This window comes from Agelaius tricolor, unplaced genomic scaffold, assembly GCF_023055355.1.
Source record: "Agelaius tricolor isolate 1412-34295 unplaced genomic scaffold, bAgeTri1.0.p SCAF_2, whole genome shotgun sequence".
NCBI lineage: Eukaryota > Metazoa > Chordata > Aves > Passeriformes > Icteridae > Agelaius > Agelaius tricolor.
The window spans coordinates 64,388,633-64,460,721 of record NW_027269262.1 but is presented as its reverse complement, the minus strand read 5'-3'; the positions used below and the strand labels follow the sequence as shown (position 1 = coordinate 64,460,721).

Below are 72,089 nucleotides of genomic sequence, written 5' to 3'. Positions count from 1 at the left end.
TAATATTTTCTTGCTTTGATAAAGACATACCTCTCTGTGATTTATATATATTTTTTCCTCAACCTGTACAGCATTCACTCAAGCTGAACTTATATATACATGTAGTTTCTTTATAATCTGAAGGAAATGGCACACTCCATGCTGAACAATCATCATCATCATCATCATCATCAAAAAAAAAAACCAAGAAAAAAGTTTAACACCTCATGACAAGTGTTTTATGGGCTCAAAAAGAGGGTGAACAAATTTGCAGAGGAAAATACCTGGCCAAATAGATGGCCAACACCTGGGAAATTATATTGAGAAGTATATACAGGTGCCTTGCTCTTTTGTTCCTCCTGAAGCACCCATGCTGGCTGTTTACAGAGAGGCAGTAATGAAGTAGATCTGTCTCTCTGTTCTTTATGTTCTGCGTGGTATGCAATAAAGTTTTTAGATACCTAAGATTTAGGAGAAAAAAAAAATAGAAAAAGTAATTGTCTCATAAAAATATAATGTAATGCTAATTTCTGAAAAGCACTCCAGGAATTGTACAACAAGGCAATGAGCCATATGGCACTCACTGTTTGAGATCAAAACCCACTCCCTGAAATGCTAAAAGCTAATCATGTAGATTATTTGCTGTTGGCTCTTGATGGTGATTTGGCATTTGACCAATGAGTAATTCACAGATCAGGAGGGAGGTTTGCTTCCTGATTAAATGGATAGCAAACATTTTAAACAGATGCTCAACATGAATGCAAACCAATAATAATGTACTTCCACTGTGAACCTTTGAAATTTATGGATAATTTCACAGATACTGCATAGCAGCCAAAATGCTTGCTGGCAATAACTGATTAGATAACATAGATAAAGAGAAACAGCCATTCTAGTGTAAGGGTAAAGATATATCCCTTTCATTGTCAGGCTCCTCATTAGGGCCTTCCCTCTCTGGAGTAGCCTGATAATGTGTAGCAAAACCCATGGGTATGAATTTAGCACCTGAGCTACTTTCACTATTTTCCCTGAGAAAAGACACTAGTTTTCCAACATTTCCAGCTTGTCCTCCACAGACCACCATGGATTATCTGCAAGCATTCTTAAAGAAATCATGCCTGAATGGAGATAGTTAATATATCTCTTACAGCAACAGCATTTTAGGGCTTGTCTTGCCTTGGGCAAGATTGTCCCTGAGATTTTGGTGGGGCTCATGAGCTTGTAGCAGAGAATTCAAACTGCATAATCTATTAATTCTTTCCTTGTTTTTTGTTTGTTTGTTTGTTTGTTTTTCCATATTAAATCTCAGAATTTTTCACATAATTGATATTTTTTCTCCTACATGATCAGACCTGACTACATAATTTCTAAAATTCATTAAGACCTTACAAAGCAAAAATGGAAATTATGCAGATTATATGATTTACTATGAGCATTGTTACAGAAACTAAGATATATGGGTAATTTGGCAATTCAGTGATATGTTAATGTTGGAAAAAAAATTCAGGGTTAGTGATAGTGGAAGGGACAATTTCAAGTAATCAGAGCTGCTGATTACAGCCACTTAAATATAACGTCCTAAAAAAAATTCCAAAACTAATAATAGGAAAGGATTTTTATATGAAAGAATAAGCTCTGAAAACATAACCACTTACAGTAATCAATATTTTAGAAGGAGATTGCCTAAATGCGTATAAATTATTTCACAACAAAAGGGCATAGGAACATCTATTCTTTTTTAATTGTTGCATTTAAATATAAGGAGAAGAATGTGTCTACAGGCATAGTTTGACATCACATGTAGGAAAGGAAAAGTGTCAGTTAAAGAATATTCAAGTAAAGGTAATATCGCTTCCTTCTAGCAGAGTCAAATTAATTCACAAGGTGTTCTAAATCTAAAACATTGTCTGAATCAGACATGAAAAGAAATTTGGAAGATACTGGACTCCTAATTATTCTATGATTTAAAAAAAAAAATGGGACACATCTCAAGAAAAAATAAAGATTGAACTGAATAAATAAAAAAACAAGATAAATAGATAGCAATATAGTCATTACACAGACACCAAGGAGAAAAATTCAAATTTAAAAAGGTATGTTGTGATGAAGTTTTAATGAATTCAACCAAGAAAATTCAGAAACTATTCCAAACAATTTATTGGAAAACAAAAGGAATGACAGTTGTATGGGCAAGCACATGATATGACAATAGCATGAGCCAGTGTGCCCTTGTGGCCAAAAAGGCCAATGATGTCCTGGGCTGCATTAGGAGAAGTGTTGCCAGCAGGTGGAGGAAGGTGATCCTGCTCCTCTTGGTGCAGCCACAGCTGGAGTGATGGGTCCAGTTCTGGGTCCCTGATACAAGAGAAACACAGACATCCTGCAGAGAATCCAGTGAAAAGTCATTAAGAGCCTTAATGGACTGGAGCATCTCTCCTAAGAGAAAATGCAGAGAGAGCTGGGACTTCTGAGTCTGGAGAAGAAAAGTCTCCAGGAGGACCTATATTAATGTCTATAAGTACCTGAAATGAGGTGGCAAAGAGGACACATCCGAGCTCTTTTTTGTGGTGCCCATGACCAAAGAAAATGAACACAAAGTGAACACAGGAGCTTCCCTCTGAACAAGAGGAAACATCTTTTCACTGTGAGTATGACTGAACACTGGCACAAGTTGTCAAGGGAAGTTGTAAAGCCTTCCTTCTTAGAGATATGCAAAAGCCTTCTGGACATGGTCCTGGCCACTGTCTCTAGGTGGCTCTGCTTGCGGCAGAGGGGTTGTATCAGGTTCCTTCTGTCCTGAGATATTTTGGGATTTTGACTAAGGAAAGGCATTGGAATCATGAACATGTAGGAGGCATTCACCAAGCAGGAAATACTCTTCACCTGAGCACTTGGACAACGGGACTTCTGGCATCAAGAAGGGAACCTTTGCTAAAAAGATCTTTAATAGAGGTAGGATACATTTGGAAGACACTTACATGAACTCACCCTTAGGTTTAGTTCACAGCTGAAGGAAGGAAGATCAGATGAATGGAGATACTTAAAAGTGAGCAGAGGAATATGTGTCCTAAAATTAACAATAGTAATGCATTTACTGAGAGTATTGTATTTTACACAGCCAGAAAAACACAAAGACAAAAATTAACAACAAAAACTTGCAACATTTATATAACAAGCTCTAGCAATAAATCTTACACTCAAAATAATCAGATGAAACAAGATACAGTAGAAATAACATAAACCTGTGTGGCATACTTGCCTAAATGCCTTATCCTATGTAATGTAGAGGGCCTCTCATTTGCAATTTCTGCAGCTGCCTTTTGACTTCCTGTTACAGACATATTTTATAAAAAATCCTTTCATTAGGATCTTTTCTCCTGAGAAACTGAGAGGCCTCAGAAACAAAATGTAAACAATAATTATCTGCTGCTGTGGAATGCAACAGGTGCGTCTTTGATTGGTCTCATGTGGTTGTTTTTAATTAAAAGGCCAATCACAATCCAGCTGTCTCAGACTCTCTGGTCAGTCACAAGATTTTATTATAATTCCTTTCTATTCCTTACAAGCCTTCTGATGAAATCCTTTCTTCTATTCTTTTAGTATAGTTTTAGTATATAATTTTCTTTTAATATAATATATATCATAAAATAATAAATCAGCTTTCTGAAACATGGAGTCAAGATTCTCATCTCTTCCTTCGTCCTGGGACCCCTGCAAACACCACCACAACTTCCAGCTCTGCAGTGGCTCAGGTTGCCCTGGCTAGTATTTTCCAGAGCTTCTCTGACAGTAATTTTCCCTTGCTCTGGTTCAGTTGCACCTGCAATCTTCCACCTGCAGATTTCCTAACTATTGTTAGTGCAAGCTGCAATAGGAAGGAACCCTGCAACTGCACCTCAACATCCAGTCCATTCGTGCACCAAATGCTCCAGTCCATTCGTGCACCAAATGGACTCTTGTGACGCTCAGGAAGGTCTGTCCAAACATAACCATCATGGATGCTGCTAATAACTCACCCCCATGTGGGACTCTGCTGGACTGAGAAGTGAAGGAAACTGGTGAGAAATCACAGGGATCTTGTGTTTGTCTGTGAAGGCTGCGAGGATCTTGTAGGCATGCAAGATTGAAGAAGAATCGTGAAGTCTGAAAGGCGCGTATTAAGATTAATCATATGGCAAGAGGTCAGTGAAGAGACCTCTGCCTAGAAAGCCAAGAAATACTGAGATAAATTGAGGATTTTTGAAAGTTAAACTAAGCTGTATCTTTAAAGAAAACAAAACAAAAAAAAGTTAAAACAGATAATGGATTTCCTAGACCTGTATCTGTGTGGGGATAGAGGTCAAGGAATAAAGAATCACTATGCCATTCTGTGATGACTAGGTACAGTTTAAAGATAATAAAAATATAGTCTCAGACCAGATTAATATTTTGCTTTCCTTCTCAGTAAGAATAATTATACTGAGCATAAGGGCAAAGACAGGATGGAAAATCAGAAATGAGAGCATGGAAACAAATAGGACTTCAACCAAAGTATAATCAAACTTAAAGACAGCCTGCTGTGTTGCAGTCTGCTTTATGAGAAACAAGTATTTGAGCTGGGTAAGGAAGAGATTAGAACAAAAGTTGAACGACCTTGAGGACCCAAGTATTACAGATGGGAAGGAATTCAAAACTGTGAAGTACAGGGTCATGAACTTAAAGACTAATAACAGGAATTTCTGCTATAAATTTGGGACGTAATCATTGAGAAATCACAGAAAAGGAGGAAAACTTGTGTATGCTGATCCATCACAGGAAATCTGGATGATGTGATGTGTCTGTGAAGAAGCCAGGAAAGGATCTATCCACACAAAAGGAGTGAAACAATAATGCCTTTATATGAATCATTGGTAGGGCTCCATGTATAACAGAAGTCATCCATGTCTAGGGAAGTAGGACTTAGAATGGGACAAAGGCACAGAAGGTCTGTTAGGAAGACCACAAGAATTAAGTAGTTTTGTGACAGCAACTGTATTTTTTTTAACAAATCAAAGGTTGAAATAGTCTGTCTAAAAATGTCTTTAGTGTGTTTTTTCATTCAACATCAGTAAGATAATACAGCTGTTTAAATAAAGGACAGAAGTGAAACAAGACAAAGTCATAAATTACCTAGGACAGTACTGAGGCTGCAAATGAAAAGAATATTTTTAACCACAAACATGTAAGAATAAAATAGATTATTAATAAAAGTTCTTGGGGCAAAGCTTAAATATTTTTAGTCAGACTTTCTGCAATTTATGAAAGCAATTATATGCACTTGCATTATTCTGGGCTTTTGTAGTCCATCATCTTGGAGGTTCCTTCAGTTTCTTTTAGGTAAGACTCAAGTTACCTAAACAAAGGGTAAAACCTCATTGCTCACCCTCATTGCCTTCTGTGAGAGATCACAGCTCATCATGGTATCAATGAAGTTCTGTCAAAACAGATCTGTGTGTACAAATATTTTGCACATTCTGCTGATTAATTATTTCTCAATAAGCTGTAGTGGGGATGAGGACAGCAACACAATTTAAAGAGAAAGATTAAATGTAGCAAATGCCTCAAACTATAGCTATGGATAATACCTGGACATCTTTCCTTCAAAGCAGAGAGCTTTCTCTAACCTTTTAGAAAAAGTGTATGTGGACAGTGCTGAACTATGGCCCATAAAGGAAGTGTATTATACACAGAAGTAGTTCCATTAGCAAGTTGCTCAGATTTCAAAGGTACTGCCAATAGCTTTTTCTTCAATCCAAAGGTGTTGTAATTCCTCTATCTGTGTGTCTGTGTATCTATCAAAAGGATATTCTACTGTTCTGGTTGCCACGTGCCCAAGACTCTGGTAAATGCTGAGTGGCATCCTAAAGAAATTGTTCTTGACTGTGGGCAGATAATAGTAGAGAGGGTATGGAGGATGAGGACTTTACACAGTCATGTGCATGCACATGCAACATGCGCAAACATTTACACACACCCCAGGCAGCACATACATCACCTGCCTGAACAGTTTGAATGCTTGAAACATGGACTTTGTCTTTTTTCCCCAGATAGTAATGAGTCATATAGCTCATAGGACCAAGAAGAAAATATGAAAAAAACCCCAAAAAACAAATGAAACCACACAGACCCAATAACAAAACGTGTCTTCTTTCTTTTAACCCTAACACAAAATAGACCTCCTCATCTGTGATCCTATGGGACCCTTCCAATTTGAAAGATTATACAATTATATGATACTGTGATCTGTACATAGCTTTAATTTATCTAGGATATGTAAACTATTTGAAAGTATTTGATTTTTATTTGTATACAAAAATATGTTTTGTGCTTTTCATGTTGGAAAAATACAACACCCAACCCATTCCCTTGGTAGATCTGATTCCTATGTCAGTCTTTTTCCCAGCTGCCAGAATTGTGGTGGGGAAAGTATAATAAACTTTCACTCAGACTGGGCTGACTAAAAGGCATCTTATCTAAATGAGTGCAATTGCAGCTTCATTTTAAATTCTGTCCTGATCCACGTCTGCATGCTGTTGTATTTGGCTTGGTTATACAGACTTTAATGCAAATATTAATGTTCAAAGAGATGGCTTGTCAGAGGATTTAGGCATTTTCCTAATTTTAAGTGGCTTTAGTGGGGCATCTCTGGTTAGGCCTGTGTGTAAGTATCAGTAATCAGAGCCAAAGTGTTTGTGAGTGTAGTCCTTTCCTCTTTTATATGTTTGCCCAAACCTGTCCTTCTGAGTTCAAAGACAGATTACACATTCCTTATCTTTTTAAAATTCCTTTGGGTCACCTTTTCCCCCTCCAAGTCTATCACAAGTTCCTTTTGATTTCTAAGATAAGTCGCTGGCAAAGACATTCTTTCTGAAGAGGTGTCCCTGGACCAATCAGCAATGTACCTTTTTAAAATGATTACTGATCTTAACAAATAAGCTATAAAATATATCTGTATGCTTACAGAATCATATAATATATCCAGCTGGAAGGGATTCATTATTAAACACATTTTAATATATTTGAAATATTAAATAAGATACCAACTATTTAATATAAGTAAATAAATAATATAGTATGATAAAATGGTCAGGAACCTGGCAACCAAGTGACAATGAAAAGCTGCAAGTGGCAATCAGCTCTCCCAGGTCACATCTCAATGATTAGATTTTTAAGTTAAAAAAAATTGATTGGTCTGTACAGTATTTCCTGAGGATAACAGGTTTTCTGAGAAAAGAGGGAATAGGAAACAAAGAGTACCCTCACTTGCCATCTTAAAATGCACCGAGAGGAATAATGTTCCTTTTCCTTTTGTGGTGCCTTTGTCCAAATTTCAGTTATTATCCTACAGCACAAATAACACCTGTCCAAACTAATTCATTACCTGACATTATTTCCTCTGTATCCAACTTTTTTTGCTCAGTGTTCCTGACCTTTTATTCACCCATCATCATCTGGTTTAGAACTCCACTTCCTAGTTTCTAATTTTGCTTCCTCTGCTTTCTGGTGTTGCTGCATCTGGAAAAAGCAGAGGGAGAGGTTGTGAAGGGTGAGCACCCAGTGCTATATTTCTACTTGGCAGAAGCTACAACTCCTCCTGCCTTGGGCTGTTCTGATGGCAGAAGGCAACGGTGCATGAGGAGCATTTAGCACAGTCTTGACCCTGCTAGCAAGGTGTAAATCAATTAGCTGTTGAGCTAGCAGCCTGAGGCTACAGAATGAGGGAGAAGAAAATTATGGCTATTCTGATTTGGATCTTAGGATGTTGTTTTGGTTTGATTTGTTTGCTGGGGAGGTGTCCTCCTTTGTTGTTTGTTTGTTTTGTTTCAATTTGGCTTGGTTTGGCTTTTGATTGTTGATATTTTATTTCCCCCACAGGGAAAGCTCTCCTGGGCAGCAAGCCATCAATTTTCAGTCCTAGGTAATAGTATCAATGCATCTTATATGTAAATGTTTCCAAATGAGAGGCTAATTCTGCACAGCACCCAATTCCTTCAGTTGCTAGCAATTAAGACAGATAGTTCAACATCTGAGAGGTCTTATTTTATGAAAGTATGAGTTATCTCATCAGCACTGATTAATTAAGATCCACTGAGGATAAAGTTCTGAACGCTCGCACTTTTCAAAGTACTCCCCAAGCTGAGTAATGACTATTTTCCTGGGTAAACTTTGCCAAGACTGGGAACATAATAAAGAATTTAGGGCTCTAAAAGGCAGCATTTACTCATATGAATTATGCCATTTTAAAGCAAAAGTTTCAGACTGCTACTCACATGAGTAAGAATTGCAGTTCATCCATCATTAGGAAAGCCATCAATAAATAAATGTTAAAATATAAATACATGGTCACATCCTTGATACTGCAAAGAGTACCATTTTAAAGTGTACTAATAATTTAGCCTGCCAATAAATGTTTTTAATGAAACCCTTCAGACTAGTGTTGGAATAATTTTGTTTGATACAAGTGGAAAAATTGTTCATATTAACCTGATGGGGGGAGTCACTTGAGGCAATGTGCTTGCATGGGTGTTTGAGAGGCTCTTCATGTAAAAGACAAATATTCAGTAACAGAAAAATACAAATATAACTTACAACATTAAAAAATCAAATAAGGAAATTCATTTAAAAGATTTTCAATTATGATCATCTTACTGGTTTTATACATTTCTTTTGTGTGAAGAGTGCTGTCTGTTGAAGAACAGAGAGTCTGTATGTGATTAAATTTAAAATGCTTTTGTAATTAGTGCCCAGGTATATTGTGAAAGATATTCAAATGCAAAGCAAAATGCTTATTACTTTCCTTTTGCCCTTAAATTTTAGAATTATTTTGCCTTTATTCATATGAGGGCAATTTTTCTACTCCACACAAGAATTCTGTGCAAGAAACTTGCCAAGACAAGATGGTTTTTTGTTATGTTTAGCATGACCTTATAAAATGGATTGTAAAACAGTTAGAGAGTTGTCTACAGAAAACCATGAGGCCTCTGCTCCTACTAATTTCAGCTCTGCCTGCCAGGCCTCTCCTCCTTCAAACTGCTATTGCTGCAAACTTTTCTTCAGGATATAATTGAAAATTACTTCACAAGTTATTTTCTTCACCTGCATAAAGATTTCCTGCTTCACTTCCTTCTGTATTCATGCTCTTAGACACATGAAACTGTGCTGCATTTCTGAAAGAAAGAGAAGTGCAATTCCTGCCTCATCTGTTACATAGGATGGGTTTTGAAACTCAAGCAAGGATGGTGAAATGCTGCACGTCCATGGGTAGATTGCTCCCTCTCCTGACATCCTTCTACATTGCAGAGCAGTTCTTTAATCCAGCTAAATAAAATTGAGGCCTATTTAAAACATCTGGTTTACTATTGATATTTACTTTTGATCACTTCTTATGAAAAATTTGTAAAACTAAGAACTATTTCATCATAAGATCTGATCTCTATTACTGCACTTTACTGGGTGTAATAAGGAAAGGAGCTTTGCTAAACATATCTACTAAACACATCTGATAATATTTCTGAACCAGGCACACAAGATTTTTACCTACTTCTACAGAGGAAAAGAAAAGAAGCTTATTGAGGGTCTACAGATACTGGAATATCATTTTACAAGGACATCTATAATATGTTCCATTTCATAATTTCAACCAACCCAAGGTCACATTTTGTTCTCAGAGTTTGCTATGCCCTCTTTCTAATCAAATCTGAGGCTTCCCTTGGCCTTACATATGATCTAAAACTAGTCAGAAACCTCTAGTTCTGCAGAACTTCCAGTCAATAATGCACCAGTACCAAAAAAGACAGTGTAGCCAGATTTTATTATGAAGCTTGAAAGATACAATTTTCTTTGCCCTGAAAAGCTAGAAGCAAAAGCCATCTATAGTCAATTTTTAAGTTATAACCATGTGTGAAGGTTTGACTTATGAGGGTTTTATTTGTTTTCTAAAATTTAGAACCGATATTATTATCTGAAATATTTTACCTCTGATAGAGTGAGGCTAGACATTCTTGGCTAGTTTTGAAAATAATTAAAATAATCCCAAAAGTCCCAACATAACCAATAAATATAAAATATCACAAATCAGACTCATTCATTCATTTTACCCCTTTAGAACCATGGGGCTTAGAGATGTTCTTTTCTTTATGTATTAAAAGTTCTGAATCTTGAGGCAAATAATTAATTTTCAAGTTTCAGGGCACAAGTGAAAAAAGTAAATTTTAAACGACTATAAACCCATGTTTAGTCAGGAATCTGCATTTAAAATATACAACCAAATTAGGTTAAGAAAAAAATATTATTTTGTTGCCATTCAGAAATTTTATGAATATTTTACTCCCAAGAAAATTAAGCACCTAAATGGTATAGAATTCGTGATACTTTATGGGAGTTGGGACAAACTAAGGAAATTTTTTTCAAAAGCTCTGGAATGAATCATCCATCCTTGGTTACAGATCAGACACTTTGGCCAGTTTCATTGTAGATTAGAAAATGATTGGAGTCAGGGATTCAAAGATAAGCAAAAAACCTCTTGGAAGGAGTAAATTGGGCTTTGGGGAGGGATCTGTCAAGATAAATATATCTCTCTAGATAGAATGAAAGACACCATGATGGAAATCAAAATAGATACCAGGAGGTGGTCACATCAAACAGGAAAGTAAACTTCAACAGAAAAGGATATAGGAAAGGACTTAGAACAAACTAGAGGGAGAAAGATATTGCAAATCACAGATTATTATGATATAACAACACAAGGAAAACCTGATATCCAACAACTTACAATCATAGCAACATCTGAGAAGTGCTTCTCACAAACTGCAGATTTTGAGTGACTTACTGGAAATTCCTGTTAGTTATGATTCCTATAACTAAATAGAAGTTCCACTACTAGGCAATTTTCTGTCAAAAAAAAAAGAAAAAAATAGCCTAGAAAGATAAGGAATTGCTCACAGCTCTCAAACAAATAGAACTACTGTAAGACCAAGTTCTATTGCAACTTTTTGAAGGTCGTTTTATGAAAATTAAACCCCACAAAATGGAATGTTCAAAATTAAACAGATTCTTGTTGTGAGTAAAACTGGTGGTTTTTGTAATGCAACCTCTGTTTGCAGGGTGTCATAGGCAACAATCCAGTGAGAAACACTGCAGAACTGAAACTTAAGTCCACACAATAGTGGCACTTTTTGCCAGCAGGTAAGAGAGCTCAAATGCCGTGGGCTTCTATGGAAATTCTGAGCATCATCTCAATAGCAAAAAAAACCAAAAACAGCTTCTTGTACCTCAAATCCCTTTCACCTCTGCTGGGAAAAGTTTTGCTCAAGGGAAAGATGTGCATTTGACATAAATGTCTAACAAGTGCATCACTGTTAAGAACTTTTAAAACTAGAGAAATGGTAAAACCAAAAGAACTTCTGATAAACATTCCTTTTTTTAAAACACTTAAATCTATTTTCTGTGCGACAGTTGGAATAAGATTGATTTGGGTTCTGTGTACTTGAGGGTGTTTTTCTTTCATTTTCATGGGTCCTCTGAGTCAAAACCAAAACCAGACAACCATTGTTGTCTTCTATAATAAAATTTAAATAGATTAAGATAAATATTTACTTTGTGCAGGTTGCTTTAAATAATTGGCATAAAAGTGATCAGAGGTAGTCTTTGAAGTTCATACCACTTCAGAGGAAGTGATGAAATTTCACTCTGTATTGGTGCTAAAGATTCCCTGGGCAGACTGGCAATAGCTTAGTAGCATTATGATAGTGAGCACTAGAAAGTAGTAGGATCAAGATACATTTAAATAAAAATTTAACATCTGACAGACACAGTAAAATCTCTTCTGCTAGGTTTTTAATGTAAGAATACATTTACAAGTTTTTGAAAAAGAAACGATTTCTTTCCTTCCTTCCTTCCTTCCTTCCTTCCTTCCTTCCTTCCTTCCTTCCTTCCTTCCTTCCTTCCTTCCAAAAGAGTGCTGCAAATATTATCACAGCTGTAACTAGTGCTGCATAAAAATAGGCAGTTTCCTTTTTAAGGAACTGATTTGTTCTATTTGCATAGACATTTAGAAAACCGAATCAGCCACTGCCTGAAATACAGTAGAAAATTTATCAGAATTGTTTCAATGTTCCTTTTTAGCACACCCAGACTATACATGAAAAGTTTCAAAGTCTGTGAGTGTCCCTCATGAAAAATAACTAAATTATTTCTCAAATTTATTTGTTTAATGAACAATTAGTTGCTTTCATGGTTTACATAAACAACAAATTGAGCTTTGTGTGGTTTATTTGTACTCCTGTATGATGTTGAATTTCCCACTCTTCATGTCTGGATTGTTTTTCAAAGCTTTTCCAGGCACAGTCTGTTGCAGTTCCTCATCTTCTAGTCTCAAATAGCTTCTGAGAATATATATTGCATGTCACTGCAGTGAGATCCACAGCAGAGCACCTGCCTCTGCTGCTGTGAGTGAGCTAGATCTGTCCCATGCTGTTGTCAGTCATCCAAATCTTGGTATTGACCACTTTTGCTCCTAGTCCTCAGCACATAAGTACCATTTATCAGGATGAAGAAGTAGTCACTATATTAGGAAATCTTTATGGTCCATGTCCCAGTTCTACTCCCTGGTGTTTTTCCACCATTCTTTTATTTTTTCTCCATTGCAAACTGGCTGCGCCACTTGTTCACATGCTTAAACAACTCTCCTCATCTAACATCCAAAGCAAGTGTCATTGGAATTCATTCTCACTCTGACACTTGGAGAAACTTCAGTACTTTCTTCTAATTAAACTTTGTTACATTTCTGAGTAAGAAACCTGCAATTGCTGAAAATAAACAGGAACATTTACTCTAAATAACTCCTTATCCACAAAGGAAAAGGCTCCAGTGGATTTCTTTAATGGTAAAAACTTGCTGTAGGTTCAAAAGTCTCATGGAACAGAGGTCCTAGACTTTGAAAAATAAGAAAAATCCATTTTGCAGAGAATTATATATTCTGTGCTGGTAGGTCTCCTTGCTTATTCTGTCTATTTAGTCTTCTTACAAACAGGGTCCTGATGTAGGTGTAAACTATATTCATCCTCATGCTACTTTTCATATGTTCTTCCTTGAACAGATGATCATAATATAGCCAAGCCTACCTGCCTAGTTGCTGTGTGACCAGCAGTTTCTCACTGCTTATTTTATTGGTCAATTTTACTGCATGAAATTATTCTTTGCTTTCTTTCCCTCTTGGGTTAATGTAAGTTATTATGAAGGAAGAACTATTTTCAGCAAAATATGTAGATATTTTAACAGCAGCAGTGTAGACATTGCAGAGTAGACAAATGGTATGGAAGATGTCTGCCCAATAAAGAAAAAATTAATCCCTTGAAACCTCAGTTTACTCTTCTAGGCTCAAACTAAAAGGTGCTTAGATTTCATTCTGATGAGCCACAGAAACTGCTATTTGTAAAGGGTAAAAATGTTATGCACCTGTAGAATAATTATTTGTAGGCTCTTTCTAACTTCCCTGTTAATGCAGTTGTCTATTCTTCCCTTCTCCATTAAAGGATATGACTGAAGTGTGAATGTAGCTGAATCCTGAAAAATCCCAAGAGTCATAAAAAAGGATAGATAGAAATCAGTTGTTGACTCTTGCTTCCTGGATAAGAGCTGAGGAAGGAGGAGCATTAAATGAAGCCATTCAGCTGAAACTGCTTGAATGGAGAAATGTATGTACATTCACTTTACTGACCTCTTAACATAGTTTTGTATCTTCTGTGCTTCAACCTCCAGGTTATCCATACCTGAGGTGGCTATTTAACATCATCTACATCTGTTGTAGAGTAGATATGGCTCAAGAATTGATTTTTTTTTATCCCTAAATTTGTTAAAAATAGTTAGGCATGTGACAAAACCAACAGAAAATACATATGTGTTAAGGGAGATGTTATCTTTCCTTATGGAGGGGCATTTATGCACATCAGCCCTCATTTCTTCATGTGGCCATAGATTTTCCCCTTTCCCTCGATATTCCCCTTTATTTCATAAGGGGAATACACTGCCAGCCTTACCTACTCCATCAATATGAAATTCATCATGATCTAGAACATCCAGATGCAGTCTTAAATTGTTAAGTAAGGGTTTAAATCACTTTAATTCAACAAAGAAGACTAAGCATATGCATGGCAGTTCTGTGCTTTCCTTCTTAAAAGACAGAGTATAAAACATCATAAAACACCTCTGAGCCATTTACTCAATCCAGAAGAAATTTTGGAGGAAGCAAAAGGAAACCTACCTAGAGAAATTTTGCTGGTCATGTTCCAGCCTCTCGCACATGTAAATAGAAATAGCCTCACTGTCAGGAGAACACAAGCAGTGAGGCTGTTATGTTTAATCCTTTTGAATAAGCTATTTAAAGAGGGCCAAAGTATCATAAAAATAATTAGAGGCTGTTTACCTGTTGGTTAGAGAAATCTTTGGATCTGTGGGTTTTGCTGGAATGGGAGAGGAGGAAGTGCCCATTTCTAACACCAAAGACTGCTAGCTTCTCTTCTGGATGTAAAGAATCAGTTTTTAACATATATTTTCCAAAAATGAATATTGTCTGAGCAAAACACTTTAAGAAGTTTTCTTTGGGTATTTTGAAAATGCATGATCCAAAAAAAATAGTTATTTTGGAATTATGTTTTCTGTTCAACAGTGTAGATGCATCTATGAATATGATCGTTCTGAAGGTGTGTGTTTCTGCAGGGAGTGAATCTGTTGGCTCCAGGCTGATGTGGAGAGATGAGGTGTTGGGTTTCCACAAACACACCATGAGAAAGAAGTTTTTTACTTTTTTTCCATGAAAGACAGCCCACATGTATGAGTTTATTATTCAGTGCACAGGACTCAATGCCTCTTGTTTCTGTCTAGGCTTCAAGAGCTTCAAGTTCGGTCACTAGGAGTGCTCCAGCCCAGTGAACGACAGATGCAAGTTCTCTGCAAGTACCATGGTCACTGTAGGTGCTAGGGCAGTGGGCTGTTTTCCATCTGTAACAAGGGTGAGCTATCCCAAAAGCCCTCCTGACAGGCTGTGGTAAATTATCAGATGTGCTACAGAACTGCCTTCAGCCAGTGAAGAATTGATAAGGCTTCTTGAGGACACGAGCTAAGGCGCTTGCTGATCCTACACTAGGCTGGAGCAAGGCTTAACAATGGAATGGTGCCTGAAAAGTCTGGCAGCCAAGACCCTCATTAAGCCTTATTTGCATATTAACTTTCATACTCCTAAGAATGCAGATGAAAAGAGAACATGCCTTACATGCATGATGGCAGTCACCAAACCCCACGTGTAACATGCAGTTGTTCCATCCCTTTGAGAAAGGACAAAAATTATTGTATAACATATGGGTTTTGGGGGCAAAACAAAGAAAAGCTTTATTTATCTATTTGACAGCCATACTTATGCAAATACAATATAAATTGATTATCTATCTACTGGTCAACCAGTCCTATTCAGTCCTATTTATTTTTCCTTTATAAGTCTGAAAATGAAAAAGATACTTGAAAAGATATGTGAAAGAATCATATTAAATTGCTTAAACTTTTTACTCCAGGAAAATGCTGAAAATGTACATTTAAAATTCTAAAAAAAAACTTCTTGCCTTTTGGTTTGTTTTCAAAACAGATGATAGCACCTTAAAGTACCTCACAGTTTTCCTCTTTGGCCTAGGGAGTATATTACTCCTTCCATTCTTCTCAGGAATGTTTAGACATGTACTAGATGGATTTACTAAAAATAATGTTCAAAAATCTTCACTAAACTATTTCTTAGAAAATGTTAGGAATGCTGAATAGGATGGTGCTTTTCCCAGAAGTGTCTCCATTTACCTCATTTCACCACAATATTTTGCTGTCTTCTACTGATGACAATTGGATTGACCTATCTTAAAGGGCAGGTTTAATTATTGTTTAACTGCAAAGAAATGTTTTAACAACAACAAAAAAAGAATATTTTCATGCTTATATTGTTTTACTTTTGAGGTGTGGGAATGTGGGTGGGTGTATTCTTCTATAATATTCATAAAATTAGTCAGGAAATTAATTTTATAACAGATAACCTCTTTAATGAATGTATTGGAGTTGGAGTGAATGCTAAAATTAAATATAACTCTTTGCTGAGCAAAATTTAGGAGGCACTCAATCTCCATGAGTTTTAGAGTCCTGTACCAGATGTCAGTATTGTTCCCAGTTAACATTTATTGGTGAAGAATATCTAAATCTAATTTGCCTAGATAAGAATTGATTTAGGTAGACTACTCACAAAATTAGAATTGCAAGATAGAATAAGATAAAAGGAACTTAGAAATTTATTACTGTTCTATTGAGAGAAGGATGACTATGACTTCTTCAAGACTCAAGGATACCTAACCTAATGGAGGGGCAAATATAAATACATCTATAAATATTTTCATATTCTATACTTCAGAAGGAAAACAGAAATGAGATCTACTGTGTCTGCTCTAAGGGAAGTCTGTGAAAAACAGAACATTTGAGTTTGGTTTTTGGAAAACTTTTCTTTTACTCTAATCAATGCAATAAAAACATAAATAAATAAGCATATAAATAAACCCCATTGTTTTTACTGTATTTTCTTGCTTTGATCTCTTTGTAAATGGGAAAGCTCCGTATTGCTTGTCTTAACAGGAAGAGAGACTATTTCAGGATGCCCCACTTTCCCATTCTCCTGGGGCTCCTTCAGCTGACCTTTTTCTTGACTTACATAACAACTTCAGATGTAAACTTTCCCCCTGCATCTCCTACAATATCATCACAATTTGGAGGGGTGGGGGGTCCATGGTCCCTCTTTGTGGGTAGTTCATCTTTTTTCGTGGGTGACATTGATATAGAATCACTAATATGGAGTTTCTCTACTCATTAACTTTCTTTAAGAACACTCAATACACTTTATGCCCAATAGATGGCAGTGAAGGACTGAAAAAGGCACCAGTTTTGTTCATGATTTCATTTTTAAATGGCTTCTGCAGTGAAAATAACGAGATAATGAATTATGGCGTAATTCTGCCATTGAAGAGCAGGCAGAATTTTAAATTTTCTCTAAATTATGACCTGATGTTTCATAGGAATCTGAAATTTTCATATGCATCATAATCCAGACTGCTTTCTGAATTTTTTTGTGACTATTTCTGCTACTGTTCCTCCTTTCTTAACTCTTAAAATACTTTCTTAGCCTTCACAAAAGTCTGTGCCTCTTTTTTTTAATTAGATGTCAATCACTGTTGACAAGGTGATGGTAAATTCCACTGCTTATCTCTTGATTAAAATGGTATAATCTCTTCCACGTGTCCAGGATAGTGGCCAATTGAGCCTAAGTTTATAAAGAAGATCTTTCTATGTTCACACTTCTGAGAAATACAGAATATTTTACTGAATTACTTGAAGATTTTTTATCAACTATAAAAAGAATAGGTTTTGCAGCAATCAAGAGAATGAGTTGTGTTTGGAGTTTAGAGGAGGAAAGTTGCTTTCCCCTGTATGTAATATTCCAAGTTTCATTACATAGCAGTAGGATTTTTTCAGAAAACCTTAGAGCAAAAATGTCACAGATTGTTGACTGGTTGTTCCTAAGGGCCTTGGTGTCTTTTCACCATGAGGCTTCAAGCTAAAACTGATCATTTATTTGCACTTCAGAACAATGTGAGCTTCAAAAAATGGTGATGCCCTATTTTATGAGTGTGCTTTCAGTCTGGCAACATCTTCAAAGAAAAGTACTTGCAAAGCAATATTTGCTATTTAAAAACTAGCTGAAGGACAGGTGTGAATTATTTACAAAAGGATGCACATGATATCTGATAGTCATAAAAATTACACATCCACTGTATAAACATGATCTATATTTCACAACACATATCTTCCCCTCCCCTTCCATGGAACAAATGCTTCCTTCATAAAGAGCTTGCATTTATAATTCCATTTACTAAAAAAAGAGTTCTTTATAGTTTCTTGCAAGAGTATGGAACTTCTCTGAGGTTTCAAAATTTTGTCCTCACTTTTTCATGTGATTGTCCAACTTTAAAAGAAGATGTGTATGGACAAAATAGATCTTGAGAAGGCCAGTATGAGACAGAGAAATAAGCAAAGAAATGATAGTATGGAAAATACCAATGGAAGGTTCCTAAGGAATGGTTTTACCTGTCAGATGGTTAAATTCTTTGAAAGAGATTTCTACCTAACTAATTTCACTAGTCGACCTCTGTTGTTCCCATAAGGACAAAATTTAACATCTGTTTTGTGATATGGAATGCTTCAAAGCAAACTCTAAGCAAAGACATTGGAGGTTTGCCACTAGTGGTAGGTTTCACTGGTACCTTTCTAGCAGTAAAAGCCCAAAATACAGGCCTGCCATTTTGTTCTCCCTGCAGTGAAGCAGCTACTCCACACAGTCCATAAAGGGTGCAGTTGGCAAAAGAGATTCAAATTTTCTGCTTTGGTAGTAGAAAATTAACAAAATTGACCATACTTTTTTCTTGATGTTTTTGGGTGGGTTTTTTTGGTTTTTTGTTGCTTTGGTTTTTTTGTGTGTGGTTTTTGGTTTTTGTTTTTTTTTCTTTTTGGTTTTTTTTTTTTACTTTTTTTTTTTTTTTACATCAGTTACTATGCAGTAACATTTTCCTTACTTCAATATTTGTATCATTTTGGCTCACACCTCTTTCCCGTAACAGCATTATAATAGCTCAGTGGTTTGGATGGAGATGATACATCTTTAAATATCATGTCAAAAATCAGCCTCAATAGTTCAAAGAACTGTTTTGGCATTGGATCAAAATTCACTCAAAAAATGTAAGCTTATATTTATACAATAAACTGTGCTAAACAATGTAATTGTGGTTCATCATGTCAACTTGAATAAACTTGAAAGTTTTCACCATTTTTAATGCCATTGTAAAAATGTACCAAATGTGAAAAACTGAATTCTGTGTATTTTCTATTGAACCACAAAAGAAGTCCAGATAATACTAAGGGTCTCACTTAAAAACCACAAACTCCTGAGAATTTAGAGTCAATACTAAAAATACAGTCTTAACTTATTTTGTTGCATTTAGGTACTGAAGAGGTGGAACTACCTACACAGAACGGGGTTAGTTAAGGATCCTAAACAGAGTTTGAAAATATCCACAGACGCACCATTATATGTCGCCAGTCCCATTTACGGATACTGCTATATTAATGACACAATATTTGTTTTAGAGGCCACCAAATATCTTTGCCAGATTAAACATTTGTAATCTGGATCCAACTTTAATATACTCTTTCAAATGGGAAAGCCACAAACAGCTATAGGCAACATCAACACAGTCTCCCTCAATCTGTTAATTTGTCAGAATTACAGACAGGGTAGAGCCAATAATAATAAGCACCTTCCATGAGGACATTAATTAGAATGTTAAAATAATGAGACTCCCTGCTATAAACAAATCTGAGTTTAGTGAGTTGGAACAAAAATCCTACACTGTTTCAACAAAAGATTGGCAGTAAACAGATCAGTCCAGAGAAATGAGAGCAGACTATAAACCCCCTTCCCTCCTTTTATCCAAAGATGCTCATGATCTGCAACTTTGGAATACACCTGGCCATCTTCTCTTCTTATGACTTGGTCCTTGCTTCCCTCTTTAGGCATATCTGCAGAGTATATCTGCTCACTTAAACATAGAATATAACTCTCTAAGCCCAGTGGTGGTCCACTTCCCTTCCTTAGGTGGAATTAAAGGGATTGTCCCGTGTTTTCTTTACAGCCACTGGATTTGCTTTTTCAATTCCATGGGCTTTCAGTGACATAGCAATAAGGAAAACAATAAGGAGAAGAAAGTGGGAAAACAGTATGAAATAGAACATTAATCTGTACCAATTTCAGCAGTAGAGACCATTTTCTGAACAAGGGTTGTGTTTTGGACTAGTGGGCTAGATTAGTGATACAAAAATGGGACATCTGCCCATGATACTGAGCTCAGTGGTAAATAGCTCATTTTCTGTGAAACTCTTCCTTATTCCCTCCCCTCCCGTTCTGGTATTTCTGTCCTATGCTCTTAAAGAGGAGTTCTTCTGCTAAAGCAAAACATTTTCAGTGAAAAATTGTCTTTGTAGCAAAAGGTTAATTGTTGCAAGGTTTGAAATTTTAAGGTTGAAAATGGATATGCATTTGGGATCTGTGCATATTATTGCTGAAATGTCTGTGTGGCAATATAGCAATTCTATTTGAGTCTCGTACCTGCCTCACCAGGTATAAATGTTCAAAAGCCACTGTGGGACAACCCTCTCACAAAAGGCAAAAAGCAAACTAACAGCAGATATTAGGCTGGTGTTTTCCATAAAAATTTGCACTGAGATTGCATGGAAATAAAGGAGAAGCTCAATCTGTAAGGGGAGTTTTGCTTTCAGTCTGCTTACTCAATATACTATAGCCCAAAATGGAGTACTGTACATTTTTGATTACTATTTTGTCTTTTTTGTTTATCTCTGCATTGCCTGATGTATTGTTTTTGCATGGCCTGGATTTTTCTAGTGGGGGGGCTGCAGGGGTGGCTTCTGTGAGAAGCTGCTAGAAACTTCTTCCATGTCCAGCAGAGCCAATCTCTGGTGCTCCAAAGATGGACATTCCACTGGCCAAGGTAATAAAAAAACCCAAAAAGTTGATTAAATGTGGCCAGAGAAGAGTGGAGTTGGAACACTGCAGACACCAAGGGCAGTGCAGAAGGAGAGGCAGCAGGTGCTCCAGGCACCAGAGCTGGGATCCCTGTGCAGCCCATGATGGCCATGGTAAAGAAGCTGTGCCCCTGCAGCCCATGGAGATCCACGGGGATGCAGGGATTTGCCTGCAGCCTGAGGAGGAGCCCCATACCAGAGGAGGTGAGAGGAGGCTGTGACCCTATGGGAGACCTGTGGAGAGAGGGGCCCTGTTCCTATACTGGAGCAGCCTGGCCTCGAAGGACTGCACCCCATGGAACAGTCACCCATGCTGCAGCAGCTTGGGCATGGACTGTTGCCCATGGGATGGAGTCACACTGCAGCAGGTCACAGGGAGTTGTTGCTCATGAGATGGACACACATTGGGGAAGTTCATGGAGAACTGTCTCCCATTGGAGGCACCCCACAGTGGAGCAGGGGAAGGACTCCTCTCCCTGAGCAGCAGAAATCATGGGTGATGAAGTAACCATAACTCCCATGCCCTGTCTCCCATACCCCAGCAATGCTGCTGGGGTAAGAGGTAGCACTGAAAGGAAGGAAGATGTTTTTTAAGGGCTTAATGTAATTTTCATTATCTTGCTCTAATTTTATTAGTAATAAATTAGTTTAATATCTGTAAGTTAAACCTGTTTTGCCCATGATAGTATTTGATGAGTGATCTCTCCCAGTCTTTATCTCAACCCATGAACCCTTTGTTATATTTGTTATATATCAAAGGAGAGTGAGTGAGCAGCTTTGGTGGGTGCCTGGCACGAGGCCAGCATGAACCCACAACACCTGACAATGCAGTCATTATTGTTTTTAGACAGTACATATTGACAATTAGGGACATGGTTTCATGGTACACTTGGCAGTGTGAGGTTGCCAGTTGCACTGAATCATCTTCAGGATCTTGTCCCACCTAAATGGTTCTGTGATCCTCATAATCCTGTCAGTCAGTGAAGGCCAGAGAGAACAGAGGTGGGAGGTTGCAATAGATTAAGATGGTTGAACAGGTAGAATAAATAAGCAGAAAATGGGTTGGAGAAGGGGCTGGTGGGACTGGATGCTAGAAAACAAAGATTGAAGTTTGATAATTGCAGCATTTTTTAACATTTGGAGAAAGAATAAGGAAGAAGACAACAGAAGAGAGGAAACCTACTTGCAGAGCACCGCAAGCGAAGCATTAGTTCTGCCTTATTTAGCCCACATACAGAAATCTGTGGAAATTACATGGTGTAATGTCACGCAAAATACCTGCAATTATAGTGAAGCATTTTCAGATTTGTTTGGGAAAAAACTCCTGATGATCATAGTGATAGTTTGCCTTTCTCCAAATTAAGCAAAACAATGGCTATATCTGTAAAATCAGAGTTTTGGGCTGCTCTGATCAAGAGCTTTGTGTTTGCGGCCCATGTGTTACAGAACAGGGTGCCCTGTACTGCATGGGGGTTTTAAATCATAATTATAGTGGTTATTTTTTTTCATTATTTGATGTTAAAATAAACTTGCAGTCCACTTCCTTATCTTTTAGACAGCATAAGATTCATAAATCCTCCCTTTTCTGCCTCACTCTCTAACATCTGTATAAGGATGCCTGTGTTCTGTCACTTCTCCAAAGGCATTGAACATGCTCCAACACTGAACATGCTCCAAGCAGGGCAATTGAGTCCAGCAACTCTGGCACACCCAGATGTGGGGATGCACTGTGAGTGATGGTATAATTATTTGCCTCTGTTTTCAAACTGCAGCTTCCTGAACTGCTGCATGATGAAGTGGAGCACCTGGAAGTGCTCAGGATAGGCAGGTGCCTGAACAATACTGATCTAAACACTAAGAAATGGGGGGTAGCAGTTAAGCGCATTTAGACACACCCAGATGGAGAGACACGGGGAGGGACTCCTAATACTGAAGAGAGATTTACTTCCTTCCTTACTCCCTTGCCTTACTCCTTGAATCATGTACATTGGGTCAAATAGGAAGTGATCAGCACAATAGGCAGCAAAAAAAAAACAACTGGGATATTTACCTGCATTCCAATATTGAAGTATGCAAATCCTGATAAGGTTCTTTTCAGTATGGGAGTCAGTGCTGCTAAAATGATGGCTCCCAACTAAAAGTCCAGCTTGTATACAGAGGAGCTACAAAAACGATTCCCTAATACAACATCTTAACCTTAAAATGAACAAAATTTCTGCAAAACAGAGTTTCTTCCATTTAGGACAATGTTAGAGGCCTGTTTGTGTAGTTCACTAGAAAGCAGTGAAGTTTGGAAAAAATCATATGTGTGGAAGCCACTTTGTAGTGAACTCATTAAAACTCTTCAGATTTGTCTTTTTGGAGTTGAGACATGTTCTTATTGTGTATAATAGTCTGCAAGCACACAGTCCAGACCATGTTGGCACTGAAGTACTTGGGTTTTTTTGTTTTGCTGCTTGGTTGTTTTACTGTGGTTACTTTATTAGTGGATCCATACTGTGTGCAACATATGTGCATATGTTGCACCTAGAAAGATCATAGCTGGAGGGCGTAACATTGAATTATAAAATTAGTTTTGAGTGCTGTTATTGATATCTCTCTTCTTTAAAAGAAGGTGCTCTTGAGAATCCTGGTAGATTGGGAAAGAAATCAACTAGTTTATAGGTGTGCATTACATTTTTTTAACTTTTTTAGGAGCTCAGATAGCCAACAGATTTGAAAACTCAAACTCTGTTAAAGTGCTCGAACACATATATTTTCATCCAATGGTTAAAATTGCATATTGAAGAGTATTTCTAGAAGAATCTCTAAAGAAAAAAGGTCCTCATATTCTGTCTTATTTCCTCATCCATGAAAGAAGCTGGTTAGTGTTCTCACATATGCCAGGCCGTTTTTAACCAACATTTGTACATGTGCAGCCAGCAATTAGAGAAAGTTGCAGGACATCCAGAGACACATAAGAAAGTCTCTGCCTCTTCTAGTAAAGCAGAAATGGACTCCAACAAACAAATATTTATTCAGATCTGTGAGTCACAGATGCTTTAACTTCAGGTTACAGCTTCGTCTTCAAGCCTGCAAAGTTCATCCAGTTCATATTTGCCAACTGCAGCACTGCAGTGTGTGCTCTTTTGCTTTGCTCCAAAAGCAGAATGATTTTGATTCCAATTGATTCAATGTCTCTTTTAGGTAAAGATATAGGAATCATTTATGTAGAGAATTTGATGATGTACATTTAAGAACTTATTTAATTTTTCCAATATATGACATAAAGAAAAAGAGCAAGCTTTGGCCTGTTTGTTATTTCTGTGCCTGATCTGAATTTGACATATTCTTGTACTCACTGACTGATCCAACACCTACTGAAGTTAGTGGAAGGATTGTGTTCTTTTTCCATAATAGATGCTCTCAAATTACTTTATTTGTGATGTGCTAAAGTAAAATAATTTCTCTCGTGTTCATTAAAAAACAAGAAAATTATTATATATAGAAAAAAATTCTTAAAATGTGACAAAATTTAAAATTCATAAATCAAATTTTTTCCAAGGCAGTTAATATACAGAATCTTCAAAAAATTAGTCATTTAAAATACTCAGATGGTTCAGAAGACATGGCTGTGTTCACAGGGTATAATTTTTGGTGATGTGGTACGAGAGTTGCTGTCTATGGGGTGTAATGATCTGTGACCACAGACAAACTGACCCCAGGATCATCAGCCAGCCACAAACACAGCACTGGGATTTAAATGTGGCTTCCAAAACCACAGACCTCCACCCAGTGAGCTAAAACAGCAACTCTACTAGATCAGCTAATAGAGGTCTGATGAGCAAACAAACAAGGAGATGCATCTTGTTTTCACTGCAGCACATGTGTACTTCAGTGATCACATCATTAGCAGGTACCAGAAGGTTAAGCAAAATAAAAACTTCTCACACAGATCTATATTTGACAGCAGCCTTGGGATATGCTTGGTCTCTTTTGAAATAGATGAGCATTCTTCTTGGCTAACGGCTCCTCTGGAGTCTCTTCTCAGCCCTGCCTAATTCATAATGGTTCAGTGTTTTCTGTCTCTAGAGGTGGAGTGCTGTGATAGAGCCAAATAAACAGGAAAGTAATGGATGTACTGTAGAAAACTGAAAATGCAAAAGGCAAAGTAGCAAGTCTGCTAAATCCATGACTCTTATGCAATGGAAGAAGAATAAAAAAAGAAAACTAAAGAGGGAGAAAGGGTATAATTTTCTGTATCATACAACATTATCAGCTCCAACAAAGAAATCCTCCCCTGACAGGTTTCCATAAGAGCATATTAAAATTGGAGAAAGCAAAATGCTTCATCTGGGTAGCCTTCAACAAGAGCCTTTGTCATTCTTGTCAACTCACTTGTGGAGCTATTACAATAAAGTTACCCAAAGACAATATTTACAAATACTCAACATCCACATTAAATATGAAGTGAGAAGGAAGGTGAAAAAAAAATCCTATTTGGAGGAAACACAGAAAAACAAAAAGCAAATTATACCATGATATTGCAGAAATGTGACTGGCTGGAAATTAAAAAAAAAAAATTAAAAGTGCACTCACATTCTCCCTTGATGTCTACATTAAAAATCTAATCCCAAAGGATTTGGAATGAGTTTGTTCATCTTGTTCAATTAGCTCTGTTCTGAGTTTTGTTAAGAGATGTGTTCCTTAGATAAATTTTTTCAGAAACCTTCCAAGTAATTTCAGGCAAAAACATATAAAATCAACAAGTAATAGTCAGATCTTCAATGGGTATAAAATCAGAACTCAATTAAATCTGTCATTCTGGATCAGGAGAAGAACTACTCTTAAAAAAAAAAAAAGCAACTCTAATTTTTTTTTCTCCATGCATCCAGTCTTCTGACTGCCTGTTAAACTGTTATCTGACCATTAGACATTCAATGGCTACTTAAGCATCTAAATTCAAGAAAAACTTAATCTCAAGTAAATTCTGGCAATCACAAACCTAGGACTACCAAAACTTATCTCATTTGGAGCCTGTACTTCCATTGCTAATGTTCCATGGAGCTGAAACCCTTTTACTGGGTATGTACATATCCGCCTGAAATCTGGCAGCAGCAGACTTGAGTTCCTCTCTCAAAGCTCAACTCCTTTAGGACTCATAAAATGCACATTCCTCCACTTCTCCCAAAATACACTTTGATTTGGTAGATGATCATACTTATCAACACTTGCCCATTCCCCCCTTTGCACACATTCCCAAGCTAGATGAAAGAGTAACTCCTGTTTTACTCAACAGGCCAGTCATTAAAGATCTGGGTGATTTTAGCATTTTTCATCCCTCCTTCATCAGAAGTTTCTTCCCACTCTATAAACATCCAGGCTGTGGAGTATTTCAGGGTTATCTGTGTGTCACTATGGCAGAGCCTGGCACTAAATTCTTGCATTACCACAGCATCCTGGAGCTGAGGTTTTAATCACCATTCAGGCAGGGGCAGGGACTAGACTTTGAATCCAATCACCATGCACAAAACAAGGATACTGAGAAGTGACACAGATCTCTACTAAAACCATATTCTGATCTGCTGTTTTGGGAAGGACTGATCTGTTCACATTATCCACGTGGATTAAATATCAACCAGAAAAGTCTTGAGAATTTATAACTTTGCCTACAGTTATATTTAGAGTCAAGTTATTTATTCCAGCAACAATAATTTTTTTCTGGCGAATGGAGTTAAAAAAGGCTGGTTTTGCTGATTTGAACCTCTATAAAAATAGTCAGTGTATTAATTTATTTTGGATTTTGTTTTTGAACAAAAGTCTCTACATCAATCACTGAAAATATGGAATATTTTATATACATAGTGTAACATAATGTGTGTATACTGTAACAAAATAGTTCTCTAAAACATTGGATACAGGAGGAGCAAAGGCAGAATTATTTTTGCATAGAAACATAAGTTTTCCTACTGAAATAGTTTGGACCATACTTTGCTTCTGGGTTAGCAGAGGAAATAACAACAAAAAAATTCCTTCAGAAATTGTGAATGATACCTGAGAAGTTCCAGGAATTTGCTATCAAATACAAATTCAGTACCTTCTGAAAGAAATTAATAACATTAATCTCAGATCAAAAGTCTTCCTCCCTCAGGAATGGTCACTGTCTATTCTTAAAAGATGATAATTGTGCTAAATTCTGCTTTTCTACCTGTTAAGCCACAAAAATGTGACTAAAAAGCTCTTCCCTAATGCCTCTACAATGAGACACAGTAGTTCAATGCCATGAAAGGTTTGATATCACTGATGGTTTCCTATCCGTACAAAGAGGTTTAGAATTTTTCCAGTTGATGGAAGTTTTTTCCCCTTTAATGAGCATCATGTTTATGATGTCCTTCTGCCAGCTCCAGGGATGAAACAGCTACAGATTAATGTCATTCTCTCCAACAGAGATGCTGGAGTAATATTAAAAGAAGCTCTCTCTTATTCAGCACTATAAATGAAGTTACATTGTGGAACTGCTGGGCCTTTTCCATATCTTGACTGCCTGGAGTTCCCCCCAGTCTTGTGGTGAGGGCACAAGGCAATTGCCAAGGAGCTAATGGTCTTGGATACAAGGGGAGGGGCCAGTTAAAATAAAATAAAAAAAAAAAAAGGAAGTGTTCAATTAACACCTATTTAGCTTTTATAATAATTCTCAGGCATAATTATACTGTCTGGTGAGAGATGTATGTGTCTCGTTAACAGCATTACATATATTTATTAATGTTTTGGCAAGAGAGATAGATTCCTAGAATTTTTCATAATGACAAGCTTGCAGTTTTGCAGTTGTTAACTTCACCCTACATTCTTGTGATGGCACTTTATTCCAATATTTTCATACTTCTTTTCCTACAAATAACTCAGTTGGAAATACAAGATTGTTTTGAAACTGTTGAAAATAAACATCTCTTTGTGTTTCTCAGTAGGAGACTTGCTTTGAACTTACTCATGGTTTTCAAACTATTTCTTCAGAGTGCCTCAGGTCCAAGCTTTCTTTTCCTGCAGCTTGATATTCAAAAAATGGAGCACTTTACAAGCTACACTAAAAACAAGCAGTTTCAGACTCCTAATGCAACTGCTACGGTACAGCATATTTTCCCTGCAAATCCACACGTGCTCAGATGCAATGACCTCTTCACAGAGCTGAGCAGATGCTAAAATGTCCCTATGATGCTCTTACAGTGATTTCTGAATTCTGTCTCCTGTGGCTTCAACAAGCTCCTCATGTAACAATCAACCATGAGAGGAAACTTTCAGGGCAAATTTTAGCATAAAACACTGATGTCAAAGAAAGAAATATCCTTGCTGTAATTTTTTCATTAAGGTCCTATAATTAGTCAGATGTAATGTGATCAGTAAGAATTTCATTTACTCTGCCTTCTTAAGTAATTTGGACCCTGACTAAGCTCTTCTCCCTTAATGTCCTAGGATGGGCTTCTTACCTCTTATGCTAGCATTTCTGGGGGACATAGCTTAGCAGTAGCATGGTGGCTTGGGGACAACAGTTGGATTTGATGATCTTAGAGGGCCTTTCCAACCTTAGTGATTTTATGATTCTTTTCTCAAAGGACATTTCAGTTCCTCACCCAGCACAAGATGTTTCACACTCCCAATGCATTCCTCAAGTGACTGAAAGCAAGGCCATAAGTTCTTCAGGAAGGACGTTAAAAATTCTGCAGTGCCCATACTCAATACAGCACAATGATTCCAGTGGGTCCTCAGTAAATGGGAACACAGGGTCAAGAGTCTGAGGATGTGAGGTATTCCAGCAGCAATTCCCAAATTAAGTGAGAAGAGAGAAGAGAAACAAGAAGAAAACCCCATGGTGGCACATAGACAGGCCTAGTAGAAGACAGCAGCAACCATTACACTCTGTTACACTCCTCCCACTCCTCACTGTAAACTCAATGTGCTTCCATGATGCAGAAGGGAGTTGGAGCCAGGGTCCCGCTGCTTCAAGAAGGCCAAACTGTCCTCTTTGAGAATTGCACAACTTTGTCTTTTCACTCACACATGGCCCTTGGCAGGTGAAAGCCTGCCAACTAGCAGTGTTACAGCTGCAGGGCAAACAGGGAAAGCAAGAGTTCCCACATGCTAACTGAGTGTTGCTGTTTTCTCTTTTGCAGGGTAGAAGAACCTTGAGAGATTGGAGAGGTGGGCAGAGGAGTACTGTCACAAATTCAACAGAGACAAATGCAGGGTCCTGCCCCTGGTGAGGAATAACCCCACACACCAGTACAGGCTGGAGGCTGATTTGCTGGAAAGTAGGTCTGCAGAGCTGAGAGTCCTGGTGGACAATAACTTGTCCATGAGATAGCAGTGTGTCCTTGGGGCCAAGAAGGACAATGGTATCCTGGGGAGCATTAGGAAGAGCAGCGCCAGCAGGTCAAAGGAGGTGATCCTGCCCCTGTACTTCATCCTAGTGAGACCACATCTACAGTGCTGTGTCCAGTTCTGGGCTCCTCAGGACAAGAGAGACACAGAACATCTGGAGTGGGTTCAACTAAGAGCAACAAAGATGACTGGGGGACGGGAGCATCTCTCTTATATGGAAAAGCTGCAAGGGTTGGCCCTGTTCAGCCTCAGGAAGAGACAACTGAGGGAAGACCCCATTTATGTCTATGGGTATCTGAAGGGATGGTGTCAAGAGGCTGGAGCCAGGCTCTGCTCAGTGGTGACAAACAGTAGGGGAAGAGGCAATGGGCAGAAACTGATGTACAGGAAGTTCCACCTGAATGTGAAGATCTTTACTGTGCAGGTGGCTGAGCACTAGAACTGATTGCCCAGAGAAGTGGGAGAGTTTCCCTTACTGGAGATATTCAGGAACCATCTGGATAGCAATCCTGTGCCATGTGCTCTAGGGTGATCTTGCTTGAGCAGTGAGGTTGGACCAGAGGGCCCCACTGTGATCCCTTTCAAACTGACTCAGTCTGTGATTTTTGATTTCAGAGGACTGCTGTTTGACAGGATCTTTTAGAAGAATCACCTGGGCTTTCGCAGAGGGCTGGTAAACAAATTGTTCCTGTAAGGTGTTGACAGGGAATTTCCAACCAGCCTGCTAAAACTACTCTCATAACTCTTTACTCTTCTACCATGTTAACAGAAATTTTGGGTTTATTTCATGAAAAATGGTATTGTTCTTACAGAATAAGTATTAGGGGTTTTACAGTTGGCTGTTTAATAGTATTTTGCAATACTTGATTATAAGATATGTTAATAAATAATGAGAGGAAATTTAAACTAGTGAAATTTGAAAATTGCAAAACTAAAATGACATAGCTGGAAGATACCCAATCATTAACACTGCAGGAGTAGCACAATGTAAAATACATTGCATAATCTCAACTTTTTGTTAGTCCAAAACAAATATCCCACAATTACGCAGCAATAAAGAAACATAAAATATAAACTTTGTCTAATACAGTTTCTGAAAAGATAATTCATATATTGTCTGACTTGAAGTGATGACAGCTGTAGTTCTCTATTTACACATAGTTGTCTAGAACACTTTGTTTTAAGGAAGAAGGGTGGGTGGTGAAATTACCTTTGTTTAGTCATACTGATTTCCACGTGATCTTCAAGATACTCACCCCTCATTAAGCTGAGAACAAGAAGGCTCATTATGTGGTGAAATCTTAGTTTGGAAACTTTGGGATTATTTTCTTCACATTTTCAACTCATATGACTGTAATAAACACTGTTCACTAAAGATGCAGCATTAAAGCTGCACATCACAGTCCATCACAGATGGACTCATGTTAGTAATACAGCATGAGATACTGGCCAGAATACACAAAAATAGACTGAGAAACCTTTTAAATTTAAGCTGTCTAATAAAGGGCTCTTTTGTTTAAAAGTACTGTATTTATATTAAAAAATATATCAATGTAGGCCACACAGATTTTAATGACACTTTTTTCAAATGTGTCCATGCCCACTTCTCCAGTGTTATGGCTCTCTCCTTCTCATTCCTATAGTTCCCCCAAAAACTTGAATCTGTCTTTTTTAATTAATTGACTGAATTCAGATTACAGGGGTTCACAGAGACTAGCTCTCCCTGCTGTAGATATAACTCCTTCTGTCTATATAAAATGGATCTTATTAGTTTCCCTTTTCTCTAGAGGAATGCAGACAGTGGAGGGGAGGTTATATGTAGCAGACCATGTCTGGATGTCACTGTACTGTTGATGACAAAGCTGTCAGCTTCTCCCCTCTGCTTCAAACAAAGCACAGGAACATCACATGGTGAAACTGAAGGATTATGAATTTTCCTCCTTCCCTGAAAATCTTTAGTAGGCTAAACATCTGAAAGCTCAAGTTTGAACTATGTTTTGTTTTCTAAAAGAAGGATTCATTGATTCATTGATTCATTGAAATATTGCTTGAGAGAATGACTCTATCATGTCCTCAGTAAAACTCCTTTGACTGAAAATTGCTTTAATTCACATAAAATATTGAATAAAAGTTGGAACTTTTTTGTATTTATCATCGTCAGTTTCTGAAGGTTGGCCAGAAGGAGTCTCTTCGTCCCACCAAGGGCATTGACAAAGTACACTCCACTACTGGTAAAGAGGTGAGAAATATGAAATGTAGGAAGATAATGAAAAGTACTGGGATGAGCAAGATATCCCAGATTAGAAAAAAAAAAAATGGGTTTTGTTATTTTAAGTTATTCAATTTTTCAATAATGAGTAAGGACAGAGAGGCATTCTCCATGTCTGTGAGGCAGGACAGACTCAGTCAGGACTAGGGGTAGGACACACAAGTACTTGATACGATGTTCCAGCTGTGGGAATGAATGACAACTGCTTCTTATAGCAGAGAAAATGGGTGTATGAGGCTGAATATTCTCAGGCCCCAGAAATATGTGCTGCATATGAATTCTGCAGCAAAAAGATCAGTAAGCAGAGAGGCAGACAGAATATCTAGATCTGCTCATTTTCTTCTCCTACAGGTGAGGAAACCAGGGACCTTTGTGCTGAAAGGAACAGAGTAATGCTTAATGGTAAAAAAAAATGGTGTAGGAGGAGAAAAACGTGAAATGAAAAAGCCAAAATTCCCCTTCATTCCCTTTAACAGGAGCTGGTTTTAGGGGAAGGAAGCAAGCCAATTGCCTGGAAAAAAAACCCATGAGATTTCTTAAAGATAAAATTGAGCAGCAATACATGTTGTCCAACATGCATGTAGAAGGAAACAGAAGCAATGCCACGTCCTTTGCCCTTGGGGGGAGGTGGGTACACATTGCAGTCTTGCTTTGTCTTCATTTTTACCCATAGATGTTTTCTCATTCTTAGAAGAGGTATAAAGATCAGAAGTTAGAACTTTTCTCCCTGTGAAGGGAGGACCAGCCTAACATGATATAACTTTTTTCTTTTGCTCAGTAGTAGTCGTGTGCTTCATGCAACCAACTTGTCTTGTACCTTCACTGCATTTGGAAAAAGTGTTTTGTGTTGGAACTATTCTGCTGCACTTTCCTTCAGTACAGTTTGGCTTCTATGATCTTTTTTTTTTTTTTTTTTTTAAAAAGGATAAAATAAATCTTCTCTCCCTGACTGGCTATTAGAGGGCTGAATGTTTTTCAAAAGGAAAAGTTGAAATAACAGTCATAATGACAGAGTGATATAGAATGTGGGAGAAAGTTTATTTTGGTATGCAAAACTGGGCCATAGAATTACAAGTTAGAGGGATTAAAAATGATTTTACCAAAAATGGTTTATCTTTGCCAGGAGATAATATAAGCTAGAGGTTTCTTTTAACTGTCACTCCAGTTAAATCTAATGTGCATGTTTCTATCATCTTTGTGTTTATTCTGCCTCTTACTCTTTCGGCAATTCCTCCTTCTCTCACTTTCTCTGATTTCTGCCTTCTCTTGGCTTTCTGCTATATGCCTGCTACATTCTCATCCTGCTTTGCTGATCAGATCCTGCAGTCAAATCCCTACTTCTTACTTCTCCTTACTTGTATTGATCTACCAGATTCATTTTTATGCAAAATCTATCAGCAATTTAATCTATGTACAAACAGCTCCCAAACCATATTTTTTTTTATTTCTTCCTCAAATTCTAATCCTTATATCCAGTCAGATTTATATATATTTTTTTTTTTTTTTGCCTTTAAAATCACCTTCTGATTCAGGGACTAGGTGAGAGAAATCACAGAAAAAAAAATCAGTTGAATCTTACTTTCCCTTTTTTAGAATATATAGAGTCCAGGAGCACAGTTCAGATGTTTGCAGATCTTAAGATTCTGAAATAGAAAGGGAAGCTACTTGCCAAAGGAAGTGGCAGGCAAGTTTTTGAAACATATCTGAGCATGCCCATGTCAATCTCAGAACTGATACAAAAGTATGAACAATAAGATTCCTTCTACTAAGTGAGCTAGTTTCTCTTCTCAAAAGATGCTCAACTCAAAAAGATATTTTCATCTTGATGAAGGAGCAGGAAACTAGTTACGAAAAATCTGATCTGAAGGTTGCTTGGTAGAGTTTTGTCTGTTTAATTTTCAGTGGGGCATGTCAAGAATGAGACCTGCCAGATGCCTAGGAACTGTCATCTCTTACCTTTTTATCTATATAAGTTATTTATCCAACTGTATTTCATCAAGGTTTTTTTTCCTGTTGCTTTCTTAATGAACATGCTTCTTTGCAAACTATTTCAGCTGCTAATACTGCCATGATGCCATCCATCGTACCTACAGTCAGCTTACATTCCTAATTCAAAGTGAAGTGACTGATACAAAATCAATTTTTTAAGCCAAACAAATTTACCATCCCATGGTTATAACTAGAAGGAAGACCAAGAGCACAAGACAGAGAATTGGGTTTGGATGCCATCTCTTCTAGCACATCTTTGTGTCACACAGTTTAGTAGAGAGCAACTATTTCTTCATTATCCCTAAACATAATAGCTTCCTCAGGGTATAGACTCCCTGACTTTTTGTACAATATAGTTTTCAAAAACTTTGATTCTCCCTAATAATTAATTCTGGCGGCCAGTGGTTAGTTGTGCTGTTGAAGATAAATTGGCAAATTTTTCATCTTCTTCACAATGTCAGATGTGCTGTTTTTAAAACCAGCAGGAAATTACACTCCAAATCATCCACTCCCCTTCCCCACCCCTTCTGATAAAGGAGGGACAAAAAAGGAGTGACTATGGGTTGAGATAAGTATTTACTTATTATAAGCACAAACCAATGGAATAAGAGCAGAGAAGAAGAGTCAGAGTGTTAGAGACTGTGAAAAAGGTAATTTGTGACTGCACAGTAGCAAGATGGTAGCCTTGCTCTGGATACCCTCAGATATCATTAGTATTTCGTTAGTGAAATTTTGGCCTTCTCCACATATGTTCTATCTTCTTATCAGCTTTCACAGACCACAGACATGGTGGCACGACATGACATGACAGGAAAGGGAAAAATCTGCAGTGCTTGCTCCCACCACACACACTTTTGGGAAGAGCTGAACCAACTTCTACTGGAGTCACTGGCAAACTTTGCTACTTGGGATAGTGCCAGATCAGATATATGGAGCTGAGCTTAATTGAAAGCCATTTAATTTAAAGGATGGGATAGAACAAGAAAGAACACCTCTGGTTATTAAAGCATCTGCACAAACAAAAGAAAACTCATCTGGTGCTATAAATCAAATGGCAAATAAGGAAAATGTGTGTTTTAATTGCAGGAAAACCAAAATCATCCTGTTGCAATAGTAGCAAACTGATTGCACTTGCACTTAGATTTTCTGATGGCACATTCTTTTCAATATAAACTCTCTTCATGTTCCTGCAGCTTGCACAAACCTAGGTGTCAAGGGTAGGAGTGGAACAAGCCTCAGTGCTTTCACCGTACAGCTTATGGGTAGGTAGAGACACACAGAACTATTTTCTTTGGGTTTATCAGACCATGCTTTCATTTGGCATCATTTACAGACAAGGTTCCCAAAGTGTTGCTTGCAGGACACTCACTGGTGGTCCATGAAGGATTAGCTCATCACACAGTGCACATTTTGCTGCCTTTCTTTTCCTTTCTTCTCCTTTCTAATAAGACAGCTAAATCTGGATTCAGTGCTTTGCTAGCGCTCCTTCTCAGGGCAAGAAAATACTGTACTACTTGCTGGAATGTTACAGGTTTCTGAATGCATTGGTTTCATTGGTTTATAAAGTTTATCAGTTCTTCTACTGGCATCTCCTGAAAGCTAAAAGCTGGCCCTCCTTAGCTATCTGGCAAGCACCTGGTGCACAGCAATAGGAAATTATAATACTTGTGTTCTTTTTTTAAAAAATGACAAGGAGGCAATACAAAAACAAATCACAGTAATGTACAATTATTCCAGCCTTGGTTTGTGCACAGTCAGCATGCTGAGATCTTCCAAGCCAAGAGGATTTTTTCCTTGCTTTTAAAGAAAGATTTATTCATAAGGGTGAAGAGGGCAAATTCCCAACATTTCAGCCCTCAGCTGGCTTTTGTCAAGGGTTCCTCATGCACACACATGGTGAATCTTGGCTAAGGTGCCGGGGAAAAAAGTTATGAAGTAAATTCTATGGATTAATATATACTCTTTGTAGTAATGTTAAGGTTTGCCAAACTTTTCATGGATGAGGAATGTCAAAGCTTAGGAATATATGCAGATCCAAATATATTTTTACATGCACAGATAAATAGCATAGTCTTTGTTTTTCTACCATGACTTTACCATTGTATTATCTTACTTTGCCATTAATCCCACTACATAAAGTCAGTAACCCTTTCAACTACACAGCTGGAATAAAAGTAGCAAAATCTCAAAATCTGGCCTTCCATGACCCGAGCACTACAGAGCCCACACCCCTAACACCCCATGGCTCTTACCCCACCCTATCTGTAGGGTAAGATCCATGCTTATCAGATGAGGGTCTCCTTCACTTTAACTGTAGAAAACATCCAAGAGAGTGCACTAATGATGTTTAAAAATCATTCCGATTAATTTCTACTTCCTTTTTTGAATTTTTTCTGCATGAATAGTGCACACTTCAGAGCTGGCTCCTACCTAGCAATTCTGGGGACTTGCTCAGCCTATGCAAAGTTTAGACATGAAGTGATACCCCTACCCTCAGGTAAGATGCACACTATTCCATAGCAGGTGGTGGATTCTAGTCTGTGTTCCTTGAAATGATGCATTTTACATTCTATCTTTAAAAATAAAGATAATGCATAATGTTAGACATTTTGCACTGTGTAATGTTAGACATTATGCATGCCAAAATCACTGTCCACAGCAGCCACAGTCCTGAGAGCAGGGGCTGAGATTTGTAGCTCTTCCAGTTAGATATCCAAACCACCACTTTTGTTTTCCCTTTGGCCTCTTACATGACTCTTCTACACCTGTCTGTGCAGTTGTAGATCCTTGCCAATGATTTTTCACAATGCTCTTCTGCACTTACAGAAAGCTTTATTTGGGAGTCTACAGAAAGTGTGATAAAGGGCTTGAATCCCCTCTGGACAAGGATAAAAGTAATTCTGAGGCTCCTACTTCTCATAAGGGTTATCTAAAAAAGAATAGATAGTATGTAAAAAACCTAAACATTTACATAAGCAGCACTTTCTGCCAAAACTTCAGCCTCTTCTCTTCTTCCTAGACAGCAAAGGAACAAACTCCATGCTCTGTACCTTTTCTGAGCCCTCTGTTTCTTCTTCTAGGAAGAAGGCTCTAGCCCTCAATACTTGGGATGTCAAAATTCAGTTTTCCTTTTACCATTGAAAACAGGTGAACATGCTCTGCTTCTATGCAATCTCATCTATATAACAACATTGTCAGTAGAAAGAAAGAATTATCAGCCACTTTCTTAGATGTAGATACTTATATTCTGTCTAAGTAGCTCTTTAAATAAACAAGTCACTTTCTACTTTCTGGAATTTTGCCTTTTTTACCCAGCTGTTGTACCATGTGGTGCATGGACTATTGTTTCAGTACCTAACATTCGTAGTGAGGAAGTATGAGATTTTTATTAATATAATGCTGAGAAATTTTGAAAATATATATATATAAACAGCACTCTGAACTACTAGTTACAACTAATTTAATATATATTATCTTGAAAGCACAAAATTTATATGAAAATAGAGAGAAAAACATTTACTGCAGTTTTAAGAACCAGTATTTTCTGATTGGCAGACTCCAAAGACTGTTTTATCATTGAAAAGGACATATCACAACACTAATGAAATAGACAAAACTATAGTTAAAATGTAATTGGAGAACACTTGTTTAACAAGTACAATTGTAGGAATTTAGAGTAGAAACTAATGTCTAATGTCACTGGGTTTACAGTAAATAAACAGCATTGTTTAGCTTAAGAAAACAAGGGCCCTTAAAGAAGAAGTTAATTTTTTACCCAAATCAGGTATTTTACTTATATCTTCCTTTTCAGTTTAATGACTTTTATTGGTTCTATTTCTTCTGTAAATGCAGCTGTCAGAAATAAAAGTATTTACACTTAAAGTGAGTTCCACAGTATGACATCTTCAATGCACAAAACCAGCATGTGCTAAAGTGGAGATTTGCAAAGACTCTGAGTTAAAATTATCTTTTCTATTTGCATAGCTTCATTCAGCTGGGATTTTACTCCTTCTGATGGATTTCCTCCTTTTTCTAACCATGCCCTCTCTGTTATATGCTCATGCATCTTTTGAAGAAGTGAATAAAGCTTGTAGGTATTTCTAAAGTTCCTTCACTTGCTGAGGGAATGCAATACTTCTTTAAATGGTTTGTGCTGGTTTTGGTTGGGATAGAGTTAATTTCTTCATAGTAGGTGGTATGGGGCTATGTTTTGGATTTGTGCTGGAAACAGGGCTGATAATATATGGTTGTTTTTATTATTGATCAGCATCAAGGCCTTCTCTGCTTCTCACCCCAGCAAGCAGCTGGGGCTGCACAAGGAGTTGGAAGGGAACTCAGCTGGGACAACTGACCACAACTGACCAAAGGGATATTGTATACTGTTTGGTGTCATGCTGAGCATTTATAACTGGGAGGAGAAGGAGGAAGGGCAGGTGTTAGGTGTGATGGTGTTTGTCTTTACAAGTCACTGTTATGCAAAATGGAGCTCTGCTTCCCTGGATGGTTGTGGGGTCTCCCTCACCAGAGATATTCAAGAGCCATCTGGACACAATCCTGTGCCGTGTACTCTGGGATGATTGTACTAGAGCAGGGAGGTCAGACCAGATGACCCAGTGTGGTTCACCTTGCCTATCCTGTGACTCTTGACTTCAAAGGATTGATGTTTGAGTCCAGAGCTCTATATATGTATAGAGCACCTAAATGGCATTATTTCAGAGGAGAGTTCCTTAGAAGGTATCACTACATGGACCTCTGTGAAAAAGCTATTGGCATTCATGGATACTAGGACACTAGCTTAGGAGAGGAAAAAGATTAAAAAAATCAGAAAATATGATCTCCTGCAAGAAGCAGGGAGAAAGTTAAGCAATAAAATCAGCAAGGTTCAATAAAATCTGCATCCACAGAGCATGAGTAACAAGCTGTAAAGATGACACAAAAGAGAGATGGTGTTTGAGGGTGAATTGATAACCCAGTCTTGAGAGTGGGGAATTATCTGGCTCAAAAGGTGTATGGGCCACCATAAACCTCTGGAAAACACCTGAGGAAGAGATAAAGATAAAAAGAAAGATAAAAGCATAAAGGTAAAAAAGAAATTAAAATATCTTTTATGGAGGAATAAAAAGCTGAAAAGAGTCAACTAAGTTGAAAATTTATGCAGATATCAATGATTGCAGACCATAGTTAAAACATTTTCTTGTCATGGAAAGATTATAAATGGATAGAAATAGAAAGAAAGATAATTTTAAAAATTTAGTTTCTTTTTTTCCTGAAACATTCCTCGCATTTTTTTCAGAGGACCTACAAGCAATGGAAGATGAGTGGATATTCAGGTTGAGTTTATTCCCACAAAAGAGTAGAGGAATTACATGCATATGACTCCTGAGTTGCCATAGGAATTACATTTAGACCTTCAGCTGGAGCTTTGTCCTATAAACAAGGCTACTTCAGTGTGCTGGTTTCATGATATGGCTTATGGAAGGCAGTGAAGCAGACTCTGGAGATGGAAATGTCACAATGCCATCATGAAGTTCGGCTCTGGAGCCCATGTAGACTTGTTTAGCAAGGAAATAAAAGTATTGTAGGGCTGCCAAACACATCTTCTGTTCCCGAGCCACCCTTGGAGCATTCCTTGCCCTCAGCTCACTGATCTATACTGTTCCCAGGTATCAGTTTCTCTGGGTCTCGATTGAAGGCACTTGAGATGGTAGTTCATGCTCGGCCTCAGGTGTTTATTATTTCTTATCAGTAAAACAGTCCCACAACCATGAGTTCAGCAGCTTTTCATTAGAAGGCACAAAATGGCTCTTGTTACAAGGTCTTTTAAGACTAAACTATCCAATTAAGAACTGACACATAGATTACTTTCCCTTTTAACCCAATAACTGATCCCAAAGAACCCACAATGTGGACTTTTCTGCCCAATTACAGAGTGCCACCCAAACCCATGAAGAAGAAACCCATGAAGACACCCTGTGCCCTCCATCTTGCTTCCATCCACAGCATACTAAAAAATCCCAAAACCTAAATTTCTCACCTAAGTGATACACTTACACTACTCTCTATAATCAATTTTGCACTTTTGTGGATTTTAGTCTATCTTGAAGTCTAGGAAACTTTCTCTGTGAATGTGGTCAAAGTTGTCAGCGCTCCCCTGAGGGTCAGGGCACCCCAGAGCAGACAGAGAAATATTCCCAGTGCTCTGGGTTTCCACACCTAGGCTTTAGATTTTGGTATATAGGTCCAGGTGACTACATTGGGGTTAGAATAATGGATAAAACAGATGCACTCACTTAAAACCAGTGTGCTTATTTTACTTTTGGACATACCCAAAATAATCAAACAGATATGTAGAAGAGAAATATTTTCCACTACCTGTGAGGGGAAAAATCCTTCAGGAGATGGCTAATGACAAACATTTTTCCATGTCTGATATATCAGCAGGATTCTGGCACTCCCCATAGGAAAAAAATCCCACATGTCTGTACACATTCAACACACCCATAGGAAGACACTGTTTTTTTGCAGACTGCCATCACAGTTATGTTTGGCACATATGTTTTTCATCAGAAAATAGAAAATGTTGGTGGTATACAGCACACTAAACAGTACACTTTCTACTGGGAGGAGAATGAGATGAGAATTACTACAAGATCATGCAGCTATGGGAAAAGCTGAAGATTTTGGGTAAAGCTAAACAAGTAAAAACCACTTCTCTGTAATGAAAATAGCAAATATGGGGAGAAGTTTACATGGCAAGATCTGCAGGTAGATCACAGTAAATATGAATGTATCAACTCATCTGATCCTGTAAATAAGGAGGCAATACATAGACTCTTTCAAGAATGATGCAGAAAAAATGGGGACAAAATAAAACCCAGGTTAAAGGATCCTACAGTGCCTTAACAGACATAGAGATATTAAAATTTTATAGAACAGGGAATGTTACTTAAATAATGCAGATTATTTATTCACCCTCTACATGTATATTAGCACATGCCTCTCTGTGTCTGTTCTATGTTCTAGTACAATAGTATCATCAAGTATAGACTCAGCTGCCATGGCTGTTAATGAAAGGGAATTTCAATACATTCACTTAAAGAGGAGACTTCGGATGTTACCTGGGTGAAAAAATCTCCAGTCGTTACTCAAGGTCCTGGTTGGCTGAAAATGCCATCACCTCAGCATTACCAATGTCTACAAAATGCTGTAAAACTCCAAGGCTGTAGCTGCAGATGTATGGAGTGCAAATTGGCCAAAACCTCAGAGAACTTTGTGCTTACAGACATATTTTCAAACTTTTTTGACAAAAAAGTGCAGTGGAGCAAGTCCAGTGCTAGATTTCACAGACAAAATCAAATAAACCTGTCCTGCCTCAGATGAAAAGAGGATTCAAAATGATGGAGTTAGAGCTCAGGATGAAATCCCACAGAAAATAAAAAAAGCCATAAGGACTGCCAAGTTGAGAAAACACACTCTCAATTGCTATTATCTATTAAGAACTCTTTATGTTGTTTTCCATTACATGTTTTCATGATATTTTTGTAAAGGCCTATCATATGTGTAAGGAATGCAGCTACTACAATGGTTGCCCAGTGAAACACAAGGCAATATGTTAAAGACACAGGAAAATTTCATCTGGATGAAGAAATAATTTTCACATTATTGTTACTAATATGAAAAAAAAAAAAAAAACAAACAAAACCAACAGCAAAAAATCCCAAACAGGAAAAAACCACCAAATTAGAATAAATTAACATCTCTGATGTCAAAGTCACCGGGGATTTGGAGAATTAGAGATTAAGGCAAAACTTGCTTTAACTAGGCTCTCAGGCACTGCATGATTGCATGAAAAGGAAGTTGTCTGCCTCTCTTCTAGGTTGTAAATGGCTATGATGACACATTGACTATCTGTAGATATACAGATATATCTGGTTATTACCCAGTGGACACAAACTCTGTTGGCATGGTAGACACTTTCTCAAAAAAATAAGGAAAACACAATTTCCTAGTTTACATGAGAGGTTCTCAGCCTGTCCATACCCATTGTGCAATGACATAAAGGCCCACCAAACCATGGCAGCACAATGAAATGTGAACTTGGTGCCTCCTGGCAAGAGTGATGTAATTTTTCCTGCTGTAATCACAGCTTAGAGCACCTCATTACATTTGAACTGTGGATTCCATAACTGCTTTCAAACTCCCACACTCCATCCTCATCTACTTTCCATACTGGTGAAACATACACATTAGCTTCTCCATGTTTTGGTTCCTCTTGGAGAAAAATCAATGTGTGAAGGCCAGATAGAAACCATGACTAGAAAATTGGAAGACTGAGACATAGCACTAAGTAGAAAACTTCAATTATCAGTTCTGTTTCATTCTCAGATCCAGATGAAAGGACAACACAGAGAAAATGAAAAATACTCCAGAGGATTGATGTGTCTTAGCATTGTCTTTCCAAAAACTGCAGACCAATTAATAGATCATGGGAGAGAGACAAGACAGAAAGAGAGAAAAAGAAACAAGTTTGTTGAGAAATAAGAAATTAGGCATAATCACGTTCTTTTTGTCACGGTCCAAACAATACTGGGCTCAGATGAGGGAGAGACTAGCAACAACACTGAATATTGTTGCTCAGATACTGACATTTGACATAATCCCATTACAATTGCCCAGAGACTGCCAACAGCTTGTGCTGTATTTATTCAGTTGTTCGTAATATTAACCCCAAATTTCTTTAAACTTCTACAGAAGTAGGTGTGATAAAAATAATAAAATGTCATTACACAAAAAATAATATACTAGGGAAAATGCATGGTGACATTCTGAAAGAAGCTGATCTTTGTTCTATCCTTTCCTATATTCTGTAAGATTGTGTCCTTCTGGCTGAATGTCTAAATGATACATAAAATAACTTAGTGTCATGCTGAATTTTAAGAAAAGTAGGGTTTTTGTGTCTAGCTTGTGATGGATGAACCAAAGAGAATTTACACAAGGATTTACACACTGAGTTTGAATAGCTTTTGTGATTCTAAGTCTAAACATTTTAAAAATGCCTTTTCTTCCTCCCTCTGTCCTCCCTCGTCCTCATGACATAGGTTCCTTATTTAAAAATTTCTGGGTTTTGCTTTCAAATGTAGCTTTTACAGCTTTGGTACAACATTGGGAGGAAGAATAATCATTCAGGAACAAAGAACTACTCTTTTTCTGACCGTAGCATGGTTCATTCCATGGAAAAAAAACTTGGCCAATTGACTATCATTCCTTTGTGATTTTCTGTGGATATCTCCTTTGGTCACAGTTCAGATTTTTCTTCTTGGCCAGAGGCAGATAGGAAAACATGCCCTGAACACTAATTGTGATGAAGAGTTCCATCTCTCAACACCAAAAGACAGGCTCCTATCCATATGGGTGGACACATCAAGACAGATTTCAAGTACATAATGGAGCACTGGTGTAAAGCACATGCACTTAGATAAATATATTAAAACTGAATTAAAATTCAGTTTAGATCTGTCCTTTACTGTCTCCCTGAAAACTTGTCTTCTTCAGGGTACAAATGGAAAAAGGAAACAACAAAAGATGTCTCAAAAGAACGTCAATTGTAAATATTAATAATTTTACAATTGATAATTTTACTTATTTATTTAAATGCATAGATGTTACAAAATAGATCAAAATGATGTACAGTTTCATAGCATTAGAAGTTGAAACAGGGATACAGATTTATATCTCAGGTATAACATATATATAGTGTCATATGACAACACAAAAGAAATGATACATTGGTAAGTTCACTGCAACACGTGTTAGACAACAAGGTTTCTTCTCCAAAAAACCAGAAACAACCCCACCCACACAATTATCAAAAAAACCTGAACAAGAAGAATGAAAATATATAATGAGAGGGGAGGAAAGAGCATTTCACTCTACAACACTGAACACTTTTTTTTACATAGGGTTCAGATTAGAAAGCATAGAAATATATTTATTTTCCAATCCCCAGCATCTTTAAGCCTCAGAAAAATATGTCCTTGTTGCATATGGAAAAAAGCATCTGTAGATGGTTTGCTTCTTAAATGAACGCTGCCTTTAAGCACCATTTCAATTACATTAGAGTGCCCTACATGAAACAAAGCTGTTTAACTCCTAAGGGCTATTGATTCCAACATTACCATTCACTCTTAAGGAAGAATTTTATTACTTTAAATGTCACATCTAAGATACTTCCTGACTTACAGGATGGTCTATTGAAGCTGTAGTTAGTTAGCAGCATGATGAAAAGCCAGTGATTTGAATGACAACTGCTGTTGTGAGCTAAACATATCACCTCAGAGATATTCCCTCTCTTTCCTGCTGGCCAAAATAACCCTAAGTATAATTTATACGCACTTTCAATATGAAAGTGCATGTAAATTTTAAAGAATTTATTAAAGGATTTAAAAGAATTTACAATCTTATTACTCAATGATAACATGCCAAAATCTTCTTCCACTCTGAATTTTGTCTTTTGGCAGAAGAAGATAATGAATTGCAACCATTTCAGTACTGGATTTCTCACAGATCACACTCAGGGGAACTCAACATTCTATCTGTTCCACTGACTTCTGTGAATTTTAAAATGCATTGCCTTTTAATTATTTTCTAACAGAAAATAACTCTGCCCTGAAGGTGAGTTGGGAAATGAAGGCTAAGCAGAAAGAAAGCATTGAAATTACCAATGGTAACCAATCTCATTCATCATTTCTTGAATCAACCAGATACGCTGTTGCCCATCTGTTGAATTAATTAGATGGGTAATTGCTATTTTTTCTTAATTTTTCCAACAATTTTCTATTGAAAGAAAGCAGATGGAGAAGGTTATGGCTATTTCAGGCTTCTATTGATAGAGTTTCAACATTCCTCTTGCAAATTTAAACAAGAAGGTTTGTGCACTTTGAGACCACCAGACCAATTATGTATGATCTGAGAACTGGAGCATACAAATTTTCAATTCTGCAGTTTTAAAAAGCACCACAAAACTTTTTTTTTTGTGCTTGGATTCCAAGACCATCTCATTCTAGAACAGGAAAGCAAGAGCTGTGTCTTAAAAACTTAGCAGTAATGGGCATATTGCAACAGTAATTCGGGCCCTTAGAATTTTACTGGGGATCATCATAGTATAGTATCTGAGTAATAAGGCTTCCCACACCCTGGTTTTTAAGAACTATATCTGACTTAACACTTCTAAAAATTCTTCTGGCATCTGAATAACTCTGTTTTACCTCATACTCCTAAAACTCTCTATGTTAGGTAGTCATCAGATAATAAAACTGTAATTGAATTCTGTACTTACAAATCGTATAAAACTAAGAAATGGTGGAGTTCTGCACTGCACCTCTTTTCTCAAAGGAAACAGACAAAATCATGTGTCTCTAAAATCAAGGCCGAAAACTTTAGATTTGTGTTTGTTTTCAAAAAAATCCCAGAACCTCTTGGATTCCTATGTAATGAGTAGAGGCATTCTCAACCACAAGAGGGCATCCATGCTTGCAACCCGGTCCTCAGGGAGGTTGTATAAACACATATATCTACCACCTGTCATACACCTATCCACCTGCCCACAGACACAGACACGGATATAGACACAGATGTGTTTCTTTCCAGGCAGCCACAGTACTTTTGCTCTGGGTTCCTCTTTCCAAGCCCCATGGTATTTCCCAGTATTAATAGGGGATGGCATATGAAGTCTAATTTTGCTGTTCACAAAGCTCTCATGGAGTCCAATTCTCCATCCTGCAGAAGTTACATTGAAACTCCTCTGGTTTTCCTCTGAGACGTGATCAAACTCACCTCAAATTCAGAGGGAAAAAAATTGATCTCAAAGAATAGATCCCAAGGATAAGTGTGCAAGGTCAAGCCCAGATTTTCTGAAGTCATTTATTTTTCAGAGAGATGATCTGGAATCACTAAACCTTGCTCAGCATCAATCTGAAGTCATGACTCTCAGAGGTCTTACTCTCCCCATAATTTGTTCCACAAGCACTTGCCTGTTGTGAGGAGGGGAGGGTACTGTTTGTTTTGGTTTTGAACTGGAATACATTTTCTTCTCTGATGCACATAAAACTCTTATTAGAGCCTGAAACAGCCATAAAAAGGAACTCTGAAAGCAAATGTGACCTAGAGGCAATTTATATGTTTAGCTGAAAAAGATCTCACAAACACTGGAGTGTATATGGCAATATTTCCACAAAAAATAATCTGTAACTTCAGCACCAGAACACAGAGGTTAGCACCAAAAGGTATCAATGGCTACCCATCACCTTAGATGTTTAAATGAGGCAAAAAAGTCACAAGCAGATATTATTATAAACAGCTGCACTCAATAATTAATTATATCAATTTTGTTATACCATTTTTTACTTTTACACCTCTCACAGTATTTTGACAAAAAATAATTTTTGCCTTATTTTAGCTTGTGCATACTTTTACAATTTTATATTTAGAACAGAAGTCTGAGCTAATTTCTCTGTCTTTAAAGGCACACCCCTCTGCTGAGAAGAAATAAGTACTTCAAGGCCATCAGAATAGCAACTGGAGGTGGTTTGCCTCAGCATGGCCTTGAATTCATCAAACTCAGCATGCATTAGAGCTGCCACAGACATCTGAAGTCTTCTGCATATTTCAGTGCTTTTTTTTGTAGCAGCACTTGGTGTCAGGTAGTCAGTCAGGAAGCACTGGCACTGGCAATCAAAATAGAGCTTTACTGGCATTGTCATTACCTGGCCCAAGAGCAAAAAGACAATAGAAACTGGGGCAATTCAAATAGTCAATACAGAAAGGCCTTCCACTTTAAAGTGGAAATTTCATGTGGCAATCAAATATCTGAAGATTTGTAAACCTCTCTGTTAAATGAAAAATATTCAGCTAATGCTTGAGTGCTTGTGGCTGGTTTTATCAGGAGCTGCTCGTATGAAATAGCTTATTTCCAGATCATATTTTGCTGCTGTCAATTACAGTGTGATTACAATAGTTAATCCCTAGCACCATTATGGGATGTTGTGAAAAAACCTGCATACCTGTTTGTTAAAAGCAAAGTTTTCTATATTCACAGAAAACAAAATATTCCACAAAATCAAGGTATTTGTAGCAACTTAAAAAGTAACAGATACCATAACATATATACCCGTGATAGTAATTTCAGCTGAATTACAGAATTATAAATTAATTTACAATGTCTAGTCCTGTTTGGAAAGTGTACCATACAATATACAAGTTGCAAGTTTCAAAGTGCATAGTCATTTATTGTTAGACCTACTGCTGTAGGTTTCATGGCTTAACCTGAAATTTTTCTTATGCTCTGCTTCCTATTTGTATTTCAAAAATAAAAATACTGAAAATGGCTAGATGCACTGCTTTAACTGTTCTGTCTTTACCTCTCTAGAAGATTTCTTATGCAGAACAAAAATGCATTTTTCACCCGCATCTTTGTCAACAACTGTGCTGGCTGAGGGGCGAGTCACCCACCAAGTAGTTTTGTCTCACTCATTTACTTCAGTGTGTACACAGATCATGCAAAGAGGTTGTCTTTCACTCCCAAAACAGGACTGGCTTTTACTCCGCCAAAGTATTTGACTGATTGAGTACTGTTCAAGTCCAAACTCCTTTGAAAACAAAAGGAAAAATGTTTATACTGTACCTGTTAGGATAAAAGTTAGTAGAATATTACAGTGAGTAATTCTTTTACAACATGGACACATCTAAAGGCAATATGCCTGTCTAGTTCTTGTCCTGTCAGATACAGAAGTGTCACTAACCAGAAATATCTGAAGAGCCACAGATCAGCTGCTGACCTTCTCTGAGGGATCAGAGTACAGATAGATAGAGAGGGGCTGCTACATTCCATACCCTATACAGCCTGTCCCAGATATCCTGCTGGACAAAAAGAATAACTAATGTGAAGAATTCAAATTCTCATCTTTCTTTTTATATCACCAGCATGTTACTTCATATTCTGGTGACAGACAATCTCAAATACCCTAAAAAGACTGAATTAGTGGCTTAAAGACACATACATATGTAGCTCTAGTGAAATTATCCTCTGTTGTTCCACTTGCTCTACTCAGTATTGCTTTTCAAAGTTCATAAATTTCAGAGATCTAAATGTAGCAGTGCAAGTAGACTAAACACTTATATTTAAAGTGGAATACATGCTGCCCTGTAACATAAAGCCAAAATTCAAGGCTATTTCAATGACCTACTAACAGTGGCAGATATTTGATCTCTTCCATTTAATAATCTGATTTTCAAGAAAAGTATCTGTATAATATTTTGGTTTTAATGTCTCTATTAGGCACTCATAAGACATTCAGGTTTTGGCAGAAAGTTTTTGGCAGATTTGGTTTTTAATAATGCACACAGATATTTTCAGTAAACAGTGCAATATATTTTTAATGGACACTGGCAATTGCTTTAGAAATTTGGAATTTTTGTAAAAAATCTACATAAATTTTAAAGATCCCTAAGGTCTTTTATTTAGAAATCTTCCTACCTGTTTTTAGGTCTGATCTCTCCTGATTCTCAACTAAATTTCAGTCAGAGGGAGAACATAAATACTAGTAAACCTATAGAGTAAAAGCCACTATTGATGTCATGTATGGATGTATATTGCTTTGTAGCAATAGATTTCTTCCTGTAAAAGAATGAATATACTCCTGCAAAGCACCATTATAGAACTATGACTGTGTTCACAAACACAGGAAGGTAGAGTCAAGCTGTGCTGTTATACCAGTATTTTTACAGTGAAGTAGCCTTCTTTTTAGATAAGACTTTAGGCATGTGAGTTAACAGCCACTGTATCTTAGTCAGTGTGGTTCCTCATTCTCTTTAATGCTCCTGTCTGCACACAGACATGTGATAGCAGCAGCCATGTGCTGAGCTCTTGAAACACCATAAATGAATTGATGCTGTGCATGAGGTAGGTAATATCCTGCAGTTTCTCTTGCACATATGTTTTCCTCTGCTCAGTGTCCCACTGACATTGCAGGTGAAAGTACAGGTGTAAACAGGAGGAACCATTGGGAGTGTGAGGACAATTTATTCCTTAGCATGTCAAACTCCATTTTTAAAGCACAGTATTAAACAATGGCCCTTCTCTTTCTAGAGTTATTATTTTTAAAAGGAAGTAATATTCTGTCTTCTGGTGTACTTTTCCTATAATCTAATCCTTAGGAAGCTACACTTGCTAAGATTAAAATGAGTTTGTTCTCCTTTATGAAAATGTTAATCTGAAAGAGATAATGTGAGTCTTAAATCCCAAAGTAATAAAACCAAATTATACTGTACTTTGAAAGCTAATTATACAAAAGCATACAAAAAGAAAATATCAGAGTATTATTACAATATCTCTCTATATATAATATGTGCAAAATTCAATACACAAGGTTCTTGTTACTCATCTGTGGGTTTTCTTTAAAATAATGTTAACCTTAACTTATTTAAACCAGTATAAGTAGTTTGATGTTACTCCTGGGAAACAAAGATTGTCAATACAAGAACCTCCATAGCTTGGAGGACAAGCTGAACATGGAACTCCAACTTTATATGGTGCTTCTCCAATCCAATTCCCCCTGAAAAAACAAAATGAAATAGAATGCTTAATAATTTCAGAGTGGAAGAAAAAAAAAATCATCAACCATACATTTTTTGAGTGATTAAAGTTAATGTCTCCATTGATATCCCATAAATGCTCTGTTACTAAAAACATGATATTAGTTTATTGCTGTAGTCTACTGATAAACATTGATCTAGCAATTCCCAAGAAAGAGCAGGAAAATGACCATGTGAATCCAGGCTAGCAATATCCATTCCAACTCCTTTAGTCTCAGTGGTGAAGTCCCAGTCTTCTTGTTTTTGCTACAACCAAGTGATTTTTGGTTCTCTGATCCCATGACAGAGTATTTTTTACTGGGGATCTATAGATATGAAAAATAGCAAAATAAGAAATGGTGCAAGGTTTTCCTTGAGCACGTTTTTCTCTGGCAGTTATTAAAAGCTTGTGCTTGGAAGATGGATAAACAAACTGAGTGAAATCTTACTCTTAGGTTGCACCAACCTAGATTCACATTGTGAAGCTCTGAGGCTGAATTCATGATTAGAGAACAAGGAAAATAAAAAACTATTAAAAGGAACTGGACTGGGGCATTTCCAGAGGTCTCACAGATGCAAATGAGAGGAGAAGTAGAGTGCTTAGTAAATAGAGGTGTGCAATAGACCCAAGGGATAAAGGGGTACAAAGTCTGGAGAGTGATCATATGAAAAGAGGTAACTGAAACATCTAGGAACATCTGAAAAACACATCCAGACTTAAAGGGGTTTATGTGAACCACAGACTTTCAGAGAATCATGTAACACTCATGATGTAGGCAGAAAGTTAAAATTAGATTTTTAGTTAAATGTTATGTCTCACAGAGCAGAGAACTTTCCTTTAGTTTGCATGTGATGTGGAATAGCAGTGAGTAATGCAATTATTTATGAAACATTTTGTCATTCCCCACCTCCCAGCCAGTAACACTGGATCAAAAGCCTTAGTCTGGGTTGTGCCTTGGAAGAAAATAGGAATCTCAAATAATTTGCTCATTCCTACTTCTCTTCCAAATGAGTACAACAGACTAAGTGCTCAGGAAATATATTTAGTCTGATAACAGATATGGAAATTCGGAGTTTGCTCAAAACTGCTTTCTGCTTCATTTTCTATGCAACACGTGGCAGATTTGGTGAGACGGCTGGATAATCTGGGGCCTTTCTAAACTGCAATCATCCTCCTTAACTTAAGGGGGTTTGCACTCATTTCAGAAACATAAATATTTTTCCATGTTACAGCATGGCATCAGTGAAAATTACTGGAGTTCTAAATCCTAAATCTTTGCCAAATTCCAATCTTAGTAACTCAGATTGGGGCTGTAATATTCACTCCCTTCCTCTTTAGAGGAGTTTCTGGTGTGCTGGTTACTCAGAAGGACACAGACTTTATTGAGTAGCAAAGAGACTTCTGTGTCTGCCCAAGGACCCTAAGCCCAATGTCCTCAACTCAATTAAATCTAGAAATACAAAATTAATCCAGTGAAGATCACTCAATATAATTTTTGTGACCCTGCAAGAAGTAGATGGGAAAATCCTGATTCCACTTCCTGTGACTGAAAGGTGTGCTCAATATCACACACAGAGAAAGAGGTTGCACCTTCAAGCTTTGGTTAGCTGTTTGAGAAGCTGTGGGATTTTTAGATTTAGAAAATATAAAATGTCATTAATTCATTGCTAGCTGATACACAAATACTAAATTAGTTTCCAAAAATGCCTAATATATAAATCCATTTTATTCCAATATATGAAAACAAGGTAAGTATTCCAGAAAACTTATAATTTTATTTTTTTTCAAATTAGGATACATAAAAAAATTGTCTTAGAATCTTTGATTTCATCTTGTCCATGTTGTGGAGCTATAAGTCAGATAGAGTCTTTGCTGCCTATTCTTTGTTTCCTCACATTCACTTCTTACCATCCTTTTCCAGTAAATATTAAAGACAAAAGGACAGAGAAATCTCCTTGATTTCCAAAGGTGGTTTTTTCCCCAAGTAAATTTTCTTACAAAATCCTATCTCTTTTTCAGTTGCAAAACCTTTAAAAATTCTTTTTACTCATGTAACAGCTACAGTAATGACATATTCTTGCATATTCTTTACCACAAATGGACCTGTGCCACCAAGAATTTTTATGGAAAACATGCTCAGTTAATCATACTCAGGTTCCTATACAGAACTGTGTCTTTGCCCAATACACAGTCAGAGCAAGCAGCCACTTACCCTGTCTGTGCAGCTTTTGCAACAGTGGTGCAAACCAGACTGCAAATTGAAACTCTCCCAGAGCCACACTGTACTGACTCATTCTGCACCCAAAGGCAAGCTTGGGATGATGTTTAGAAAATGCTGGTAGAAAATTAATTTCTGCATTTCAACCTTACACCGACCTCTGCAAGTTATGGGATATATGGCCACCTATGGGTGTCTGTGAGCTGTATTTTAACAGACCCTTATATGGAAGGCAAGATGAGATAGATTTGCACACATGGAGCTTAGGCTGATGAACTTTATATGAAAGCAATGCTAGCATGGTCATAAGCAAAGGCATCCTGTGGGCAACAACATGCATCAAAGAATGAATTACAAAATGGTTTGGGTTGGAAGGAACCTTACAGACAAATGAGTTCCAAACCCATTGCCACAGGAAGGGAACCTCTCACTAGACCAGGGTGCACAGAACCCCGTCCTGTCTGGTGTTGAATGCTTCCATGGATGGGGAGTCCACAACCTCTCTGGGTAAACTGTTCCAGTGACTCACCACCCTCACAGCAAAGGACTTCTTCCTAATGTCTCATCCAAACCTACCCACCTTAAACTAAGGCCATTCCCTCTTGTCCTATCACTACATGCCCTTGTGAAAAGTCCCTCTCCAGCTTTCTTGTAAGGCCCCTTTAGGTACCAATAGGTTGATACAAGGTCTCTCTGGAGCCTTCTCCTTTCCAGCCCCAACTCTCTCAGCCTGCCTTCATAAATGAGCTATTCTAGCCCTGATCAACTTGGCGGCTCTCCTCTGGACCTACTCAAACAGCTCCATGTATTTCTTGTGCTAACAAAGACAGAATTGGATGCAGCTTTTCAGATGGAGAGCAAAGTAGAGGAAAAGAATCACCTGCTGGGCACACCTCTCTTGATGCAGCCCAGGCTGTGGTTGGGTTTCTGGGCTGCATGAATGCCCTGATAAGTCATATTGATAATATGATATTGATATTGATAAGTCATACTGAGCTTTTCATCTACAAACACCCACAAGTCCTCCTTAGAGCTCTTATCAATTCGTTCTCTAGCCAGCCTGTACCTGTGCTTGGATTAACCCAGTCTAGGTGTGTTTGGCCTTACTGAATTTCATAAGGTTTGCAAAGGCCCACCTGTCAGTAAATCAAGAGCCTGATCTACGGTGGGATTGCTTACCTGAGGAAGTCTAGTCCACCATGCCTATCTATAAAAGAGTGAAGAAGTAAGGAATTCAAAGTAAAGTGAAGTCAGCACAAAGAAGGAAGATAATAATAATAATAATAATAATAATAATAATAATAATAATAATAATAATAATAATAACAGCAATAACATACATTTCCATATGTTCACATGGAAAGCTTGAACAAAAGAGCAGCCCACAGAAAAAGCACAAAGAGAGGCCATGCTGCCGAAAAAGGAGTAAGCAGTCCTAAGAGAGGACCAAAACGTGCACAAAATATAAAAATTAACAAAAATAAAAGAGAGCAACTCACTTTGGGGCATAGTTGCATACCAAGTAAACAGCTCGCCGCCAAACTGATCCCCAGACGTTCATATTGTGGCATGTGTGGATTGCGCAGCCTATACGATTGGAAGTGGCCCAAACCATCTGAATAAATATTTATTATTGGTGAAGTCCAAATTGAAAAGGAATATACATATATATATATTTATAGATACGCACATACATTTATTTGAGAGAGGGGGTATAAATACATCATAGGAAAGTTTAGCTTTGGACGTGAGATTTTGAATAGAGGAAATTTATATAACCTGTGTGTAATGAGTGCACATGGGTCCATAACATCTCATCGGGCACCTAGGGTTGCAATCTTGAGGATAAGGGAAAGCATAATCTTTCACCTCATCATACCATGGTTTTACCAGCTGGAGAATAGATCGATACCTGGAAAGAAAAGAAAGAAAAACATGCCATTTTAGATTTTGCTTCACATCACCAGGGTCACAGTATTAAGCAATTATATTCTTGAGCCAAACGAACACTGGCAGATAGAGATGTATTCTACAGATATAGATGTAGAATACTGGATGACACTTGCATCTATCCAAGATCTGGATTGCTCAAATACTGACAAAATAATTGCTTTGTAGGGTAACTTCTTACCTTCCAGTTCTTACAGACAGGTTCTGGCCCAAAAATCTCAGAAGATAGGAAGGACCATGGTCCCAAATGCAAGTAGCAGCCCAAGCCTCAGCAGATTTGGCAAGAGTTTCATCCCAAACCTGACAAAATAAAGTATCCTTAACAGTAAAACAGAAAAAAAGTATATAATGATCATAGTGCTAGAACAAAAGAAGCAAGTACCTTAACTCACAAATATACTATCATGATACATCAGATCAGGAAATAAGAAGAGAACTGTGGAGCAGCATGTACAGAATCCAGTGGGATTTGCCTTATTGCTGGACAGAATTCCTGCCCATATCATTAGAGAGAGCCAAGTATTCTGATCTCTCTTTTTTTCTGGAAAAGCCCTTCACCAAACAGGCATTCTCCTACCATTTTCCCTTCTATGTTGATGAGATCCATGTGTGGAGAGGAGTGAAATGTTGGCTGGGACTCAGATAGAAAGTGAAGGAGAGAACACAAGGAAGAACAATTCAGCATAGGTATTACATACCCCACAAACCCCCAACACATTTGAAAGAGGACCTCAGAAGTATCTATAGCCAGAGCCAATGCATGTGGCAGCTCTTCATATTTGAGGTCATAAGGTCAAGAAAGGGATTCCACAAAGGCAAAGACTATGGATAGTTTCCAGGTAGAGTATAGATTTCACTACTTTATTCTGCACAGGAACTGGCATTGCTCACTGCCTGATATAAAAAAGATAACAGCTCTGTAAGAACAGACAACTTGACTTCTTAAGTTCTCCAATGTTTGGAACATGACAAGTGAACTTAAACACTGTCTCCTTTATATGCTTTGCCTGCTCAATTACATGCTTGATTTGTAACTCTGCTGTTTTCTCCACAGCAAAACAGGTTTGTCTCAGAAATAATGGAGATACTGGCAACAGAAACTATAGCACCACTGGAACTCCTGATAAAGATATCTCACTGTTACATTACAAGAGCACACAAATCTTAGCATATCTTAATGTTTAAAGGATACCCAAGTAGGCTGTAGATTCTGGAATTACATGTATACTTGGAATACCCTTCTTAGAGTGTTTAGGTGCAGGATAGTTGTAGTGAATTACAAATAGAAAGGCAGAACAGAATGTGGTAATATTGTTTACGTAGACCATCAGTGCTTTTTAAACACAAACACAAACTCACATATCTTGAGTGGTTTGAAATAAAGAGTATGCTCTTAAGGCATGAAATAAGAGGCAAAGTCAGAAATTAACTTAGCAAAAGATAAAGTGGCCCACATCACAAATATTTTCTGTATTATGAGCTAATAATAATTTTAAACACTGAATTCAGTTTTAATTTCACAAACCTGAAGAGTGAAAAGATGGGTCATTGACTAGGACAATAATTCATGCCCTGACTCTAATACTTTGGGAAATTTCTCTCAGTGTGAAGGACAAAATTTAGTAAATGTTATGAAATTGCTAGACCATTGAACCAAGCTTTTGCAAATATGAAGTGGATAAGGTACCTCCTCAATTAAAGAGGAAGAAGCACAATAGAGACCAGTACATTCTCCTTAAAAGAAATCATTTTCCATTCAAGTGGACCCACCTTAGGGATGGTAAAATGGGTGGTGCATAAAGAAGAGAAGGCCTATTTTACACCTGCTCAGAAAAATTCCAGGACGAAGCGAAATCAAATTGCTAGGACAAAAGACAGAAGTGCTAAGAAGAAGCATGCTAAACAGGAATACTCTTCAAGCCAGGGAACTGGCTTCAAGTCTAACTTTGTTAGACTTCAGCCCTGAAAAATTATGGGTGTTTCTTGGAGGAGTTGGAGATAAAAAAATGCAAAACCCAGGATATGCTCTAGGGCCCAAGGTGAAGAAAACTGTGCATAGACATTTCTTCTGCTTTGTATCTCTGCCATTAAGTTTACTAGCTGCATGTGGCCAATATATAAAAACCCCTTTATAACCCCTGTGGTACAGCAGTGGTCCCAAAAAGAGGGCTTAAAGAGTAGGTACAAACATAAAAGACTGTCTGGGGAGTGTGCCTGAGAGGCTGGGGCCACAGCCAGTGTTTGGAGCCTTCCCAGGCCCAGGGGAGCAGAGGAGCTCACGGATCCAGCACATGGGTCCAAACACATCTGCCTGGTGTGCATCCATAAGGGGCTGCTCTGCCAGGACTGTGACACCCTATAAACACCCTCCTTTGCTGGGATTAATCACACTTCTGGCACGAGTGCTCCTGCCAGGAGGCTGAACATGAGGTTTGCGTGCTTGCTCCCAAGTGCCCTGTCTGCACTCCCACAGTAATCTAAACGTGCGCCGTGTTCACACAAAGAGCGCCAACACCCTGACTTCCACCCAGCACATTTTTGTGTACTGAACTGCCTCGCAAAATAGCATGTTAGGTGTTTGAAAAAAATGTGAAGAATTTTCTTCACTGGGTTTTCACTATTAACACTCTCTAAGCAAGGTACAGTCCCTGCCTTGGACAGCAAGGGCATTCCTAGTTCACTTTTTCTTCTCCTCAGCTTCATTTCTGGTTATCAGGAATCATCTGCAACACTGAATTGGTAAAGTTTTGAGGTGTTGTTTCTAACTCAGTTAAAATGTTGTGAGTTTGTCATGTATAGTGCACTCTGCTTTCCATTATGTATTCAGTCTTGATCCCACTCTGGACAGATAAAATTTTTGGCAAACATAAAAAAAATAGAAACAAGGAGAAGGAAAATAACTACTGACTAGGGGATAAGGGGGAGGGGTGCATAAGTAGAATCTTTAAATTTCCTCCATTCCTTTATTAGCAGGCTGGTGAAAAGCCTCTACAGAGTCCCCCACAACTATGTAAATCACTTGTGTTTCATGGGAGAAGTTGATTGCCTCACCTTCCTTATTAACTTCATTTTTTCTGATGAAAAAGTGGTCTCAGTCCTTCTAGGAATAGCTCTAGATGATCACCAGTAGAAGAGAATACATAAGGGAGATCTTATAGAGTCTTTCAGCACCTGAAATGAACCTACAAAAAGGTTCTGGAAAAGAGACCTATTGCACTGGGGTCAAGTGATAGGACAAGAGAGTGTGGCTTAAAGCTGAAGGGGCTAGGTTTAGATTGGATATTAGGAAGAAATTCTTTGGTGTGAGGCTGGTGAGGCAATGAAACAGGTTGCCCAGAGAAGTTGTAGATGCCCCATCCCTGGAAGTGTTCAAAGCTGGATGGAACTGTGAGCAAACTAGTCTAGCTCCTGCTCATGGCAGAAGGGTTGTAACTGGATGATCTTTAAGATTCTGTCCAACCCAAACCATTCTATGCTTCTATAAAAAGGCAAAGAATTAATAAAGGCTGAAAGTGAAAAATATTATCTCATTGTGAACCAAACTATTATAAAAGACTGACATTAGTCCACCCTTTCAAAAAAAGTCTGATCCTGAGTCCACAGTTGTACTAACTTTTATCAGAGTTCAGACCCCCTGTTTTGGGCATGTAAGAGAACAGAGCAAAGACATTTTGATTTTAAAGCCATGTGGTTTCATTATGTGTACATAGATAAATAGCATACCAAGAAATGCAAATATATCCTAGAAAGAGAAACTGAAGTAACTTGAAAGTTAGAGGGACAGTTTCTGTACAAGGAGAAATTAAAAAGCTCAAGCTAATTAGCAAAGAATTTAAAAGAAACTGAGTGGTAAACAAAATTACAAACTGAAATATGGGCAATGCAGTGCTCCTATTAAACACATCCGATAAAGCTGCCTGACATGAACACAAAATTGCAAAAAAGAAAAAGGAAAAATATTTCCATACTCAGTGGGTTAAGATCTAAGAAGGTGACTCATCCTGAAATGCTCATCACGCAAACTCCCAGTGCCAAAATATGATCATCCACTCCCTGGGGACAGCTAATCTTCATTTGCTAGGTTGCAAGTAGTGAGGAAGAAGTCACATTCTATCCAGTATAAAGATGCCCCCCAAACTCCAGATCACTGATTTAGTCCAGCATGGAAACCTTCCCACTTCTCAACCGGGTCTAACTGAGCCACAATAGAGTTAAAGCCTGTCACCACGCTGCCACCAACAACTTGAAATGAACATCCTTTGGCCAATTTATTTTTCTTTCTTGAGCCAAAGATTATTTTCCTAGAAAGCTCTCTGACTGTGCTCTCTGTACTGCTCCCTGCAAAACAACACTTCCAAACAACATCTCAAGGAACAGGACACTGTTTCTACATGGGGAGTTTCAACATCTGAGACCACTTCATGAGGCAGGTCTGGAGTGTTCTCTGCACTCACACAGCATGTGATTGCTAAGAGTTAAGAGTAAAATCTTAGCACTAATAAAGTCAGCAGGAATTTTGCCAGTGAGCCAGAATTTCATCCTAGATTTTGCTTGTTTCCCTCTGTAAACGAATAGTAAAATATTTAATCCCCACAATGTGTAATAAGCAATAGAGTGTAAAATAAAGTCTCTTTCATATTGAATGAAATTTCTTGAAACCCAAAAAGTGGGCTTCCTTCACCAAGGAAAGCCTTTTAATATTGTGGGTCACAGTTGCTTTTTTATAGCTGTTTCTATAGCTGTTTCTCAGTTGTTAGATAATTTCCATGTAAAAAGGGTGAAGTTGTCCTTTTGTGCTTGGTTGGAAATGGAGGTCTTGGTCCTGGAACAACTATGTTCTTATGTATTAAAACAATGGTGAAGCTGAATAAACATTCTGGTGATGAAAAAGAAACAAAACAACTACAATATTCCAATGATCTGTCCACAACATTTGTTGAAAAATAATTGGCTGTTCCCTTCCTACTTTGATACCTATGGTTTAATTTGAGGAATTGTGTACATAACAATTTTTAACTATAACCTGTACTTAGAAACATGTTTCTGCTCATTTTCATTGCAGGCAGAATTGTAGTCCTCAATCATTTAAATGGAGCAACTTTTTCTTGACATTCTGCTCAAGAAATGTCTTAGGAGACAAACCCAATCACTCAAATGACAATGACTTCCCCTCATCTCTGCAAGTAGTCTGAAATTATTATTAATGGCAACAGATAGCAAAAATTTGTGATCTAAATGCAAAGGGAACAGAATACACAACCATACACTGTATTTATTATGTTCCCATTCTGTGTGGTTATCTGTGGGTAAACTGGATGTTTACAGAACCACTTAAATTTACAGCCCTCATTGTCACAAAGAAAATATGAAAAAAATCTGGTAAGTAGCCGTGCTCCTTCCCTCAAAGTGGACAGATTGTGAGATAGAAGATGTGGGCTAATTGTGGAGTCCATAAAGATATGTTTTTACCTGGTAGCCTAAGGACTGTGCTAATGATCATTGTAAAACACTCAACCAATCCAAACCTGTGTTTTAATTCTTCTTTTGCCATCATGATCTTTAATCTTTCCCAGCACATTTTTTTTGCCAGTAACTGGAAGCCCTCCTAACTTGCAAAAGAGCACAAGAGAACCTCAGCAGAGCATTGTTCTGGCTATTAAACACCAGCAGCAGCCCTCAGTGCCTCACTGTTCGTGTTTGGTCTGTTTGTTGTGGGTTTTTTTTAAATGACATATCAGCTAAGATAATACTATGCATATTTCCCAATGGTAAAACAAGTACTTTAAGCAAAACATACCCACCCTGGCCACTCATTACCTTCCTGGGAGTTCCCTGAGTCAGGGCTGCTGCCCATAGTGCCAGGACAGCTGTGGTGCGACCAGACCCACAGCTGGCTGCCATCAACTGTACAACTGAAGTGACAAACACTGGGTAGAGATGTGAACACAGATCCAGAGCAAACAGGTGAAGTTCACTGTTTTAACCACTCCCTTCTGCAACAGCTTCTTTACACAAGTGCAGCTACATGAAGAGATGGCAAATGAAATACTGGGATATGCAATTTGAAGGGGGCTGCATGGCAACACTGCTACATTTTGAAGCAATAAAAAGTGACAATTTTTTTCCCAGTCTTGGCATCTTGTTTTTCATTTATATATGTTTACTGTGGATTCATATTAGTGATATTCAGATTATTTCACACAAACAGATCTACAGCGACTCAGGCATCTCAGAAAGACGGCCAGTATGACCTTCTTTTAGCAATAATCAGTTAAAAAATAGCCTTTCCACCTCAAACATATTGTTTTACTCTCCAGTACCCCCTGCTTCTCTTTGTTTGCCTAGCTGAAGATCAAAAGCTCTTACTTCCAGAATGGCAGCAATTGAGAAAGAAGAAAACCTTGACTCAAGCAATTTCTTCTTGTGATAAAAAACACTGTGAAGCCAAGGGATGAAATCCAACATGTCCAGTCCATCTGTGCAGCTGCATTCCACAGCTGCTTGTGCAAGTCCCAGAGTGGATTAGCAGATGTAGGCTGCTACCCTCCAGCACACAGGTCCTGTCCTCACGGGTCACTCAGCCTTGCACCGCTCGCACTCACGCGTGCGGCGCCCGTGTTAAATCCCACAGCAGCGCACAGGGTACACAGGAGTCCTCTGCTCCCCTTCTCTTTCATATGGTCAGACATGCAGCATTTTCAAGTTTAGAAACTTTCTGTAGGACCTCCCACCACGTCCACTACCCCAAATCTGGCAGAAAGCTTAATAAAACAACCCAACAGCCCTTCTGCCTGCATGCTTTCACAGCAGAATGACTGACAGAGTCTCATCTTCTTGCTCCCACTTTTTTCAATACATACTGTGTGATGAAAACATATGAGCTCATTGGAACTTACACAGAGATGTGGCAAAACTTATATATTTATTTAGGCTCTGAGATCATTTGGACTTTAGGCTCTCTCTCTCTAAGAATGTTTTGGTTTTTTTTATCTCAACAGCCACCTGTTAGAAACTTTTGTATGTATATTGTAATTGGTGCCTACCACACATGCAGGTACTTTCTCACGTGCATTAGGTAATAATTAAAAAGTTTACACAGAAAATTTCCAGTCTACCCTCTAGAGAAAAAATATCTGGATGGGAATTACAGCAACATATGTCATTCTTCTGCAAATAAACGGAGGCTTAATACAACAAGCTACTTGTCCAACAATCCACTGCAACTCAAAGTAAAACTGTGCAATGTTTTATAGCAAATTTACTCTCATATATGCAAACCTCCAAACATCTGAGTCACACTTCTGAAGGACTCAATAGTAGAAGGTCTGGCTCAATCCAGGCATCACCAGACATATTCCCAAGAAATCTCACTGCCAGAAATACTTTTCTTATGAAAATTCAAGCCTGTGTTTTACATAGAAGCTTATATTCCTGAGTGTCTACATGGTGCAAACACAAAGGGCTATAATTTGTAGATTTACCGCTGTTACTAGTCAATTTTTTTTCTTCTAAATGTTGTTTGAACTTCCTTTCATGTTTGGCATCAGGTTTTCAGACAATAAGAAATAAAGAAAATTAGTATGCTGTCAGATTTAATAACAATAAGCTTCTCTGATATGCTATTATTTGTTTAGCTTTTGGAAAAGTTAAATATCACAGCTATATATCTTAAAATATTCAGTGCTTTTCTAACCTACTGCAAGGACTATTTTGATTGGCAACAGCTTATCTTAGAAGTGGTAACAAAAAGGACCAAACTCAAGCTCCGTGTCACCCTGACAATTGGTCAGAAGTCTGAAAAGGAGCGTGTCTGACCTCTATCATTTTAAATATGATCAGAACAAATTGTATTTTCTTAGAAACACAAGATGTGAATGAAAATTTATTTATTTTGTGATGTTTCATTTCTCTTACATACCGGAAAAAAATATACATTCTGCTTTTCTTTTTTATTAACCACTGAAGCTTTCCATCAAAAGGAAAAATGTTCTTAATTTCTTTAAAAATTCACAAAGAAAATATTTACTATTTTCTAAGTAGCTCTAGCTGAAAGGTATGACAGCATGACTTAAAAGAAAACACATAGAAGCTTCCTCTTTTGCAGAACAAAGAATAAGAACAATAGTTCTTTATTCTCAGAAAAAGAAAGCTCAATTTAAGATTCTTTCTCTTGATACAGATAAACAGATATCACTGACAGATAGATAGATGCACAAAGCCAGTTAAATCTCAGTTTCATTTAAATAGACCTCAAACCCCATCCCAGGGAACTTGCAGATGCATTCATACATGGAGGAGCCTGAGCTGAAGGTTCTGTGCACAAAAAGCAAGCAAGGGGCTATCCTGGGGCTTCCATCTGTTGCTGCCTCTAGGATACACATTTTCACAGACCTGTGATAGACTATATATCTTTTCAGGTAGAGAAAGAGGACAAAAACGTTGAGAGGTTTAAGGTTACTATCATCTCCATTCATGTATGAAACAAAATATTGTGTACTTTGGATCAAGATTCTTGTGAAAAATGCCCTGTCTCTGTTTTTAGCCAAGAAGTTCAAGAGGTGCTACATTTAATAATAAAGGAATGTCGAATTCCAAGGCCCCTGGGCAGGCTGCTTTTCTATCTGAGACTTTACTAAGTTGTTTTTTGTTTGTTTAAACTCCTAGAAGGCTTTCTGCTAATACTAAATTTAAATAATGTAAATATTCTTTTCTAAAACACCATCAAGATGGATGTTTTAAAATTGTTATCCATAAAAATTGGAACAGAGTTCTAGTACCAAAGCAAGTTTAACACAGCCACTCTTTTCCACAAAATTTTATCAACAACAGCATTTTTGGGAAGTTCTTCAGATTTTTCAAGGAGTGCTTTCTAGGAAGGGTCTTTTCCATTCAACTCTTGAAAAGGTCTTTTATCATTCACTCTGAACATAACAAATGGCTTTTGTACTTCTTATCAGTAACATCCACTTGGATTTGACCCTAGATGAACACCAGTTACTGAGACTGAACAGGCTTTTCTAGTTTTCTGTCAATGAAACTGCAGAAAAAATGGGCCACACCCTACATGTCAGTGATAGCCAAGCAGTTCAGTGCTGCATTACTGACAGTGGTGCTCTAGGAAATACGTAAGCGGCTGAACTCACCTGTGAGGCAAAAGAGAGCTAGGTAAGTCTATTATGCCAAAATCAGCAGAAAGTAAGCTCCATTTACTCCTGCTTTCTCTCTGTCAGCTGCCATGTGGTGCCTCCACTGCAGAAAAAGGCTGAGTTGCTGTTGCTGTGCAACAACTGCTTCCTTTCCAAGCTGTGATGCAGACAGACACCATTAACTGTAACCATGTGAACCACATCAGTTCCCTCCATATTATTTTAATTATCTGAGAGATCACTATTCCAGAATTCATTTGCCTATGATCTCCAGATATTCCTGGTGCTGGGTTATAGCACTAGGGAGAAGGGACATTAATTGGCTAAACAGAAAATCGAGTGGTGGGAGGCAGAAACCGGAACCAGTGAACACATTCCACCATTGTACCCCTTTCTCATTTGTTCTTACCTCACTTGTGAATTCCCAGCATAGAGCAAGCTAAAAGCCATGGCAGACTGGGACAGGAGGCCCACACTGGAGAACCTCCAAGCATCTTGAGCTCTCATCTGCCTGAAGACTGAGGTGGACTACACTTGCATTTATTTTGTGCTCTAGCATGATGAAAAGCATATCAAGAACTTTGCACCCTGACTTGTCATCTAGTTACTTTATTTCAAACTTCACTATGTATACAGGATTTAAGAGAACAGGGCTACTGAATGGAAAAGTATGCTGCCAGTAACGTCTACAGTAAATTCTTCATTGCATTATGGCAGTTAGACATGCACAGTTAAAATGATGGGCCTAATCTTCTTTGACATCCAAGGGTCTTGTTCACTAATTTAACTAAGGAACTGTAAATGGAGTGCAACTGTAATTTGATCCAATATGCAGAAGTATTTTAATGACATGCACATGCAAATTGAGGAAAGATAATTTCATCTTAATGCCAAGAAAACTGTCAGTAAATATGTAAAGGGTAATTTTTTGAAATTAAAAAGGACAGAAATTCTATTGGCAGTTTAAAAATGCATAGAGAGATTAATTATCTGAGCTTTAGAGGGAAATATTTAAGTTAGACATTTGGAAATAATTTCTATTCTTAAGGTAAAATATTTGCCAAGAAATGTGACTGAGACAGCATCACTATATGTGTTCAAGAGTAGACAAGATGAAAACCATATGTATGTAATGCAGAAGGAAGTCCTCCAACAGGCCAGGGATAAAGTACATGGATTAAGAGACTCCATCCAACTCATTAGACATAAATCTTGAAGGAACTAGCCCTGCAATCCTTACTCACAGACATGTATGATTTCAGTGGGACCATGTAAATAAGCCAGGGCAAATGACTCAAGAACAAAATGTCCTTAAAGATTTAGAATGGTCTGTAAGAAACCACAATGAAAACAGTAAAAAAAAAAAAAAATAGGTAAACAGGTTGAGAAGTTTATTTATGAGAAATGCTATTGAATTGGAGAGAAAACCTAACTCACTCTTTCCATGTCCATACAAAAGGCTTTTGGTATTAAGCAGAACTTTGGAAAACTTGAAGTAGGTTTGTTGGGGTTTTTCTGACTTTGTCTTACCTATCACTTACTGCATATTCACAGAATATTTTCAAGATCACCTTGACAGCAAAAGAATTTTATCAAGACTTTCAAACTTAGAAGTGAAATAATAAGGAAGTTATCTGCATTTGTGAGCACTAACTGGGTTATACCTTTCTTCTCTGACCTGACTTTGGAGTTACCTGCAAATTTTCTGGGACAGGAAGTATCCAAATACATTACCTTGGCAAAGAGAGTCATTCCTGGGCCACACAGAACGTACATATTTCCAGCATGACACACGTGGACTCCTTCACAGGACTACAGGAGCTTCTTTTTGAACACAACTACTTTTCTTCTACAACAATAGGTCGTTTCCTTTGTTTAGTCTATTATGGTCTTTTATGTGGATTAACTAGAAATTAATATGCTGAAATTCTCTGTTCTCTTCCAGTTCCTGAGCCATCAGCTCATGAGAAACACGAAATAACTCCTGGGTAGCTAAACTAACTCATTTCAGGCTAGCCTGGAAATCTTTTACTACTTTGAGTTCTACAAAGTGAGTCAAAGTGACAAAATTTAACCAGGGGCAGACTTTCCCAAATATAAAAGTGCAGTTACTGAACAAAAAAGAACTGAAACTCTGTCTGAACATCTTTGGTACATAAGAAAGCTCGAGTTTTTCTAGAGCACTTCTTGCGCTTAAAATCTTCAGCCAGCATTCCACAAACATTTTTTTGAGTACGCAATCCTGCCCCCTCTATTATAATTCAGACATGCTACTGCCAGTCCACTAATAACTATGTTGATCCATACCGGGCTCAGGACTCATTCTTGCAGAGCCAGCAATGAAACTACTCATGACTGGCCTTTGCTATGGCTCTTCAACAACTTATTCAGATCATCTTAGAGAACTCTTAAATCAAACAGATTTTACCATTTTGCATGGGAATGCCATGGAGGATGGTGCTCAGTGCTCATCAAGGCCCACTTATATAAGTTACTGCTTCTGCATGCAAAGCTTTAAAGAGCATGTCTGTACATAAGCACCTGCTTGAACAGCTTTTGCACAAACACAGTGATATGGGATACAACAAAGACCATACAGACTTTCAAGAAACTGGCCTCAAGTGGGAATGACTGTAGGTAAAAATAACTTCTGATCCTCATAGGAACAGATATTTCATGAATGAATGTTTTGGAAGCCTAAAGATAGTGCCAATGCACATTAAAAGACTTTTTATGAGACTCAAATTTCAGTTTGCAATATCTTGAAAATATTTACTGGCCTACCAAGTAGCTGAGATGTTCCAGAAAGGTAACACTGGTCTCTATAATACAGAATTAGCATTCAGAAAAAGGGATTTCTTCATTCACATGCTTCCAGTGGAACTACAGATGTTCATACTTTTCACACTAGACAGCTGCTGGCAACTCTACACCTCACTTTTTCTGAATCATGAATTTTATGGAATCTTTCTGCTTTCTCCACAAAAAATATGTAAAGACAAGATGATTTTCACCCTTTGTCAGGCCAGATGTATGGTGTCATCTTTCTTTCTGCAGGTATGCCCTCAGCTTTTAAAGCACAAGCAAAGACTTTCTCAGGATGAGGAAGAAAAAGGTCCAAATTTAAAAAAAGACTCACTAATTCTGAATTACAGTCCTGGAAGTTCTTGCTTTCTTTCCTTTTCTTTCACATATACGCTGCCTAGATTTGTACCTGTAGAAAAACTTCTAGTTGAAGGCATCAGTACCTCCACAACCAGAACCAAAAGGAAGACTACTTTAAAATCTAACACATTGGGTGCCAATGTCCCAACAGAAAGACTTACCAAAGTGTAATTGGCACAAGACACACCAGTTTCTTTCCCTGGGGACTGATACAATGCCTCCCCAGCTGTCTGCTTTCATGGGGGGCTGCATGCAACAACACTCAGACCCATGTCTTCCAAAGAGAACTAGAACACTTCCCAGCACTGCTTATCTGAACTTCCCCTGCCTAACCCACGTGCATTTAAAGCTGTTCTTCAAGACCTCTTATCCAAAGTCCTACAGTACATAAGCCTTCAAGACAGTAAGGGCAGAGAAAATAACACCCAAGGGGTCTGAAGTATCTGTAACTGCACTGAACATGTGAAAAACAGACACTATCAGGGAGAGAACAGAATGTGTCAAGTAGAAAAGCCCCAAAAAAGGTTGGGTGTGGAGAACTGGAATCAGAAGAACCAAACCATGCAACCAAATCCTGAAGGGGTTTTATTTCCACCAGGGAGGTGGAAATAAAAGCAAATGGAACTGCACAGAAGTGAGAATATGATACAGTAATTAATGAGAAGAACCGCTCCTAAAAGAATTAGGAAAAAACAAACAAAACACAATTTACTATGACAGTGAACATAGACAAGATGAAAAAATATATTTTTCTAGTGCTTCAAAACTGCTTAGTTTTTCTGTGTTTCAACACACTTAAAAAGATTTCCACAATCTACTGCATCTGTAAGCAATTCCAGCTCTCTAACATGTGACATCCGTTTTAGTCATTGTTAGGGAAAATGGGATAGGCCATTTTCTTCACTACTCCAGAACTTTTCCATAATATTCAGGAAAGGAACACACACTCTGTAAGGTTCTTTCAAGCACAAATGCACGTTGTCTGTTGTTAATGATAATGTGTTTGTTGTCTTATTTATGAAAATAAGTATTGAGAAACATAACATGTTTTTTTATATAGCAGCAGCAACTTCATATCCCTGTAAGACACAACAGCTGCTGCACCACACACTGAAATTATTCAGAGACCAAAGAATGGACAAAGCAAACTCAGTTACTGATAATGGTGTTTCCAGTCTCAGTATGGCTTACAGCACCCTGTCATTTCCCAGGCCTCCCTACCAAAATCCTTCTGCAGTCAGAGAGGTAAGAAGTCCCACAGATGGTGCCATGACCACAATGCAGATGGCAGAGCACACCATGTGTGATCCTGCTCACTGAGCAGTTTTTGCTTTGTATGGGATGCACACAGAACTTTGACAATTTTAAAAGAGAATTGGTGGCAGAGGGGTGGCTGCCATTTGGGGATTCAAGCTCAAGTTGCACTCTGGTTCATTACCTACATAGCTTGAGGTGCTGATCTGAATTCTCCAGCATGAAGTCACAAAGTACTTTCAGACTGGAAAACCAAATGTAAAAGAAAGCCTTCAGTCCTTGCACTTGAGGCTACTGTTGGGGCTGATGCTGCCAGGAACACAGGTACATCCTATGGCTGGTTGCTACTGGCAAAAGCAATAGTAAGAAAGGCAAGGAAAAGAACAGGAAAAGAACAGCTGTAAAGAGCATGACTTCAATCTTAATTTTGTATCTATGTTGCAGCAAAGCTGCAGCAGAATACCCACCAATATAGATAAAATCTTGGCATTTTATGTATATGAGTTCAATAAAATCCGGGAAGCTTGCTTTCTATTTACAAGGGTTCCTTACTGAACAGGCTAAGAACACTGGCACTTACAAAACCCTTGGGAATAGGAGAGGGTGCTGGCTTCACTTAAGCAAACTGCAGGAGCACATTTCTAAAACACACAAGCCAAGGAAGGGTATGGTAGGCTGCCATTCCCTTAGACATTACAACAAAGTTTATTTACACAGAATCAAAGGAAACATCAGTGGAGAGCACTGCAATGAAAGTGATGACTGAGCTTGACTTCTGACCACTGGCTTTTCCGTCTCTGACCTTTCCACTTAACCAGACTTCAAACTCAGCCTATGGTCTTCATCCTGCAATATTCTGAGAGCACTCAGCATTCTGAGATGCTTCTGGGATATGCTGAACAGATTATATGACGAAATAAATCCAGATTTAGGTAACATCTGTGATAGAAACATGTCCAAATTGTTAGTCATTAGCTGCTACAAAGGAGGAGCTGTTATTACTGATATCCCCTTTTTATGTCAAGTTGATGGTGTCCTATTTCTCAAACCTATTAACTGTCTGCTGTCATATGAGAAACTGTGTCTTTAAGCATTTATTATGGTGCTGACACAACTTGTTTGTACTTTCAAAACACTGTGAATACCTCAATTACAATGTAAAAAAAATCATTGGACAACCTATGTTTAATATTAGAAGCCGACATTATGCATGTATGCAAAGTTGGAACACAAAGTAGCAAACACTGCTTCAGCCAGTAGTGCTAAAGCAGTGTGAGATCACAGAGAATGTGTAACTTCTACCATACCTGCAGGGACAGAAATTTTCTATAAGTATTTTCCAATAAGGAGAAAATGTGCCTGCCACATACTTTTTTTGAGCACATTGAAATCCTACATACTAGAAAAACCTTAAAAAGCAGCATTGCATTTGATGGAAAGATAAAGGTATTAGGTGAACACAGAAAACATGCAGTAAGAAAAACACATGAAGAGGAGACAGATGAATTACTTTGCAAACAGTCTTACATATTGCTTCCATACATAATATGTGTGAAATAAGAAAGGTTCATTGTGTGTCTTTTTGCCCACATCGGGGCAATGACTTTCAGTGTACTCCACAAAAACTATGGGGCTAATGATCAGCACCTTTAACACTTTGGGTTGCATGTGATCACACACTATTTTCAGGCCAACAAGCAGTTAACTCACCACTTCACTTATTTCATTGGGACTACACATGGAAATGAAAATTGAACAGGGCAAGTAAGAGGTTCAGAGTTCAGTATTCAGCTTTTGCTTGCTGAAGTTAATGCAGTTGAAAAACATAAGGACAGAACATTTTAGTAAGCAATAATAGATTTTTAAAAATTTATTTAGTTAACTAAACCATTACAATTTGTTTAAGAAAATCAGATCACTGATTTACAGTTTGTTTTACTCTGAAATAAACAGTTCACTTACCATGTATTCCATGTTGGAAGCAGGTGGGAAGACTTTGCCTCTGACTTGATTATGATAATCAAGAATGGCAATCATGTCATTCTGGGAAATGTAGCGCTTCCGCCTGGCTTTGGGAATTTTTGCAGAGTCCAGATGAGCTGCCAAAGCTGTCTTGATGTCAGTGAAATTATTGTCTGACAGGAATAGGTCAGTGGAGTTGGGTAACACTAATGCACTTGTTTCACAGAGAATGGAAAATAAGAGAGAACAACTGATTGCAGCAATTACTGTCATTTTGGGGCCAAAGGAGACAGATAGGCCACAGAGGTACTCTGCTTTAAGTCACGGGAGCAGAAAGCAAATCTGTAGAAGAGAAGATACCAAAGATGTGATTCTGTACATCTGTGTAGCAAGACAGTGAACAAGCAGGCTGTGACCAGAAAAATCATTCTGTCAGCTCAATCATAAAAACAAACCAGGCAGAACACGTGTTGGTGAGCAATTTTCAATAACTGTATTAAGTGATGATGGTCTTACTACAACACACCAGATGAAGTATCCTTCTGAAGTACATGGTCAGAGCTGGTAGTATTCCTGAAATAGTGACAGTGCTATCACACCCAATCAGTCCATAAACCACACTACAGATCTTAAATAGGGAGACTGCAAGAAACCTCACATCATGTTTTCTGCTAAAAATTAAAAATACATCCTAGGCTATGCCTACCCCATAGGCATGGAGTGTTTTGACACAATGTGGCAGAGATAAACCAGTAGGCAAAACAAAACACATACAACATGAAAGCAGGACATCTTAGAAATTGCATTCAAATCTTAAGTTCACCAAGTGTAACGAGCATTGATAAAACTGCATGCAAAGCAAACTTATGGAACTGAATGGCTTACCTCTGGATAATACCAAGAAAAAAAGAACAGAGTCTATTGTTCTCCCAGTATATATAGCACTCTCCTATGTGATGATATGAACCTTTGTGAAGAAGTGTCTCTTATTACAACCCCCCAGAGAACAAAACCGTGCTGGTTGTGAAGCCTCTGGCCAGAGGAGCTGCTGACAGCCTTTATATGTTTCAGCCTGTGCGAGCCAGCGCGGGCAGTGTCGCGGCGGGTCCCGCTCAGCCGGGGCGGGCGGGAGGGGCCGTGCGAGCACACGGCAGCCATTGGGTGGCACCCGGAGGGTGGGTGCTGGGGGGACTCGGTCACACCCCCGCCTGATGCAGCACAAAGGGGAGGCTGCAAGACTCTCTCTCTCTCTCTACTCGGCGTTTCCTACCTTTTTTTTTCCCTCCGCGGCTGATTTTTTTTCCTCATTTCCCAAGCATCATGCTGGCTCGGGAAGCGCTGTTTCTCGCAGCTCCACGAGCCCCCACGGCGCAGCGTGGAGCGCAGAGTTTGCAAACCTGAGTTTGTTGTCCCGGTCCCAGGAATCGGAACCGTGCACCGCCGTGTCCCGGGCCCCGCCGGGCAGCCCGGGCGAGCGGCCCCGCTCCATCCATGGCCGGCACGGCTGCTGCCTGAGGGCCGGGCCCCCTCCGCTCGACCCCTTCTCCTCCTCCCTCGCCCTCTGCCCTCCGAGGCACGGGCAGAGCTCCGGGCGGCCGTGGCTGTCCCAAAGCTGTTACCTGAACGTCTGCCAGTGGGAAGCTACGGGAGCGGCAGGACCGAAAGCTCCCGGCAGTGCCAGGGAGACATCTGTTTCCCATTAGCTAGCCTATAGCTGGAATTCTTTAAGCACAGAATGGTCCAGCCACTCACACGGCAGAGCTGAGGGCATAACACTGAGGCCATGACGAAAGCGAGCAGAGAAGCAGCAGCAGCCAGCAATTGTGTACTGGGGCAGCGTTTGGGAGCTACACAATGTCAGGCTGCCGCCCCATCAGGGCTGGGCGACCTGGGGCAGCCTGTGAAATGAGGCACTTAAAAATGCTATTACACCGGTTTGTGGCATCCTAAGGGAGCTAGGAGAGAGACACAACAACAGGTTTGATGTTACATCAAAACTTACGAGTGCTCAAAAGTTTCAGTAGCTCTGTTAGAGAAGCAATATGGGATTTAAGTATTAAGGAAGCGCAGTCCAGTAGTTGGAGCACAGGGCTGGAAGCCAACACTCACGCTCTCCTTTTGGCTCTGCTGCTTACTTGCTGTGTGGCCTAACCCAAACCATTTAATCTCGGTGTGCAATCTCTACAACAGTATAATAGGCTTCTACAGACATGTCGTAAGGATCAAATGACTAGTGTTTGATAGTGTACTTTGTGATGAAAAGTGTTAAGTATCATAATTAGTTACATTACTGTATGTATGCCCAGCCTGTCCAAAACTGCTACTTAAGCTGCAGGTATTCCTTTGCATGATTATACAAGAAACTTGAAGACATAATTTGTCCCTGCAAGACTAGATGTTGGATGATTCCTTTCATTCAATTTTCTTTCTTCTGAAATGAAGTTCATATTTGTTCGTGTTAATGTCAGGAACTGTCTTCCCATTGTTTGAATACAATAAAAATTCTCAGCTCCTTTGAATTGCCACAGGTACTTTGATTTCATCTGAGCTGCTATAAGTTATCAAAGGGAAGACACAAACTTAACATGTCAGGAAGTTCAGAGGGTAGATTTTACTAGTTAGTCACATTTTAGAGTGCTGTAATTATTTCCTCATACCTCATGGCAGTACTTGGAGGCTCTTATGATACAAGGCACTATACGGAACAGCAAGGATATACAAGCTAATAGCCATAGCTTTCACATCTGTAAAACTGAGCTGTACTTCCCTACGAACAGATCAGTTTAAGAGAAAATTCTTTTATTTCTCTTACTGTCTAATTATTTGTTCCCGTGTCAACAAGTAGTCAGTGCAGCTACTTACCTAAATGTTAAAAAAAATAAGGTCATGAGCAAAGCTAATAAGCATTATTGCAAAAAGTTATTGTGAATGTGAAAGGTCTTGAGCATGAGAGTATCTCAACCCAAGTGTGTTGTACTGCTCAGTTGTCAAGAGGGAGTTGCAAATAGTGAAAATATGATAGTAACTCTCAGGCTTGACAAGTCAGATGGTGACAATCACATGTGCGTTCAGCTTTCTTCTGGAAGAGTAAATCACCAGATATGCAATGAAATTTTGCAAGCAAGACCAATGAAGCCACACTGAAGTTTTCATGAAGGTCTGTGCCAAGGAGAGGAATGTCTAAAATGAAGAGGAATGAAGAAAAAACACATCAAAGTCATCTGCAAGGAGAAAAATAAAAAGTTGATGGAACCATCTGCAACATACACAAAAAGAACTATTTCCTGACTCTTCAGCCATCTCCAAAAAGACAAAGCAAAGAATCAGACCTGTGATAAAAGACCATTATGGACCAGAGACAAGAGCATTAGTGAGACTTTGAATGAGTCAAAATATCTGTAAACCGAATTAAGAACAGAATGTGCCAGCCAAGATGCCCACAAAATGGTTACTGAGCAGTCTGGAGAAAAGTAAAGGGCAATAATTCGTGTA

At 38.1% G+C, this 72,089-nt stretch overlaps 1 protein-coding gene across 1 annotated transcript; it reads right to left on the bottom strand.

Moving 5' to 3' along the window:
- Positions 1 to 42,904: 42,904 nt before the first annotated feature.
- Positions 42,905 to 70,226, bottom strand: PI15 (peptidase inhibitor 15). The gene is made up of 6 exons (XM_071421244.1): positions 69,483 to 70,226; positions 68,598 to 68,939; positions 53,252 to 53,370; positions 52,900 to 53,032; positions 52,620 to 52,735; positions 42,905 to 48,882 (listed from the first exon to the last, which is right to left on the bottom strand). Exons 2-6 carry the CDS (start codon positions 68,868 to 68,870, stop codon positions 48,747 to 48,749), a joined length of 777 nt encoding a protein of 258 aa, XP_071277345.1. The 5' UTR covers positions 68,871 to 68,939; positions 69,483 to 70,226; the 3' UTR covers positions 42,905 to 48,746.
- Between the last annotated feature and the right edge of the window lie 1,863 nt (positions 70,227 to 72,089).

What these genes read in the sequence shown, in the direction of transcription:
- PI15 (XM_071421244.1), bottom strand. Translation starts at nt 68,870, where the DNA reads ATGACAGTAATTGCTGCAATCAGTTGTTCTCTCTTATTTTCCATTCTC. An exon ending in CTTCCAACATGGAATACATG is followed by an intron (nt 53,371 to 68,597) that starts GTAAGTGAACTG and finishes TTATTTTGTCAG; the next exon opens with GTTTGGGATGAAACTCTTGC. An exon ending in TGTGCACTCATTACACACAG is followed by an intron (nt 52,736 to 52,899) that starts GTTATATAAATT and finishes ATATTTATTCAG; the next exon opens with ATGGTTTGGGCCACTTCCAA.